Source organism: Mus musculus, chromosome 16, assembly GCF_000001635.26.
Source record: "Mus musculus strain C57BL/6J chromosome 16, GRCm38.p6 C57BL/6J".
NCBI classification, from domain to species: Eukaryota; Metazoa; Chordata; class Mammalia; order Rodentia; family Muridae; genus Mus; species Mus musculus.
The window spans coordinates 57093945-57156400 of NC_000082.6; the positions used below are offsets into that span (position 1 = coordinate 57093945).

At 39.4% G+C, this 62456-nt stretch overlaps 1 protein-coding gene across 1 annotated transcript; it reads left to right on the forward strand.

Annotated features, from left to right (window-relative positions):
* The first annotated feature begins 27769 nt into the window (after positions 1-27769).
* Tomm70a (translocase of outer mitochondrial membrane 70A) lies at positions 27770-60586 on the forward strand. The gene is made up of 12 exons (NM_138599.5): positions 27770-28250; positions 39133-39306; positions 40709-40835; positions 42754-42863; positions 44086-44234; positions 46635-46842; positions 48777-48911; positions 50747-50854; positions 52086-52202; positions 53789-53886; positions 55876-55998; positions 58639-60586. The coding sequence occupies exons 1-12, from the start codon at positions 27918-27920 to the stop codon at positions 58790-58792; spliced, it is 1836 nt and encodes a 611-aa protein (NP_613065.2). The 5' UTR covers positions 27770-27917; the 3' UTR covers positions 58793-60586.
* The last annotated feature ends 1870 nt before the right edge of the window (positions 60587-62456 follow it).

The following is a 62456-nucleotide window of genomic DNA, read 5'->3' on the forward strand; positions in this document are numbered from 1 at the left end:
ATCCATAAACAGGAAAGGCTGAATTCTGACCAAACACTGCACAGCCAATGCCTCAAAAGTCGAACAAGTTAAACTATAGAGCTTTGCTTTATCACCACGTTCACAAAATGTTGTTAACAAAATGACTACGACTTCTTCAGCATCTGGACAACTTTTTCCATGGAAAATGCTTACACGACCAACAGGATGCAGAATGGTTTCAAGAGTTCATCAAGACCCAGAGATGAATCCACACACCTATGGTCACTTGATCTTTGACAAGGGAGCTAAAACCATCCAGTGGAAAAAAGACAGCATTTTCAACAAATGGTGCTGGCACAACTGGCAGTTATCATGTAGAAGAATGCGAATTGATCCATTTCTATCTCCTTGTACTAAGGTCAAATCTAATTGGATTAAGGAACTCCACATAAAACCAGAGACACTGAAACTTATAGAGGAGAAAGTAGGGAAAAACCTCGAAGATATGGGTACAGGGGGAAAATTCCTGAATAGAACAGCAATGGCTTGTGCTGTAAGATCAAGAATCGATAAATGGGACCTCATAAAATTGCAAAGCTTCTGCAAAGCAAAAGACACCGTCAATAAGACAAAAAGGCCACCAACAGATTGGGAAAGGATCTTTACCTATCCCAAATCGGATAGGGGACTAATATCCAATATATATAAAGAACTCAAGAAGGTGGACTCCAGAAAATCAAATAACCCCATTAAAAAATGGGGCTCAGAGCTGAACAAAGAATTCTCACCTGAGGAATACCGAATGGCAGAGAAGCACCTGAAAAAATGTTCAACATCCTTAATCATCAGAGAAATGCAAATCAAAACAACACTGAGATTCCACTTCACTCCAGTCAGAAAGGCTAAGATCAAAAACTCAGGTGACAGCAGATGCTGGCGAGGATGTGGAGAAAGGGGAACACTCCTCCATTGTTGGTGGGATTGCAAGCTTGTACAACCACTCTGGAAATCAGTCTGGCGGTTCCTCAGAAAATTGGACATAGTACTACCGGAGGATCCCGCAATACCTCTCCTGGGCATATATCCAGAAGATGTCCCAACCGGTAAGAAGAACACATGCTCCACTATGTTCATAGCAGCATTGTTTATAATAGCCAGAAGCTGGAAAGAACCCAGATACCCCTCAATAGAGGAATGGATACAGAAAAATGTGGTACATTTACACAATGGAATACTACTCAGCTATTTAAAAAAATGAATTTATGAAATTCCTAGGCCAATGGATGGACCTGGAGGGTATCATCCTGAGTGAGGTAATCCAATCACAAAGGAACTCGCACAATATGTACTCACTGATAAGTGGCTATTAGCCCAGAAACTTAGGATACCCAAGATATAAGATACAACTTGCCAAACGCATGAAATTCAAGAAGAACGAAGACCAAAGTGTGGACACTTTACCCTTTCTTAGAAATGGGAACAAAACACCCATGGAAGGAGTTACAGAGACAAAATTTGGAGCTGTGACGAAAGGATGGACCATCTAGTGATTGCCATATGCAGGGATCCATCCCATAATCAGCTTCCAAATGCTGACACCATTGCATATACTAGCAAGATTTTGCTGAAAGGACCCAGACATAGCTCTCTCTTGTGAGACTATGCCGGGCCTAGCAAACACAGAAGTGGATGATCACAGTCAGCTATTGGATGGGTCACACGACCCCCAATGGAGGAGCTAGAGAAATTACCCAAGGAGCTAAAGGGAACTGCAACCTTATAGGTGGAACAACAATATGAACTAACCAGTACCCGGGAGCTCTTGTCTTTAGCTGCATATGTATCAGAAGATGGCCTAGTCGGCCATCACTGCAAAGAGAGGCCCATTGGACTTGCAAACTTTATATGCCCCAGTACAGGGGAACGCCAGGGCCAAAAACGGGGAGTGGGTGGGTAGGGGATTGGGCGGGTGGGTATGGGGGACCTTTGGGATAGCATTGAAAATGTAAACGAGGAAAATACCTAATTTAAAAAAAAGAGTTCATCAAATTTAAAAACATAGATTCCTACATTACATGAATAAACAAACATTTCTTTTTTTTCTTTTTTTTAAATTAGATTTTATATATATATACATTTCAAATGCTATCCTAAAAGTTTCCTATACCCTCCCTCTGCCCTGCTCTCCTACCCACCTACTCCCACTTCTTGGCCCTGGCATTCCCTTGTACTGGGGCATATAAAGAACAAACTTATTTCTTAATGACAAAAAGAAATCGTGTTCATTGGGGGCTGAAGGGAAGAATCAGCACAAGAGCATTTGTAGCTCTTACAGAGGAGAGGACCTGGGTTTGCTTCCTAGCACCCCACAGTGGCTCACAACCACCTTTAACTCCACTTTCAGAAGTTCCAGTGCATACATCTAACCTCCAGAGGCGCCAAGCATGTGCACAATGCGTATGCATACATGCAGGCAAACACACTCGCATACAAAGTGGATAAGTCTAAATTTTAAAAACTTTTTAAGTGTGTTGATTATAATGATCCCTATTTTGATTAATAAAGATGTCGGAGCCCAGCTGTAGTTTAAGATTCATAGCCCTAAGCAGCAGTTCCTCTTCACAAACCTTAGCTTTGGGTGTATACACAGGGGCGAGACCTCAGACGTTCCTTGCGGTGGATCCCAGTACTAAAACACCACAGACCAGCCTGTTGGCCCCCTGGGTGTGACCTCTGCCATGAAGCAGCACCAGCACTACCACAGGCAGTGGTAGTGGCTCATCCTTACACTTAGAGTGGAGGTCCAGTCAGAGGTCAGCAACCTGCCGTGAACGTAACTATTTCAAAGCCTGTTGGCCTCTCTCCTTTGTATTTCCACTGTAAGACATGACTTGAGTTGAATTGGTTTTGATCCTGTCTGTAAGTTTGGGGAGCATGGGGAGACAGGTTTACCATCCTGTCCCGGTCGGACTATAAATATGTACAGCATTCCCAAAAGGTATGGCAGTAGGTGTCAACAAGCTTAAAACACTCACCTGCTTAAATCTATCCACTGGACATTGTTATGAGCAGAGCTATAGTCCCCAAAGTCCCCAAGGTTTCCTGTAATGAAGTCCCAATAGCACCAAATATGAGTGTGCTTAGCAGTAAGGTCTTACAGAGGCTAAGGGGAAATGGGGCATTAAAGAGGGGTTTACCTGAAGTGTACGGATGCTTTCTATGGAGAGGAAGGTAGTGTGACAGAAGCAGCAGACACCTGCTCCAGAACGAAAGGCCAGCTGAAGACAGCAAGCAGCATCCTCTACAATCAAAGTACGGAGAATTGGGAAACCAGAATTGGGGGATTTCCTGGGTGCAGAACTTTAGGATGCTCATTTCTCTAGCTTCAGCAACCCTGTGGTAGTTATGGCAACTCTAGCTAGCTAATTCGCTTGTATAGAAAGCTGTTCTCAGCAGGAATATAATGGCTGAGGATTTGTAAAACCACTACAATCCCTGAAGTAAATCTGCATGTGTTAGTTCAGTTGCTGTTGGTCATCCATGGTACTGGGTCCTGTGGACATCGGGGGCAAAGCAGGCTCGGTGTCTACCTTTAACAAGCATGGGCATTTCATACAGAAGACGGATATAAAAGTATGTACTGGGGGACTGCCGTGAAGAACTGGTGGTTGAGTTCCAATCTTAGGGGCTCAGTAGGAATCACAGGCCAGTTCTCTCTCTGAAGCTGGACTCTCTGTGGAGCAGAGGCCCTGCCAGAGATGGAATGTGCTAGCAGGAAAAGAGGCCCTGGTGGGCTGAAGAGTGGAGAGACTCTAAGAGAGAAGAGAAGAACTGAAGTGGGGAGACACAGGGATTTCCTGAAGAACCATACCAAAAATTGCCAATGTCTAACATTTTATTTCTGTCCTTTAGGAATATTTTCTTCCTTCCCCCTTTTTAAAATAATTCTCCTAGGTCTATCCAGTGACTTAGTATTGGGAGTAGGGGATGCCTTAAGTACTGAGATTGGGAGTAAGATACAAATATTTATATAAATGAACTCTACCATCAAGAACCCTGAAAATATATGCAAAGAGTTTTGGTCCCAATATAAAGCCTATACTTTATATCACAGGTTTTTTTAATCTTTGGTTTGTTATTATTTATGGAAAATGGAGATGGACATAAAAGACAACTCTAACTGATGACAAACAAGAGACACTTCTTTAAAAATATTTGCTGCTAGTAAGCTATGTTGGAATTTTTATTCTCTCCAAATATATGGCCCCCAAATGTCATAATGCCATATCCTAAATAGCTTTAAACAGTTTTACCTGTCTTTTCTGCACACTATAAAAGGACCCAGTACCCTCGAGAACTCTGACACTGAGCCACCAACCAGACAGCATAAAAAAACTGGGCTGAGAATCCCACCACATATACAGCAGTGGACTGCCTGGTCTGGCCTCAGTGAGAGAAGACACACCTCACCCTTGAGAGACTTGAGGCTGCAGGAAGTGGGGACCTGGAGAGGTCAGGGTGGGGGTGGGGACATCCTCTTGGAAACAAGTGAGGAGGAAAGGGACGATGAAGTGTGGGAGAGCGGACCAGCAAGTGGGGAGGGATAATGATTGGACTGCAAAGAAAGATTTTAAATAAATAAATAAATAAATAAATAAATAAATAATAAGGTCCAGTACTCAGGTCCGGAATTTCTCACATGCTGAGATTCCCCTGGCCATAGGGATCCCTGTATTCAGTATACAGTGGCTGCTGCTATTGGTTCAGTGACTACATAGTTGTACTGACTCCCAAATGCAAGAGTACTCACACTGCAGCAAGGGGCACACAAACCAGAAGAGGACCTGCACTACAAAGGACTGCTGTTTGCACTGTTTTCCCAAGAATCTCCAGTCAAGGAAAAGTCCTGCGCACTCCCTGACTCCACGTCCCAGGTTCTCACTGACTAAAGTATTCAGTTTCCACACTGCTCTGTGAACAGGACATGTCTGCTGCTCCGAGGAGCTCATAGCAGCTGTGGCCATCTGCCCACGACCTCCCTGGGACAGGGCCAACCAGTATCCTATCACATAAGAGGCAAGGATTCATGAGGCCCCACCCCTCCCCAGAACCTATTAGAGTTAAAGGTTGCCAGGGAGGAAGTGCAACCACAGAGGACTCTTCCATGCTCCAATAAATAATGATAATAATTAATGAATAATCCCCTTCCCATGCCATGTAACCTTAAATAAACTAAACAGGTCACAAGAAAACATAAAAGTAAGACGGGGGTTGTTGAGAACAAAGGGAGTTCAGTGGGAATGGAAAGAGGGTTGTATAGAAATAGGGAAACAATAGAAGATAGAAATTTATCAAAATGCATCATGGTACACGAGCAAAATTGCCAAAGAATTTTCTAAATTGGAAGTCAGTTTCTTGGCATGGAAACCACACTCCAAGCTATCACAATAGTGGGAGTGTGACATTGTAAATTTGACTGAACTACAAACTGAGAAAAACCAAAAGTGAACGCTAAGGTAAACACTGATAGAGACAGTTCTCTGATCGTGTCAGGTGGACCACACTGAGAGATGTTGATAAAGTTCTTATCCAAGGAGTTGAAAAGAAATGCTCCCACAAATTTTCTAAAGAAGCAAAATGAATTCCTTTTTTTTTTTCCCCAGAGAAATGCAATGCTTTGTACAGATCAGAGAAGGATGGACCATCAAGACAGACAGTGGACCAGACACGTGAGTAGCAGTGTGTAAAAGCTCCACTTATTGTTAAGGTTTCCTTCTGTAGGGTTCAAGAGGTCAAGATTGGTCCCTAAAAGATACAGGATAGGCAATTCCCTGTTTTGATTAATAAATTAGGTCAGATCACTTTTCTTCTGCCTATGTCCCTTCCCATAATGCATCTGGCTTTAATCACATGCATGCCTAGTGATGCATAGGCATAAGATGTTAAATAGAAGAGTCTCCCTACAAGCCAGGCGTGGTGGCGCATGCCTTTAATCCCAGCACTCCGGAGGTAGAGGCAGGCAGATTTCTGAGTTCGAGGCCAGCCTGGTCTACAAAGTGAGTTCCAGGACAGCCAGGGCTACACAGAGAAACCCTGTCTCAAAAAAAAAAAAAAAAAAAAAAAAAGAGTCTCCCTACAAGTTTATGAGATATCACAATTTTGTCTTGTTATACCTCAAAACAATTCTGGCCAAATTGAAGCATCTGTGCTTTATATCTGAATGTATTAGGATAATCTGGAATAGAAACTGTCTAGATTTTATTGTTTCTGAGGATTAAGAGTTAGTCTCTTGTTCAGAGATAGAAGTACTAATGCAGATAGAGGTTCCAGGGAGTTCCAGGGATTGTATAGAGAGGTGTGTGTGTGTGTGTGTGTGTGTGTGTGTGTGTGTGTATGCTCATATGCACACACACACACGCACACAAATACACACACACACATAATATGTATAGGTAAAGGAACTGAGCTGCCAAGTGCATTATTACAAGGAGGAATATAACCAAAAACAAATGGAGTCTCAAGGTACCCATAAATTGTGTCTTATGCTTTCCTGCCTGGGCATGGTGGTTAAATGGGAAATATCTGTATCTTCTACTTGATATTGATGTAAATGTAAAACTGATCTTTTACTGTAAAAATATTTTACTATAAAATTGTAAAATCTGGCCATTCCAGAAGACACAATCTCATAGCAAAGAGTTCCTCTGGCTCTTACAATCTTTCCTTCCTTTCTGACACAATGATCCTTGAGCCTTAGGTACAGGAGATGAGTTGTAAGTATACCTGTAGGACTGGGCTCCACAACTCTGTATTTTAGTTGGTTGTAGTTTTCTGTACTAGTTAGTCTCTGTCTGTTGCAAAGAAAACTTTCTTTAATGTGGAAGCTCATCAGGCCCTGACCCTGCACAAAGAACTTCAGGTAACTAATGAAGTCAGAGAAGAATATTCAATATCAAATGGTTAACCCTGAAGGCATGCATAAATAACATTGTAAAGACTGAGCAGGTGGTAATTATATTTACATGTAATTATATTTAGTTATATATAATTGTATGTTGTAATTATTATATTTAGTTAAATCTATAATTACCACCTACTCAGTCTTCATTATATATATATATATATTACTATATATTAATGTGTATTATGATGTATGTATATATGTATATAAAATAGGTTATGAATTTTAAAGAGAGCAAGGGGGTGTTTGAGGGAAGGAAAAGGGTAAATTATGTACATATATCATAGTATCAAAAATAAAATATTATTATTTTTTAAACCTTTTAAAATTAATGTGCCCAAAAAGTAAAAGAAATGGGGAAACTGGTTATCTTCACCTTTGGATGGACTGTTCGTTCTTCTGCTTTAACTCACTGTTCAGTTGTATTCCTTCTGCCCTTGAGTAAATGACTGACAGAAAAGTGAGGCTCCTCAAAGGTTAAACTCCAGGTCCCAGGATAATAAAAAGTGAAGCAAACTACAGTTCAGAGTGTTCCAGGAAGTCTGGGAGCCATGGCTTTGTTACCTAACCTCACAGAGAAAAGTCCTACAATGGAGTGGTTGCTCCCACTTAACACACACAAAAAGGATTCTCTTATGGAGTCTGAGTACCTTCCCTGAGTTATGTGACTAATGGCTTTATTATGATGATAAAGTGACATGCCTAAGCATATGACATCTTCTTTCTGCATTAGCAATCCAGAGCCTTTTATATTTAACAGCAGCGACAACTTCAGTCTAGCTCTGTGTGAAACTGCCTACGGTGTGACTTTTAACAGTGTGCCAATTTTAACAATTTTATTACAAAAGCATAATAATAATAATAGGTAAGTATTATTAGTAGTATTAGTCAGGGTTCTCTAGAGTCACAGAACTTATGGAATATCTCTATGTATTAAGGGAAACTATTGGAATGACTTAAAGTCTGCACTCCAACTAACACAACAATGGGCAGCTGTCGATGGGAAGTCCAAGAATCTAGTAGTTGCTCAGTCCCATGAGGCTAGGTGTTTCAGCTGGCATTCTGTATAAGCTGGAATCCTGGAAGTAGGTTCCAGCAGATGTGCTGGCAAGTAAATGCAAGCAAAATGAAGAAGCACAAACACTCCCCTTTTTCATTGTCTTTATATAAGTCTCCAACAGAAGATATGGCCCAGATAAAAGGTGTGTACCACCACACCTGGATTTGGAACTTGCTCTGTCCCAGGCTGGTCTTGAATGCAGAGATCTGCTTGCTTCTCCTGGGATTAAAGGCATGCACTATCTTGCCTGGGCCTAAAATTTTTCTGGATTGTAGTTCATTCCAGATGTAGTCAAGTTGACAACCAGGATAGCCAACACAAGCCACCCCTTGTCAATGACACAAATCATATCTCATGTCCAAATGAAACAATAACTAGGTCATAAATACACCTAACATAACTATCCCTTGTACAATTGCGAACACATTGTAATTTAGAACAGGTCAATGTCCCTTGGGAATATTCTTTTAGTATCTCAACTTAAATAACTATTGATATTCTCTTAATTGATATTAGAAAATTGGAAGAAAGCACAAATATCTATACAAATGTATTCTTAACAAAATAAAACAGAAGCACTCATACAACTTATAATCCTCATTACTGCAACTGGTCACGTGGCCTTAGATGGTATTTATAACTACTTTCCTCTGCTACTAATTCTGTATTTCCTCCATCCTCTGCAAGCATCTCAGCAGGTCTTAGCTCTTATCCTGGAAGAGTGACCCATACCTTCATTCCTGATAGGTCTGTGCCCTTTGTCACCCTGCTTGGATTAGGCTCTTGTTGTTTCCCATTGACTTTAATCACAAGACATAGTAGAACTAAGAGAAACCCCAAAGGATCTCCTGCACTCCATAGTCCTCCTTATCTCCATTGTGGAGATGCAATCCAATTTCCGCATGGTAGTCTGGATCCACCACTCCTCCTAACACTGTTATTCTTTTCTTAACCTGTTGGTTTAAGGGCATTAGAAGCCCAAAATGAAGAGGGGAAGTCTGAGCTTCCAGTTCAATGTAATGGTTGTCATGGCTCCTGGCAGGAGCACTCCTACCTCTGGAACAAAAACTTCTAGACCAACAGAATTTAGAGTTGTGGGAACAGGAAGCACTTTCCTAGTATGTCATTAGGAGTGATAGTAAGTGGGACTATTCCCTTTTTCACCTCTTGATGATGCTTCAAGATAGTTAGGAACATGGTAATACCAGTGGATCTCATGATCGTGGGCCTACTATTACACTTCCCTGGTTGTGAAATGAATTCCTTGGTCAGATGCAATACTGTACAGAAAACTGTGACAGTGAATAAAGCATTCTGTCCACAGGTGGTGGTTTTGGCAGAAAGGCAAATCCATAACCAGAATAAGCATCTACTCCAGTAAGAACAAAACATCAGCCGGGCGGTGGTGGCGCACGCCTTTAATCCCAGTACTTGGGAGGCAAAGACAGGCGGATTTCTGAGTTCAAGGCCAGCCTGGTCTACAAGGTGAGTTCCAGGACAGCTTGACTATACAGAGAAACCCCATCTCGAAAAACCAAAAAAAAAAAAAAAAAAAAGAACAAAACAAGAACAAAACATTGTCTTTTCTATGGAGGAAGTGGTCCAATGTAGTCAACCTGCCACCAGGTTGCTGGCTGGTGACCTCGAGGAATGGTGCCATGTCTGGGGCTCAGTGTTGTTCTCTGCTGTTGACAGATCTGTCATTAAGCAGCATCTGTAGCCAGGTCAACCCTGTTGAGTGGAAGTACACATTGTTGAGCCCAAACATAACCCCCATCTCTGCCATCATGGCCACTTTGTTCATGTGCCATTGATCAATGACAGAGATGGCTGGAGAAAGAGGCTGACTGTTCACAGAATGGGTCATCTTATCCCCTTAACTATTGAACTCCTCTTCAGATAATGTCACACTTTGATGAGCATTTGTATGGGACACAAGTATCTTCACTTCACCTCCTTTGCCCATTTGGAGAGATCTATCCACATACTTCTTCCCCAGATGTCTTTCTCACCAATTTTCCAATCATGATCTTCCTGAATCATTGACCATCCAGCCAATTCATTGGCTACAGCCCATGAGTCAGTGAACAACTGTACATCTGGCCATTTCTTCTTCCAAACAAACTGTAATAACATGCATACTGCAAGACATTCCTCCTACTGTGAAGATTTCCCTTCACCTGTATCGTTCAAGGTTGTCCCAGAAAGGGGTTGTAATGCTACAGCTGTCCACTTCTGGATGGTGCCAGCATAATGTGCAGAACCAGCAGTAAGCCAGGTCCGAGTCTTCTTTTCTTCACTCAGCCGATCATAGGGAACACCCCATGAGGCTTTAGGCACATGCTTGGCAGCAGATGGCATTATAACAAGAGTAGAAACCAAAATCATTTGGGTAACTTCTTCATATAACTTGCTTGTGCCTTCAGGACCTGCTCAGCTCAATCAGGTATACATCACTTCCAATTGATAATAGACTGCTACCTTGCACATCCTATTTTATAACTTGGTAGGTTCAATAACACCCAGCTCATGCTGGCTGTTCATGTCATATGGTAAGTTGGTGTCAGTTTCCACTTAAGCCCAATAGCAGGCCAAGAGCTGTTTTTCAAAGGGAGAATAGTTATCTGCAGATGATGGTAGAGCTTTGCTCCAAAATCCCAAAAGTCTCTTCTGTGATTCACCTATAGGGGTCTGCCAAACGCTCCAAACAGCATCTCTCTCTGCCACTTACACCTCAAGTACCATCAGGTCTCCTGCATCATGATCCAAGTGGTAGAGCAGCCTGCACAGCAGCCTGGATCTGTTGAAGAGCCTTTTCCTGTTCCAGGACCCAGACAAAGCTAGCAGCTTTCTAGGTCATTTGGTATTTGGGCCCGAGTTACACACCAAAGAAATGTGCTCGCTCTAGAATCCAAATAAACCCACTAAAGGTTGTGCTTCTTTCTTGGTGGTAGGAAGGGCCAGGTGCAATAACTTATCTTTTATCTTAAATGTGAGTGTCCTAACTGTATTGGCCCAGAGGCACTGAACCTATCCCTGGGCCTGACCTGCTGATTCATGCCTGAGCAAACCAACCAGCCTCAACAGGGTCTCCTCCATCCCTGTACATCCTCCCAACAGGACCTAGCCAGCACCTTGAACTCACTCTCCAGGCTGCAGGGTGAGTCTCATACCTCTCCCCCTGTTCCCATCAGTACCCAATCATGCTTCTGTTTTCAGGCTGAGGCAATCCTCAGGTGCCTGTGCAGAACACCCTGCGCCTGTGAAAGCTACCAGGCACCAATCATTTGCAGGATCTTTCTCTTTTGAAGATTTCTTCCAACCTCCATCCCAGTGGAGGGTCTTCTGGGTTTCTCAGTGTGCTCAGTGCACATATTGCGAAGGGGCAGCTCTGCAGTAGACTGGATGGATGCCTCCATGGTCCAGCTTCCTACAGATGCCACGAGCATCACAGATGAACCTTCTCCCTCTCCTCCAAATCATGTGACAACCAGCTATGACACCTAGGACCTGCAGCAGTAAGTGTTTAGAAATTAGTCTAAAATGTTTGTGTGAAGAAAAATTTATAGCATAGTTTCATGCTGTCATTAGAGCCAAGGGGACTGTAAATGAATCAGCTAGTCATATATGAAAACAACATCAGGGAAAATGGTGTCCAATGTGTTAAGCAGTAACTTCCATAATTGATAAAGATTAGCTCAACACACCATGCACTGAGCGTCCTTTTTGGGAAGCAACATGTCTTAAAATAATCAGAATTCTTTTTCAAATTCAGGAAATGAACAGGTTCTGTTCTGACTGCTGTCTCACATTAAACCAATGCAAAACACTCGTGAAGATTCAATCACAAGGCATAAGTTAGCTAAACAAAGGATTGTAAGACAAAAACTCCTTGAAGCTTACAACCTGCCATTTTTGAGTCTCGTTGAATCTCCTCGTATACCATAGCTTCTTAAACTGTGGGTCATGACTCCATGTGCCATCATGTAACTTATCATAGAGTTCGTGGGAGAATTGACAATAGTAAAGAAGTTTCTGGTGCTGGAGAGATGACACAATGGTTAAGAGCTCTTCCAGAAGTCCTGAGTTCAAGTCCCAGCCATATGGTGGTTCACAACCATCTGTAATGGGATCTGGTGCCCTCTTCTGGTGTGTCTGAAGAGAGCAACAGTGTTCTCTCATACGTAAAATAAATAAATAGCTCTAAAAAAATGGAAGTTTCTGCCTAAGTACACAATGACCAAAAATTAATTTGAAATGAATCTGAAGTATTTCTGGTGGTGCCCACATGTGTTGTATCACACAGCTTCACTGCAGTCTTGGTACTGATACATGCCATCATAGCTGCACTGTCAAGAAAAACTACCAAAAACACTTCAGTTTACATTACTGGCTGGCATACACACATAAAGAAGCATAATTTATTTCTATACTGAGCACGAGCACCTTGGGACTAGTGTAAAGTCCAGCAAGATAGGGATCCACTGGAAAAATATATGTGGAGAGATTGTTAATCGTTAATCAGCAGGGTAAGCACTGGAAGTCTAATTAAGTGTTAGAAGTATGCAAAGCCAATAGTCTTCTGAGGACCAAATTTTGCTATTTAGGAAGATAGTTGGCATTTGTAAATAGGAACGGCTCTGGGGCTTGAGAACAAGAGAGGCAGAGTAACAAAAGGCATAATGGTTAAATGACACCACAGAGTGACCATTGGGAACAGGTAGAAATGTCCATGAGATAGACAATCAGAAAGAATATATACCCCATTCCCAGGAGAGGCGCCCATCAATGTTGAGAAACTTGAAATAAAGGCAGGGGCCATAGCTTGAAGTAAGTAATGCTCTCAGTTCAGGGACAGTTTAAATGTCTCTAGATAAACAGGCCCAGCGTTAAGTCCCTGAAATCCACTTAGTCCTGTAGGATCTTGAGTCAGCAGAGGAAGCTTGTAAAATCCCATTGAAAACTGAGAGAAGAAAGAATCTTGTTTTTTAGGGTCTAGACATATCTGAGAATGGCTTTCAACTGGATCCCACCAGAAAAGGACATGACCATCTCCAAGCAGTTCACAGGAATATGCTGAGTTTCTGGTGTAGACATTTTTAAACCCTCTCTTTTATTAAAAAAAATCTCATAAAATATATTTGATCATATTTGTTCACATCCCACAACCCCTCCAAATTTCTCTCCACTTTTCTTAACTCTCAGCTTCTCTCTCTCTCTCTCCCTCTCTCTCTCTGTTCCTCTCTCTCTCTCTCTCTCTCTCTCTCTCTCTCTCACACACACACACACACACACACCTTTCTCCACTCTCTCTCCAAAAAAAGAAAATTAAAGCACTACAACAAATAAAACTAATAGAACAAAAATAACAAAACAAAAAGTGTACACACAAATAAAAAATCTGAAGTCCTCTTTGTGTTGGCCACCTACATCTGGGTATAAGGTTTGCCCTGGAGAATGTTCAATGTCACATCACTGAAAAAACTCATTTTCCCTTTCCCAAAAGATGTTAATTGCAAATAGCTTCGTGATTAGTGTGTGGGTTTTTTGTCTACTTCCCTTTCTCTGTGCTGAATTTTTGTCCAATGTGAACATGTACAGGTGCTGTGCATGCAGTCACAATCTCTGTGAGTTCGTATTTATGTCACTGTGGTTCTGTCTGATATTATCTCCTGGAAATCATGCACAGCCTCTGGCTTTTACAGTCTTTCTGTATCCTCTTCTGCATACATCCATGAGCCTTGAGGAGAGTGGTTTAGTGGAGACATCCCACTTGTAACTGAGTGTTCCGAAGTCTCTCAATCTCTGCACATTGTACAGCTGAGGGTCTCTTACTAACAACCATATAGTACAAGAAGGATCTTCTCTGATGATGGGTGAGTGATAAACTGATCTATGGATATAGCAATATGTCATTTTATTGTTATGCTCCTTAAGCAGAATAATAGTAGTTGGTTTTCTGCCAAGGCTTAGTTTTGGGTTTTTAGAAACTTTATGAGTGTCAGATAAAGGTTCCACCTCGTGGGGTGGACCTTAGTTTCAATAAAGAAGACCGACTGCCAATACTCTTCAAAGACTGTACTTTTCAATTCCTATAACAAACTATGTTGGACTTTTGGTAGAGATGACATTGTAATCTGTAGATTGCTCTTGGTAGAATGGTCATTTTTGCAATATTAACCCTACTGATATGTGAGCATGGGAGATTTTCAATCTTCTAGTGTCTTCAATTTCTTTGATATCTTAAAAGTTTTTATTATACAAGTATTTCACTTGCTTGTTTAAAATTACCCCAATATATTTTGAGGCCATTGAGAAAGGTACTTTTTTCTTGATTTTATTCTCAGTATTCTGAGAAAGCTACTGATTTTTGTGTTATTGGTGAGGAATGGTGTATTTTACTACTTTGGTGAAGGTGTTTATCAACTGTAGAACTTTCCTGGTGGAGTTTTTCAGGTCTATTATCTATAAAGCATAACATCTGCAAATAAGGATGCTTGACTTCTTTCTCTCTTATTTGTACCCCCTTAATCTCATTCAGTTGTCTTATTGCTTGTCTTCTTCTGCGTTTTATTGCTGTGATAAAAATGCCTTGGGCAAAAAGCAAGTAGGAGAGTAAAGGGTTTATTTGGCTTACACTTCCAGACCTCAGTCTATCATTGGAGGAAGTCAGGACAGTAACTCAAGCAAGGATGGAACCTGGAGGCAGAAGATGATGCAGAGGCCATGGAGGAGTGCTGCTTACTGGATTACTCAACCTATTCCCTGTAAAAGCAAGGACCACCAACCCAGGGATGGCACCACTCCCAATGGGCTGAGCCCTCCCCTATTGATCACCAATTGAGAAAATGCCCTACAGTTGGATCTCATGGAGCCACTTCCTCAGCTGAGGCTCCCTCCTTTCTGATGGTTCTAGCTCGTGTCAAGTTGACACACAAAAACAACCAGCACATTGCTCTAGCTAAGACATCAAGTACTACAGTTAGGAAGAAAATAAATGTCCTTTTCTAGTTCCTGATTTTAATGGAAATGCTTTGAGTTTCTCCCCATTTTGGTCGAAGTTGACTGTGGGCTTGCTATAAATTGCCTTTATTATGTTGAGGTATTCCCCCTTGTATCCCTAGTCACTCCAGACTTTTAAAATAGAGAGATGCCAAATTTTGCCAAAGGCCTTTTGCATCTGATGAAATGATCACATATGGTTTTAGTCTTTCATCCTGTTTATGTGGTGGGTTTTATTTATTGATTAATGTATGCTGAATCATTCTTGTATCTTTGAGATGAATCAGCTTCATCTTGATCATGGTGGATGATATTGTTAATGTGTCTTTGTATTAAAAGTGTAAATATTTTATTGAGAAGTTTTGTATCTCTTTTCATGAGATATTAGTCAATAGTTTTCATTTTGTTGGGTCTTTGTGTGTTTTGGCATCAGAATAGTAGATGGCTTCATAAAAAGAATTAGGAAATGTTCCTTTAGTTTTTATTTTGTAGAATAGCTTGAAAGTCTGGTAGAATTCTACACTGAATCCATCTGGCTCTGGGTTTTTTTCTCGGTTAGGGAATTTTTTAATTACTGTTCCTGTTTCACTCAGGGTTATGGGTTTGTTCAGATTGTTTAGTTCATCTTGATTTAACCTTAGTAGAGTAAGGAATTTATTCATTTTTTTTTTTTTAGGTTTTTCAGTATGGTGGAGTACAGATTTTTTTTAAAGTATGTATTTAAAGTAAAGAATTTTCTGAATTGCCTTGGTGTCTATTGTAATGCCCCTCTTTTCATCCCTAATTTTATTGATTTTTACTCTCCAACTTTTGGATAAATTAACTAAGAAAATCTTGTCAATTTTCTCAGAGAACCAACGAGCAGAGATGCTCACTGACTCTTTGTTGCTTATTTGTTTCTACTTTATTGATTTCAGCTCTGAGTTTGTTTGTTTTTTTTTTTTCTTATCTGCTATGTTAGGTTATTATTTCTTGTTTTTCTAGTTTTCAATTGTATTGTTAAATTTCTAATATGAACTCTCCCTAGGTTTTTTTTGTTTTGTTTTGTTTGTGTGTAATATAAGCAGTTAGGACTATGAACTTGCTTCTTAGAACTGCCTTCTTTGTGTCCCATAGGTTTGGGTATGCTTTGTTCATTTTCATATTATTCTAAAAAGTTTTAATTTCCTTCTTGATTTCTGTTTTGGCTAACTTTTCAGTGATGAGTTTTCAGCTTTCATATGCTTGTATACTTTCTGCTATTTCTATTATTGTGGATATCCAACATTAGTATGTGATAATCATAGGATACAGGGTGTTATCTTAATTTTCTTATATCTACTGAGAGTTGCTTTGTGTCCTAATATGTGATCAGTTTTGAGGGAAGTTCCATAGTCAGTGAGAAGGAAGTATCTTGTTTAGTCTGTTTTTAGAATGTCTGTTAGATCCTTTTGTCTTATGGCTTCCTTTGTTTTTTATATATATACTTCATGAAACTACTTCCATGTTAGAAAATGGAATTTGGAGTAACCAAAATTTGTATTCCTGGGCCATGTTCACTCAAAATGGATTCATAATAAGAAACTATCTCTTATCCCCTTTAAGATAAGAGCTATGGCTTTTACATAAACAATAGGCTCCAGAGTAAGAAGTAACCAAGAAAGCTGGGAGTGGTGGCGCACGCCTTTAATCCCAGCACTGGGGAGGCAGAGGCAGGCGGATTTCTGAGTTCAAGGCCAGCCTGGTCTGCAGAGTGAGTTCCAGAACAGCCAGGGCCATACAGAGAAACCCTGTCTCAAAAAAACAAAACAAACAAACAAACAAACAAACAAAAAACCCGAATAGCACATTCTAAGGGGGTGTTTGTATTTTAAGGGTTACTATTCAGGTGGTATCTCAATGTCACATTGCCCTGGAACAATTGCAGTAACTCTCCTGATGACATAACAAGATAAGGTTTCTGCTGGGGGCTGCAGTGTCTTTGCCCTGAGCCTATCCTGTTCCAAAACTAAACAACCTTGATTGGTAGTCAGCACCGCTTAGCACAGCTGCCTCTGAAAGGCTCTTACACACAACAGCTTTCTTCCTGTTGGCCTGAAGCTTGACATGCAGTGATTATATGTCTTATCCAGAGCTGTGTGAACAAGAAAGATAGCCTTGACTACTAAAAAACTGAAGAAGTCATTACCTAATAGACAAAAGTTAAGACCACTAAAAAAAAAAAAAAGACTCAAAAGAGGGGGGGAAAAAGAGTTGGAAGTACTGATTCTAAACCATCAGTTTCCTTAAACGTTCTCTAAGATGAGTCTCCTGATGCCACTCTAGCTTTCTCCAGTTCTGTGATAACTCGGTGGGTTGGGCAGGGAGAATTTCCTGTAACTAGCATCTTTGGTTTCTTAGACCATGTTGCGGTTCCAAAGTCTTCTGTCATCCCTATCCTTCTGGCTATGACCACAGAAGCTTCTTGTCCAAATGGCAAAAGACACATCATGATCGTCATCACCTTTATACTCTTTGCAACAATGAATTAAGATATTAAAAGTCTCAAAGAAAAACATCACCCAGCAAGGCTGACTTGAGAAACCTCTGAATCTCTTCCAGAGGTCAGAGTAAACTAGTATTTTTAAAATAATTTTTTGATAATAGCATCCTTGTTTATTTGTTTGCTTGAGTCGGGATCGCTTTGGCTGGTCCAGGCTGGTCTTGATCTTGTGATCCCCCTCCCTCAGCCACCCAAATTCTAGGACTACAGGTCTGTACCATCATGCCTAGCTGATAAAGTCTTTTTTAACATCCTTAAGGAGAAAGATCTACCCAACAACCATTTCATCATCAGTCAGCCTTCAGCACTGTCTATTTATAAACTGTGCAGCCCACACTCCTCTCACCTTTGTCTATTTAAATTGGGAAACTTTAAAACAATTCTTTCAGGGCTTTTAGCCTAAAGGTAGAAGTACAGCCTACTGCTTAGATTTCCCTATACCTTGCTGCCAATAGCATGTGATGCATCTCCTGCTGTCAAAGCAGTGAAGTATGACCTTCATATTATTCCCACCAACTGTAGACCAGTTATAAATGACCACAAATAAAGGGTGGGTGACTGCAAGTTGAAAGCTATTCATTGAGGAAAATACTCTTCTAATAAATTGATAGTGACAGAAAATCCAGATCCTGGGACAAAGGCTACTTTGAGTTGAAATATTCCCTACACATTCACAAAGATAATGTATGCATTTAAAATATACAAATATTAAGCATACCGCTTGATGAATTTTGCACATACATGTCCCTACATTACCAACCCCTGTAGCTGAGGATACATTTGCAGCATCCAATGTGGCTCACTCTATCTCCCAACTACCTTATAAGCCCTTAGGTTACCACTGGTGACCTCTGCCCTCAAATATGGCATTTGAAATTTCTTGCAATGGCATTGTAGACATTTGTCCTGCTGCTGCCGCCAATGATGATTAGTGTGCTATCCACATTAGGTCTGTGAGAAGTATTCATAGTTCTGCAGTAGTAGTTATTCCTTCTGTGTGCCGTATACTGCATAAGCACCCCACTTTTTTAAAGCTCAGAGTATGATTATTTGGAGCATTCCTTTGAGTTGGTCTTTAAAAACAAACAAAACAAACAAACAAGCAAAACAAGTGTTCTATGAATAAAATAGTCCCTGTCTTTTATTTTCAGGGTAGGTAAATGCTATTTCCATTATAAGCATCTTGTGTTTGGGTGACTGGTGTTGTATCTTGAATTGGAGGACTGAGATTCAAATAGGTCATCATGTGTCCAGGGAAATTTATTACTAAGCATCTCACCCAATTTTGAAGCAAGGTTATTTATATCATTCTGCCAGCCTCCAAAAGGTCTTTCAAACAGGTGAGTTATTGGTTACTTACCATAGAAAAATCCCTTTTGAAATGAGTAAGAATAGTCTTGAAAACTATGTCAGTGTTCCTACAGCATGGCACCAAAGTTTATGTTAAAAGAAAACTAAAGCATCAAAATTGCTTTTGACACCTCTAGTTCTTGTTTTGGAGAACATGTGTGCTTTCTACTTCACGTTAGTAAAGGGCTGCTTCTCAAAGTCCCAAGAGAATTCACAACCATGTCTTCATTGTTGGTTGTCTACTTCAGGAAAAAAAAAAAAAGCAGAAAACATCTCCTGTGGGGAGCAAAACCAGCTCTCTCCATAAAGCTACTGTAGATAAATCCTTTTACAAGGAGTAATAGAACCAAAATACTGAATGTCACTGGGTGGTCCTTTCAGCCAATGGAAAATCAAGCACTCAACTAAACTGGACAGGGAACTGTCAGGTAGGAGAGTTGCCACACACACACACACACACACACACACACAGAGGAGAGAGACAGACAGACAGACAGACAGACAGACAGACAGAGACAGAGACAGAGAGACAAAGACAGAGGAGAAATATGTATGGACTGGAGAATTGACTCATATAATTATGGAATTTGAGAAGTCTCACAATCTACCATCTGCAGGCAGGAAAAGTTGGTAGAGTAATTTAGTCTCCTTTCAAAGGCATGAGAACAGGGTGAATAAATGTTGTAAATGCCAATTCAAAGTCATGGGAAAATTAGATGAAATGTTCCAAGTCAAGCAATGATGAGGCAAATAGGTAGGGGAAAACTGCTCGTTCCTCAACTTTTATACCTTTGGTAGATTCAAGCCTCCAGTGGATGGATGATACTTATCTAGATTGGGAGAGCAAGTTTCATTACTAAGTCAAGACATTCAAATATTTTCATCAACACATTTAGAGACAGAGCCCAAAACAATATTCAATCTGAGTAACTCATGCACAACATCAAGTTGGTATATGACATTAATGATCATGTGTGTGGTAGTTGGAATGATATTGCCTCCCATGAATACCAGGGTCCCCAATTGGTGGAATTGTTTGGGAAGAATTAGGAAATAGAGCCTTGTTGGATGGGGTGTGTCACTGAGGGAAGGCTTTAAGGTTTCATAAAACTTGAACCTTCCAAATGTGCTCTCTGGCACCTGCTTAAGGATCAAGATGTGAGCCCTCAGTTGCTGCTCCAGCCATATACCTCCATGCCCTTGTCCCACCATCATAAACTCTAAACCTCTAGAACTGTAAGTTTCCTTGGTCACAGTGTTTTATCACAATAATAAAGAAGTAACTCATACAATATGCACTGACATTCATAAGAATTCTATCTCAAGTTGTGTTCCCTTTTAGAAGGTGCAAGATGAGAAAGAACATTCCATGGGGAGTAGGGTCTCTTCCTCCACCCTACCAGGTGATACAGTTGTCTGTTATGGAACACTTCTGGAGAGACATGAACAAGTACTTACCCGAGATAAAGGCACCAAAGACAGATCTAAGAAAGGCATTTGCTGGAGATACTTACAGGAACACAGACAATTCAGAGACAGATGCAATGATGAAAATCCCACCCCAGTATGAGTGACAATTCGTTTCAGCTCTTGTAACTCTCTACATAACTTGGAGGCAGGCAGTTTCACCAGGTCAGAGAAGTCTCTTCTACCCAGCAACTACTAGAAATAAAATAACCCTGGGGAGAGGTTCTGTATATGTTGTAATTTTCACAAACTTCCTATGTCTTGTGAGTTTCATTATTTTTCCGAGTCTTAATGAATCTTCCTCCTGAAGGGAATGTTTCCATTTGGAGGAAATGACTACACAACATTCCTTCTTTGGTGTGTCTCAGAGCTTTCTTTCTGTTCAATTTTCTAGATTTTCTGAATAACAATGGACAGAGAGCCAAATTTACTCATTTTTCTCATCAGACTGAATATGACTCAATCCATACAGATTCACAATTCCAGACTGTTTTCTGAATTTCTGAACAAATGGTAGGACAGAAAAGCATAGAGTTCAGAGAACACTCTGAACTTTTTGACAATTAGGGATTTGGGCCTAATCAAAACATGATGCTTTGGTGACCAAACTGTATAAAGATATATACAATTTTCCTTTCCTTAGAGGAGTCTTCCTCTGCAACTCAGGCTAGCCTGAAACTATCACCCCTGGGCCAGTGTCAAACTCATAGTCTTTCTTCCACCTCAACCTTTTGAGTGCTGGAATTATGGGCATGAGTCACTGTACCCATCTTAGAATGGTTTTCTGTATAAATCATCTCATTCTTCATGCACCGCACCCTTCTAAGTAAAAGACAGGAAAAAGTAATCACTGTAAAAGGGTAAAGTGATAGACTTCAAATGAAGCATCCTGATTTTGTTTTAATAAAATCACTTTGCCCTAATTAACTCAGTAATAAAACTATCATACAGCTGATGTAAAGAAGCCTTTCAATTACTTAGCCTGCCCCAAAGTGTACACAGCTCAGGGAACTTCTAAGATGTTAGAAGGTCTATTCTGAACTGATTTTGTGATCTCAGATTTTTTATATCCCAGAACTTGGGGAGCTGCAGGGAAAGAAGGCATGAGGTGCTGTTCACAACAGCTCTTGAATACCAGGATGATAAGAGATTGCAATGTAAACTAACAACAGAGACTAGGAGCATACTTAACAGGGCTGAGGCTGCGGCAGCGGGGCTGGGTGGCTTGCCTCTCCACTCAAGAATCTAGTTTCTCAGATTTATTGTTACAGTTAATTGGATTTATTTAACAGCCTAAATATGCAACTCTTGGATTTCATTTAAAGTCAATACTGTAGATCGATTTCATTCTATAATGTGGGATCCGATTGATAATAAAGATACAAACATCTTGTCCAAGAGATTGAATTATATTTAAATATACTAATGACTGAAACTGCCTATCTTTAGAAAAGATTGATCACAAAGAATGGTTATTTACTAGCCTCTGAGAATTCAGATAATAAAGTGTTCCTGCGGTGAGGTAAATTTTTTAAATTATCAGACTTGCTTAAATTCTTTATATTACCCAATGTGGTTTACACAGTGTGTTCATCAGCTTTGCACCATGTGACAAAATACCTGAGATAGCCATCTTAAAAAGAAGAAATAATTACTTAGGACTCATGGCTTTAGGACTTTCAGTATACTCCTTGCTTGATCTGCTGTCTTGGTACCTGTGGTGAGGCAGAACATCATTGCAGAGAGCATAGTTTGGAATAAATCTGCTCACCTATCATGGATGCCAGAAAGCAGGTAGACAGATGGATGGATGGATGGATGGATGGATGGATGGATGGATGGACAGATGAGAGAGAGAGAGAGAGAGAGAGAGAGAGAGAGAGAGAGAGAGAGAGAGGAAAGAGAAAGAGAAGAGAGCAGTATTGCAGTAAGTGCTTCAATGGCATAGTCAGAATGAGATCTCCTGAAAGTTTTGCTACCTCTCAATAGCACCACAAGATGGCAGCCAAGCTTTTAACATGTAGTCTATGGGGGCCATTTAAATCAGGGCATGCTGGAAAAATGATTTTCTTCTGGAAGCCTAGAAACTGGGTGTTTGCCATGTTAAGACTACCTTCAAGACTAGTATTCAATAAAACTTGGAGGTACTAGGTCTCCAATGATCCCACCTAATAAACATCTTACTTGACATGTCACAATTCATTGCTTAAGAAAGTAAGCATATCTTTTGTGATTAGACTTGAAGAGGACTCTTGGAAACATAAGCTAGATTTGCTCATGACATTGCTTATATACCCGGTCAATTTGATCTTCATTATATCTTTTCCCTGTAATAAATATTAGTTATGAGTTTGACACATGCTGGGTCCTTTGAGTCCCTTCAACAAATCACCAAACCTAGAATAGTCTTGGAGGCCCTAACTGAGGAAGAAAAGTAAATTATTTTAATCTTTGACTTCTGAATTATTTAAATTTAAAAGCACTATGACGAGGGAGAGGAGACTGAATATCCATCTGTAGAAGAATGGATTTAGCGTCATATCTCTAACCCTATACAAAAGTAAATACAAAATGAATTGAACATGAAGTCTGAAATGCAGAAACTGCTATGGACACAGAGAACTCACTTCAAGGTATAGGTTTAGGAATAGGCATGAGTTTTACGAAAAGAACTCTAGCAGCACAGGAAGTGTTCCAAGAATTAACAAGCAGGACTTCATGAAATGAAACACTTTCTGCCCAGCAAATAATCAACAAACCAAGCAGAACTGCCTGCAGGATGGGAGATACTTCAAACAAGAATTTAATACCTACAATATAACTAAAAAAGTTTAAACCTCCACTAAAGCAAAACAAAGCAAGCAAACAAACAAGCAAAAACAGTTCAACATCACTAGCCATCAGGGAAATGCAACACTAAGCTCTGAGATTCTATCTCACCTGTATCAGAATAGCTACCATTAAAAAAAAAATACACAACATCCAGTGGTGGAGGGAATATGGGGAAAGAGGCGCTATTTAATGAACAAGTTCCTGGCTGCTTCAGCTTTTCCACAATCCTTGCCAGTCCAGCATGAGGATTGCTGACTACCACTAATGCTGGTATCAGCTAGGAATCAGCACAGTTGCTGTGGCTATATCCCCAACAGCCCTCTTCACAACCACAACCACGACGACCACCACCATCATCACTGCTAGTTCAAAATTCTTTTGTGCTGTAATCCTTGCCCTTCACCTTTACTCTGGCTGCTTCCAGCAGGATATTCTTTACTGCATTTTTTCCTATTTTACTTCTGCAGAATCCCCCTTTTTTTCCTGAGCCCTCCTGATGGTAATTGTCTCTTGATCCTGATGGTTTCTGCTTTATTAAACTTCCATCAAATCTTCAGTTGAGTAGGCGGTGCTACTTTTCTTGTCATGGGAATGTCATGTCATGATTCCATCAACTGGCTGCTCCTTCTGCTGTCAGAAGCAGCCTCTGCATTTATCTGCAAGGAGCCATGTATAGTAACCCTACTTCCCCCTCTTTCACTGTGACTGATAACTCATGTATAATTTATGCACTCATTTGCCACCCTTCTGCCCACTCGGAGCTTTATAAGATCTTTTCATCCTGATTGACTGAGTTCATTGCCACTCATAAGATTCTGTTTCTTTTGGAAATGTAGAAATGCTGATTGTACTTCATTTTTTATTTTGGAAAAAAATTAATTACATTTTTTTGTTTTGTTTGCATATGCAAGTGTGTATGTGTGTGGACATTCAAGTACCGTGGTACAGATAGGGAAGTCAGAGGACAACTTGGCATGAATTGGTTATCTCTCCACCAGGCTTCAGATTCAGGTTGGCAGGCATGGTGACAGGTTTGTGTTTGGAAGACATAGGTCAAGTTTGGGCATAATTCCTCTGAAGTTCTCCGCCTTGGTTTTGGATATGGCTTATCTCACTGAACCCGGAGCACTTCTATTCAGCTAGATTGGCTATCTAGTAGCGCACAGTGATCCTCCTGTCTCTGCTTCCATAGCACTGGAATTACAAACGTGCATTCCTAGCTCTGTATTAATACATGGAAGCCAAGAATCCACACTCAGGTTCTCACGCTTGGCTACTGTGCTGGCTGGTTTTGTGTGTCAACTTGACACAGGCTGGAGTTATCCCAGAGAAAGGAGCTTCAGTTGGGGAAGTGCCTCCATGAGATCCAGCTGTAAGGCATTTTCTCAATTAGTGATCAAGGGTTTTCGGAAAAACCCCTTGTGGGTGGGACCATCTCTGGGCTGGTAGTCTTGGGTTCTATAAGAGAGCAGGCTGAGCAAGCCAGGGGAAGCAAGCCAGTAAGTAACATCCCTCCATGGCCTCTGCATCAGCTCCTGCTTCCTGACCTGCCTGAGTTCCATTCCTGACTTCCTTTGGTGATGAACAGCAATGTGGAAGAGTAAGCTGAATAAACCCTTTCCTCCCCAAGTGCTTCTTGGTCATGATGTTTGTGCAGGAATAGAAACCCTTGACTAAGACAGGTACCAAGCACTCTAATGACCGAGCCATCTCCTCAACCCACTTAGTGGTTTTAATTCACCTTTATTTAATAGCTAATGTTGAAAATCTTTTCATGAACTTATTTTTCACTTATTTATCTTTCTCAGTAAGGTGACTGTCTTTCATGACTTTGGCTTATCTTATAATAAAATTATTTGCCCTTTTAATGTTGAAATGTGAAATGTATAGATTCTAGATATTATTCCTTTGCTGAAGGCATAGTTTGTGGATATTTTTACCTGTCTTTATTTTGTGTTTCCATCTAAATAAATTTCAATTTTTTACTTACAAGTTTTAAAATTAGAACATTAAGTTATTTTATGACATTTCAAGTAAAATTACTGTGTATTTTTCTTTATTCTCTTCCCCTTTTCACGCCTGTGTTTATCTTCCTTATAATCTTCCACAGCTTCTTTTTCTCTTTTTTTTGTATGTTACATGTCTTGTTGCCCATCCCCTCACCTTTCCTCAACAACTATATTCCTCCTTTAGGAGCCTTCTCCCTGGTTTCATAACCTATACTTGCACCGACCTCTCACTAGTATATGGAGACATTATAAGCTTTGATCCACATATGGGAGACTATTATAATATACTTTATAGATCTATCCATTCCTGAAATTTTCATGATTTCATTTTTCTGTGCAATGAGTAAAATGATACTGTGTGTATGTACCACATTTTTGTTATCCAATCATCCATTATGGATATCTAGGCTGCTACCATTCCCTAAATATTTTAATTTATGCAGCAATAAACATGAATGTACAAATCTCTTTGTGGCAGACTATAGAGTCCTTTAGATCTATGCCCAATCATGGTATAGCTGGGTCACATGGTTCTATAATTTTTCCAGAACTTTTCATATTATTTCCATAATGGCTATATTTGTTTACACTTCCACCAGCAGTGAATAAGAGCGCCTCTTTCCCCATATTCCCTGCATTATCTGTTTCAGGAATTGTGTTGGGCAGGAACACTAACAATACCTATCATATGTCTAACTTAGCAACAGGTCCAGAAGTACTAAGATTACTATACCACGATTCCTACTCTTCAAGGACCCAAGATGAACTTGAGTAGCAGATACAAGAACCAATAACTATGGCAATGTGGTAATAATTGGGGAAGAAACAGAAACTGTTAATCGATAGTGTGATCATTTTGCTGGTGCTATAAAAGATCCCAAGACCCATATGGACAAAAGAAGTGACTCCCAAAGATTCATATCATGATCCGTGGAATGGGTGCACCCATACACATACATACACAAAATTAACAAAGGTGAAAATCTTTCAAATGTGTTTTAGTTCCAATGGTTTATTCAAACTGGGAGCCTTTAGTCCTCCAAGATATCACAGAAAAAAATGTGAAGTTATAGGGGGAGAATCCTTTTGCTGTTATTCTGAAAAATCCAAGATTACTCAGAGGGCATGAGATTCCGATTTTGAAGTTCTGGGGTGAGAACAGTGCCTACAGCAATCTCTATTTGATCAACTAAGTTACACTACCATTTTCAGTTTGTTGCTAGTGCAAACATTTCACTGGTGAGAACCAACATGACGCAAGAGAAAAGGCCCTGAAGTTTCAAACTGGAACATTCTATTTTAATCACTCCACGTTGACACAACTTGGCCTTTGCATCTTCATGTAATGCTATTATGGTGAGCATCCTGTGGTACTTAAAAGCCAAATGACCATCTATGGGTGTTTGGTTTTTGTTTTTTTGGTTTGTTTGTTTGTTTGTTTGTTTGTTTGTTTGACAAAAGGATGTTCAAACCTGAAATGAAGAGCCATAGCCTGGAACATTTAATTATCCATGCTTTGCCTTTTTTTCTTGAAAATTGTGTGAATTCCAAACACCTTGCAAAGTAGACTTCATGCTTTGAGACCAGATCCAGAGTTCATGAAGGCTTAAGAAAAGTACTTCAGGGCTGACGAGATGGCTCAGCAGTTAAGAGCACTGACTGTTCTTCCAGAGGTCCTGAGTTCAATTCCCAGCAACCACATGGTTGGCTCACAACCATCTGTAATGGGATCCGATGCCCTCTTCTGATGTGCTTGAAAAACAGCTACAGTGTAGTCATATAAATGAAATAAATTTTTTTTAAAAATTTAAGTTATTTCAAATAAGTGAGCAAACTCAAAGTGTTGTGACAGACACTTGTGCTCCAGGGAAGGTTGTATGGGCTAGATGTCAGGTGGAATCCATTTTAAGATACACACGTAAAGATGCCTGCGGTGATCCGGGGTCCTCGAGGAAAGCCAATAGGAAAGCCTTCTAACAGACATCCTTGCCCTTTGTAACTATTAAAGGTGCAGCACACAGGCTGCAAGTCACTTCCATGAGTCAACCTACCTTCCCCAGTTTCCATCTAGTCTTTGCCCTCTGTCATTGTCCCAGGAACTACAAATTTGTCCAAACTACAATCTGGCTATTGCAGAAATATACAAAGCTGGTTTACACAGCACGATGGTCTCACCCTTTTTCCCCCCTCCCACAGTTTCAGTCTTTAACAGGCACCAACGTAGCCACACCCCCCTCCCCGATCCTACCAATCAACTGGGAGGCCCACCATCCCTGCTGGCCAATTCCCTTCACAGTGCTTCTGCAAGTCCCGCCCACTCACAGAGCTACAGGGAGCTGTCCCTCTACACTTGCTGCACACGGCCCCCCACGCCCCTCCTCGCCGCACTGGCGACAGTGCCACGGGTCCTTCTGTCCTGGAGAAGAGGTCTGCAGTCACGCAAGGCCTGAGACCTCCCGAGCGATTCTAGGCAACCGCCTGCAAGAGGAAAGGGAAAAGCCACCCAGAGCGCCAGGCCTTCTGACCCCGGAAGTGGTTCTCCCCTGTACAGTAGATAGGGGCGGGCCCAGCCGCCGGTCTAGCCCGGCATGCCCCGGGCTTCCGGTGACCTCTGGCCCTTTTCTGTCGTCCGCTCCTGCTGCTTAGCGTGCTCGCTCGCGCGTTGCTTTCCCTCCACGCTCCCGGCTTCCTCCCCACGCTGCCCGGTGACCGTGGCGCCCGCGACCGGCGCGGCGGCGGCGGAGGACAGTCGTCATGGCCGCCTCTAAGCCCATAGAGGCGGCGATGGCGGCGGCTGCTGCGCCCGGTTCTGGAAATGGAGTGGGCGGTGGCGGTGGGACTGCGGGCCCCGGCTCGGGCGCGGGGACCCTGCCGCGATGGCACGTGGCGCTGGCCATCGGGGCGCCCCTGTTGCTGGGTGCTGGGGCTATGTACCTGTGGAGCCGAAGGCGGAGGCGCCGGGAAGCGGGAGGCCGGGGCGACGCCAGCGGCCTGAAGCGCAACAGTGAACGGAAGACCCCCGAGGGCAGGGCCAGTCCGGCCCTGGGCAGTGGCCACCACGACGGTTCTGGGGACTCCCTGGAAATGGTGAGAAGCCGCCCGGGCCGTAGAGGTGAAAACGAGCGGATGCAGCTTTTCCTTGACCCGTTGTGCGGGTGAGGGGCCCTCCCACCGGTCGGAAACTGCCGAGTGACTTTAGAGTCGTTTCTGGTTGCCTTTATAGGGAATGGAATAGCAGCTCCAGGCTGGCTAGCGTAGAGACGTTCTTTGACAATTTCCTTTGGGATCCAACAGAATACTTTGCCTTTCTTCTAAGTGACACAGCATTTATCCCTAGTATGTAGGTATGGGAAACATGCACAAATATAGTAATTCCATTAAGCGAAGAAAGGCAAATTTCACGGAACGATTGGAGTTGTACCGTGAGTTGTTATTGTGTTTCCCAAGACCAGAACTTTGCTAAGAACCTTTTAAAAACAAGCCATTTTTCTTTCGGAGTTTCTCTCTCGCTCTGATTGTGTGTGTGTGTGTGTGTGTGTGTGTGTGTGTGTGTGTGTTTGGGGAGGGAGATTAGCAACTATTACAAAGTTCAAAAAAATCATTAGGTAGCTTTGTATATAGGAAATAGTTCAGTTTTTAAGGAACTGTGCCTCCCACCCCCACCCCCGCTGCACATCTTAAAATGTTCTATTTCACCTGGACATATATATACATGTGTCCAAGCCTGATAAAGAGTCTCTGGTGTTATAACAAGCATTGGAGTGATAAACTGCTCTATCGGATCTGGTGGTCAGACTATTAAATCTTTTTGACAAGTTTGACGGCTGTGTGGAGAATTGGCATGGACTGAGATTGAGTGAGATAAGGGACTTTACTGGGTCAGGAATTCTGTGGTGGTATTACCAGAGTAATCCAAGTTCAGAGAAACTTACAGGTAAATAAATACCAGGTATGTGCCTGAGGAAATTCTTTATACACACGCATCCTATGTGCACTTAACACTCATGAGAAAAACTGTACAGTTAAATGAATGGCAGGCATTTTCATCCCATTCAGCCTGAAGACACGTTGTTCTTTTCCTAAGTAGCTTCAGAGGCTCTGGTATATGACTCCAGGGATAGTACTTACTGTGTGTGAGTCACCGTGCTAGCTAGCAGGAAGGCTGTTTGTTCTCTCCTATGGGGAAGTTAAACAGCCAATTTCTAACCAGAACTTACAATGTTGGAGGGAACCATGATCTTTGAGAGCTGAGGAGATGCCATTCTACATTGTCCTGTCCAGCATTGTTATTTTGGTAAGCTCAGTTTATGTCATTGTCATCCTGGTAGGCTAAGAGGATTAAAATATTTGGTCCCTTCTATTTCATCCAGCACTAAAATGTTAAACCAAAGTTTTTAGGATGAAAGCCCAGCACTGGCAGCCCCAGCAAACTATGATGAGCAACCACACTCCAAGAAGCCCTTTACAGAGATAAATAATGGCAAAAAGCAAAGATTTGTTTAGTGTTGCCATACTGGAAAGAGGGATGGTCAGTTGGTTCCAGTAACTTCCAAGTTTTTAGGTTACTCACCAGACCTTTAAGGTTTAACTGATGGGAGAATCTGGGCAAGAGGTATGGAAATGAAGCAGCTCTGGTCAAGAAGTGGTATGGCAGTTGTGAGGGCTGGTGAGGGCTGAAGGAAGGGTTCCTAAGGGGATTAGTCTGGTCCCTGTAAGACAGTTGCGTATGTCCCAGGGCATGGACTCAACATCCAGGATAATTACCCTCGTCTGAGGGGTGCTCTGGAATCCAAGGTGACTCGAGGAAAAGGTTAAGGACAATGACTTAACCTCTGGGTTCAGTTGAGCTGAAGGGGACAGAATGCAGAGATGTTATGCTCTTGTCCTACTTTCAGTCACCTATGGGCCAGAGTGAGATTTTAAGGGCATTTTTAGCAAAGCAACCTGTAAGTGCCTGTTTAAGAAATGGTGTGGTTGTGAGTGCCCGTGAAGGTGGTTGTCAAGAGCCTTCTTTGACTCAGTTATTGTTTCCATAGATGTGAAATTTTGTACATGTGAAAATTTCATATCTAAAGTTTCTATTTCATTTTAATCTGGAATAGTAAATAAGTAAACGTTACATAAAAGTTCTTAAGTTCTATAGTAATCATAAATTAAGAATAAGGGGAGCTGGCGTGGAGAAGTGTCTTAACAGTTAAAGAGTGCATATCGCTCTTGCAGAGAACATGAGCTTGTTACCAGGACCCTTGTGTGATAGCTCACACTTGTAATTCCAGCTTCAGGAGGATCCAGTACCTCCAGTGTTCAAGAACACCCTCACTTGGTTGCACATAAGCACGTGTATGCATTTACACATATATAACACAGAAATAATTAGTAAATTCCCTTTTTAGTATTGCAACATTGTCTGCAGCAGTACTAATTATTTTAATATTTATAAGTGGCTTCTAGTTTTTATAAAGAATAATTTTGATTGGCCTGACTTCTGTTGAATTCTCTGCTTTAAAATGGTTATTATATTTGTCCCAAAATAAAACTGAGCAAAACACTTGAACATGCCATTTTTTTTTTAACCTCACCATGTAGAATTTAGGAATATGGTCCTGAAATCTTACTTGGAATTACTAAATTATTGTTTAGCAAGGCAATATTAAGAATCATTATTTTCTAGTGGAAATTATATTCTTAAGTGTTGGTAGAGAGTCATATTTGACTCTTACGAGTGTCTGTGTATAACTGATATAACTGATATAACTGCGTATAACTCATCCGTATTTCCTATGGCTGAAGGACTCCCTCTGCGTTAGCTCTGCATTGTCTCAGCTGAAGGTACAACAGGCTTTCTAGGTGCTGTGTCTCCAGCTGCACAATAACTACCTTTTTTTTTTAACAGGATTAAGGAATTACCAGATATCTATTCAGGGTTCAGTGTTAGCAGACTGAAAAGAAAACCTGTTTAGTTTTGTCTTTGGGCTTAATGTTTGCCCAAATATAAAATGAACCAGTGGTAGATGTTCCCCCGTGTAACATGGGCCATGTCCAGTTATCACTTGCAAAAGCTTGGAAGAAAAATGCAAACCTGTTCATGTTGGTTTCAAGATATTTAAAGAAAACATCTGACAGTTGATAGTTTGTAAGAGTGAGGTAAAATATTAAACCATGCTCCATTTAAATAGTTGTAAAATTTACCAGTGTTCTGTCTTACTCTAGTAGTTTTTTTCAAACTTGAATTACAGATTTTCATCATTGGGAAATTTCTTACTTTAGAAATTTCACTTCTCACTCTAGATTTGAGCTACCTCAGATGAATAACAAATACACACTAAGCCTAGTGTCCTAGTTGCTCTAATAGGTATGCACTAGCTTAAGAGCAGTATCAATTTCATAACTTTATTAATTTCATAGTAACTTTAAAAAAAAATATTTATTTATTTATTTATTTATTTATTTATTTATTATATGTAAGTACACTGTAGCTGTCTTCAGAATGCCACTCCAGAAGAGGGCATTAGACCTTGTTATGGATGGTTGTGAGCCACCATGTGGTTGCTGGGATTTGAACTCAGGACCTTCAGAAGAGCAGTCAGTGCTTTTAATGGCTGAGCCATCTCTCCATCCCCCTCATAGTAACTTTTTATTCCATCATGCTTTAAAATCAATGATTCATAAGGAGAAAGTAGATGTTGTAATATTCAAGGTTTTTAGCCATTATACAGATATTATTCCACATAATACAGTATTGTAGAGTGGAAATATTCAAGGGAGAAAAACAACAACAAAAACTTAACTGCTGTTGACATATTGTGATTAGGTCTAAAATGGATCTGAAGTGGACCTTGAATCTGTACTACACATACACACTCCTGTTTTAATTACTCTAAAACAGTTAAGAAACTAACATCTACCATGTATTAGGCATTATCATGTCAAGATGACTTCAGCATATGAGCATGCATATAAAGTATGATGTACACTTTATTCAAAAATACACAGTATTTGATATCCCAATATATCTGTTGGGAACCACAGATCTATGAGAGAATAAATAGTATTTAGACATGTTAGTAGAAGGGTTGGGGTTGTTTGCTGTGATCATCTTCCTCAAAATGCAATTGTCCTCTTTCCCAGAGTTTTCCTTTAGTGCTTTGGTTTTATTTAAGTGAGTGTGATGATAAGCATGGTTGTGTGCATCTGGGTGAAAATGCCCCTCAAGACCAGGGGCATCAGATTCTCCTGGAGCTTGCGTTAGAGGCGTTTGTGAGCAGCCCAACATGGGTGCTGGGACAGATCTCAGGTTCGTTACAAGAGCAGTTAGTGTATGCTCTTAGCCACTGAGCTGTCTCTACCACGACCCTTCACCCTCTTTTTTTTTTTTTTTTTTTTTTTTTTTTGGCAGTGTCTCACTGTGTAGCCCTGACTGGCCTCAGACTCAGAGCTGTCTGCTTCTGCTTCCCAAGTACTGGGATTAAAAACATATGTTGTCAGGCCTAGCTCTAGTCATTAAAAGAAAGTATCAAGGATTACTGATTATATTATATATAATACTTTCTAATCTTTAGTAATATTTTATAGTGCCCTTTTCATAATTTTTTCTTTTACTAAGACACATTTTCTTGATTTTATTTACTTTTTAATATCACTGACTGTTAATATTCTTCCCAGTCTCTTCTGCCTTTTCCCATTTAATGATCTTTATGGTTCTGCTGTAAGAATTCTTATATACTCTACCACTTCTGTGGATGTTAGCCAGACTTCTCACAAGTTCTAACTTAAAAGGAGTCTTCATTTGTCTCACAGGTATTTTAGTCTCCTCCTTTTCCTAGTCACACCTCTTCTTAAATAATGTGTCTCATAAGATGTCTCCAGCAGAGTCTTAAGTGTCATTACTATCTCTTTTTACCACTTTTATGTTCTCTGGTGCACGCCTTTAATTCCAGCACTTGGGAGGCAGAGGCAGGCGGATTTCGGAGATCGAGGCTAGCCTGGTCTACAAAGTGAGTTCCGGGACAACCAGAGCTATACAGAGAAACCCTGTCTCGGAAAACCAAAAAAAAAAAAAAAAAAAAAAAAAAATGTTCTCTATATCTAATCAGTAAATAAAAGCAGACTATTCTACACCATATCTTAAATAGGTGACTAATCCATTCCCACTGCTATCGTTCGTCAACTGAATAGATACTGTCCTTTTTTAATCTGTATTTTTTTAAGTTAGAGTCAGCTCTGTCCATGTTTCCTGCATCTGTGGATTCAACAAATAAAGGATCAAAGCTATTAGGGGGCAGGGGATTGCACAACTATTGAACATGTACGTTTTTTCATTCCCTAGATAACACAGTAATGCGTTACATAACATTACATTTTAAATTAGAGATGCTTGAAAGTACACAGGAGAGAGCTGGACATTGTAGCTTAGTTGGTAGAGTGCTTGGTTAGCTTAGCTTACACAAAGCCCTTAGTTTATTTCTCAGCGCTGTAGAAAACCAGGTGTGGCATTGCTTGTAATCCTAGCACTTGAGGTAGAGGAAGGAGGAGCATCCTGCACCACATACGAAGCAGTACATATAAAGTCACAGCTGCTTGGGGACCTTACTTGAGCCCACAAGTTTTGAACTAATCTGGGAAGAATAGCATGACTTACTGAAACAAAACAGGCTAGAGGATGTACCCAAGTACTACGCAAATAGTGCATAGGGGATTTGAATAGCCACAGATTTTGGTGTGGGTTGAGGGTCTAGAACTAATCCTCTGGATATTGAAGGGCAACTGTAGTCTTCTGCTTTGTTGTCCCTATTAGATTAAATCCCATGAGTCCCATGCTTAAAATAATAAAGCTCTCCAGTGCAGATAAAGTTCTGTTTATCTTGAACAATGTTTGTCCATGGAGTTAATTCTCTGTAACCTTTCTACTCTAGCCTCATGCCTGCGTAGTGGAATTACAGGAATAGGTTACCACACTCAGCTGCCATTTGATTCTGCTCCGGTGTTTGAATGTTCTATAAACATTGCCTCTCACACATTTCTCTTCATAAAAGACACAGCAATGAAGTCATCTCACCTTTTCTGAAATCCTGGTCTATGTGATTCCATAATTCCCCAGGTTATATATAGCATTGATCATTGAGATGCTAGAGTTTCTTATTTATTACTATTGTAGTCTTGAATCTGTAAACACTGGGATTGGCACTGTTTTATTTTCTCTTTTCAGAATTTAATGAAGTGCCTGACATACAGCAGGTATTTGAAACTAATTTCAAGTATAAGTTTATAGGCATAAATATATAAATTAGTGACTGGAGAGTCCTTATTTAGAATGGTTCAGCTTAAAATTTGTCAACTTTATGATGGTATGAAAGCAACAAACATTCAGTAGAAACTTGAATTTTCGTCTTGTCCCTGGTTAGGTGCTATGTCCTATAGAATAATCTTTTGCAATTATGAGCAGCAGGAGAGAACCAGAGCTACAGGATTGTGTGGAGAAGCCACCACTCTGTATTTTACTGTGATGCTAAGCTGTGGAGTCTACTAGCTTAGGCTCACTTCAGATATGTTCTTTCTATTGTCTGTTTGTTTTCATGCGTTCTGTAACATAGCCATATCAAGAGACTTGTTTAGATACCAGTCCTTTTCTGGCATTTTGCACATTTCCGTGTCCATTAAACCTTTTGGGTTGATATTTTTCCTTCCTGAAATATTTTTTTAATGTTCATTAGCCATTCGGTTTCAGAGAAGATTATAAGCAACTTTCACTGACAGTTTACTGGAGCTGAAACTTACTAAAACTTTTATTGCAAACTATAACTTGTTTGTAAGAGGATTACTTCCTCAAGACATGATGGGCGATTTTTGCCTCTTACTTGACAAGTTGTAATGCATAGTAATGTTTGTTGCAGAGAGAAAAGACATGCCTAGTGCTCTTCATTGTCTCCTAAATGTGTAGCCTGAGATGCTTGCTTTTGATTCTGTTTTACCTCAGGTTTGGATCTGTGTGTATATTACTATTCCTTGAGCTGATTATTTTCTTGCCAGGTGTATGCTTTACTACTGGTTTAATGTTTGTCTTATGTAGATTGAGATTTCAGTATTTGATTAGTCATAATTCATTTGAAAAGTGGTCATTTACATGTTTTCTATGCTGTCATGTAGCATGTTCCTTCAGGAAGAACTACTCTGTTGGGTTTTTTATAGCTGTGTCCAAATCTGTGATGCTTGAGCACCTTATTTGTGTGTGTAAATTATATTTTTAAAAAACATTTATTAATTAAATTAATTAATTAATTAATGTATTTGAGTACACTCTCGCTGTCTTCAGACACACCAGAAGGGAGCATCAAACCCCATTACAGATGGTTGTGAGCCACTATGTGGTTGCTGGGAATTGAACTCAGGACGTCTGGAAGAGCAGTCAGTGCTCTTAACTGCTGAGCCATCTCTCCAGCCCATAAATTATATTTTTGAATAAAGTGTACATCATACTTTATATGCATGCTCATATGCTGAAGTCATCTTGACATGATAATACCTAATACATGGTAGATGTTAGTTTCTTAACTATTTTAGAGTAATTAAAACAGGAGTGTGTATGTGTAGTACAGATTCAAGGTCCACTTCAGATCCATTTTAGACCTAATCACAATATGTCAACAGCAGTTAAGTTTTTGTTGTTGTTTTTCTCCCTTGAATATTTCCACTCTACAATTTGAATTCATGAAAGCCAAATGTGTAGTGATGAATTTGGGGCTTGAGGAATATTTGGCTCAGAGAGTAAGATGCTTACAGATCAATATGAGTTCAGATCCTTACTGCCACGTAAGATGCAGTTGTAGACCCGAGCTCTGAGGAAACAGAGGCAGATGCTTCCTAGTGGCTCACTGGCTAGCCAGTGTAGGCAAAATTGAGATGAGGTTCAGGGAGAGACACTGTCTCAAAAAACAAGGTAGAAAAGCAGCTAAGGGAGATATCCCAGTGTCACCCTCTGACTAGCACACAAGTTCAGTGAACAAATTGTACTTCCCCAGCAAAGAGAAAACTATCTGGTGGTGCTGGTCATTCCATTTGTATGCAATAAATCTGTAGAGAGCATCATACCTTAATGTTTTCTTTGTTTATCTCCAGAGGGTAAACCTTGGGCTCTTTCTTGTTTGTTTGTTTTGGCTTGCGTCCTGGCAAGTAGATGAGTATGGCAAATGTTGTTCTATTGATGAAGATTCTTAATTGTCCTAAAGTGTCCTCCATAAACATAAGCTATGCCATCCATACAATATAAAAATAACGTGTTGTTAAATCAGATCCATGGAATTTGAATTCTGCCTTGGACATAGTGCTAATTCTGTTAGGGCTTTTTGCATAAAATAGGACTAGGTACACCTGTTATGTCTTTAGGATGTAGCTCTTAAAAACATTTCATCAGCAATTTTGACAATAATTGATAACTTCTTTCATGCATCATTTCCATGATATCCTCTCTTTGGATCCAGACATTTGTTGGATTGACTTCTCAGAATCATATTGGCATAACTGCTGCTGATTATTCATTATAAGTAGAAAAAAATTACTCAAATCTGGGGTAGAAAATGCTAAATTTTATAATTTAAAGCAAATGATAGTATGATATAATGAGCAAAAAAGAACATCTTTTAATTACTTATGTTCTTTCCATTATTCACAGAGATTAAATTTATGTCCCTGTCCTGCCTTCTTTAAAGAAAGAATGCATACGACTCAGTCTCTTCAAAACTGTATTCCTCAGGGAGACTAAGGAGCTTTCAGTTTTGTTTTCAGGGTGGCCAAGGTGGTCACCATTCTACTGGTAGCAAGTAGTGTTACGAGAGCTTCCCTAGTGGGACTGCCAGTGTTAGCATATGGTGAGATTAATGTTTGTGTGTGTACATGCACACACACATGGATGTGAAAGTTAGAGGTCAGCTTTGGGTTTCATTTCTCAGAAACCAGTCAATCTTGTGTCTTGAGACAGTTTCTCTTACTAGGACCTGGGCCTCTGATTAGGCTAAGCTGACTGGTAAGCCAAGAAGCCCCAGTTCACCTGTCCCTGACTCCCCAGTTCTGGGATTACACAAGTGCCAGCATGCCCAGCTTTTTATGTGGGATATAACTTAGTTCATTGTGCTGATACAGTGTGCCCTCTGTGGACTGAGCCACCAAGGTTAATGTTCTTTAAACCTGCCGGACTTGAATGTATAAGGCCAGAGTGTAATAAAACTAATGGTGATAAAAAGTCTCAGAACTAAGAACTTTTCATAACATTTAATTACAAAATTTATAGCACTCCAAAAAAGACTACCAAAGTAAAGTTGCTTTCAGTAATGTTAAAGGAGTTTGTGGTTTTTAAAAGCACTTTGGTAGCTTCTGAATAGACCAATAGACAACATGCATTCTGGAAGTTTTCTTGGTCAAACCTTGTTCTCCATTTGTTCCTCGGCTGTGTTTGTTGTAATATAGCCCCTCTTTAAATTAACTATAATTCTTTTTTCCTCTCAAGATGTCTAATTGTGGATGGCAGGCATTTTATAGCTCAGTGGTAGACGTGTGCTTTGCATGTTAAAAGCCCAGCAGCTTCTCCCCACCCCACTTTCCTCTGCTGTTGTTCCTTTACCAGATACTAGTTTTTTGTTTGAATTGGGTGCCTCGCTTGAAAGCATTGACTTTCTTTCAGTGTTAGCAGTTACTCTTTGTGTGGTCTCTTGGAAAGAAGACCATCCTCCCTTCAGGATGGCACCGCCCTATTGCAGTCTGACTTGCGCTTTTGTTTAGTAGAGAAAATGGATTAAAGAGGGTATCCTAAATGCAAGCTGTCTAATTATCAGCCTGTTGGTTGTCATCCTAAAGCCATACAAGGGGTTCTCATTTGGCTTTTCCTTCCTTCCCTCCTTCCCTCCTTCCTTCCTTCCTTCCATCCATCCATCTGTCTGTGTCTATCTGTCTCTGTGTGTGTGTGTGTGTGTGTGTCTTTCTTTGTTATTGGTTTTGATGTTGTTTGTTTGTTTGTTTTTAAGACAGGGTTTCTCTGTATAGCCCTGACTGTCTTACAACTCAGTCTGTAGACCAACTTAGAGATCCACCTGCCTCTTCCTCCTGAGTGTGGGCATTACAATCATGCACCACCACACCTGACTCATTTGTCTTTTCCTGTTGGTTCCAGCATATTTTCATAGTCATATGAATGTGACTCCCTTCTCCCTCCCAATAAAAATCATTAAATTTTAAGTAAGCTTTGTTTGACTGTATTCATAGCTATCCTATGACACTTGAGGCCTGGGCCCTGAGTTTGATTTCTAGTACCTCCAAAAGGGAAGTAAATAGTATGTATGTTTCCAGCCGTTAACAAAATCCTCTGTGGTGTGTAAGGGCTCCAGCTTGACATGACCCAATCCATCATCTTGGCCATAACTACCCATTGCCTAACAGTTTCCTTGAGTGTGTGATAATAATCATTTTGAAAGAGGCCAGGTGTTGTCCTGTTTGCTTGAGCCTACCTTTACCCCTTCTGCTTTGGTGTAAAGATCCTTTTGATACTGCCTAAAATAGGAAGTTGGGGATCTGTTGATCTCTTTTTTAATAGAGTTGTTGCTATTTGCTTTCAACCCAGATTGGCATTCAACTCTTACCTTAGACTTTCTAGTGCTGTTATTACAGGGTTGTGCTACCACACCCTGCTCCGTTAACTGCTGTTCATACGTGGGAACTAGAGTTTTCCAAAAACAGAAGGTTTAAATTACCTGGGCTGAGAAGCATGTCTTTATACCCATTTGGTTGGCAAACATTAAAATTACCACTTGTAATGTTGGCAGAAATGATAGGTTAATGTGTTAATATTTTTGGAAGAAATCTGGGTGGTTTTAAACTGTAAACAACCATCCTATCTTCTCATATTCTTTCATCGACTTGTTTAATCACCATGGTCTGAATTTATTCTTATATGTCAGTTCTTAATAATCATTTTCTCTCATTTTAGAGCTCTCTGGACAGAGCGCAAGCAGCCAAAAACAAAGGCAACAAATATTTCAAAGCAGGAAAATACGAGCAAGCTATTCAGTGCTACACTGAGGCTATTAGTTTGTGCCCTACTGAGAAGAATGTAGACCTTTCTACATTTTATCAGAACAGAGCTGCTGCCTTTGAACAATTGGTATGTACTCTGGGTTGTTTCCGTTGTACTCCATTGCTTTTCCTCTGTTTATCAAAGTCTCACTTAATTCTACTCAGTTGTAATGCACTTTTTGAAGTTGATTTGAAATTATAAGGATTTTTCATTTCAGTGTTGATAGCCAAACTAAAGACAAATTCTATAAATTTTAATAAAACCAGATAGTTTAAGTTAAGTTGCATAGTGATCCTACCGGCCCACACACACAAAACTTTGAGACCATTTGTTTAATTTTTGTTTTCTTTGTCTACAATATGTAAAAGGAAGAAAACAATGAGTTCCTCTTACACACACTGATAGTCCATGGCTTTTGTCACTAGCATGTCTTGTACAGTTTTGATATCAGTATATCCAAATCATTCATTCTTATTAAAGACTATGTAATACAACAGTATACTTTAACTAAGATATGAAATTGCTCGAAGACCAGCATCTAGTGTTTGCCAAAGTAAAAGTTCCCTGAGTACAGAGAAATGAAAGTGAGGTAAGCAGAGACCGAGTAGGAAGAGGCTGTAGGCAGTGAGTTGCATTTGAGCTAAGTGTGCTAGTCTCCACTGTGTTGTCAGCACTGAGGAGGGCGAGGAGCATGTGTGTAACAACACAGAAGGGAAAGCTGAAGACCAGCGAAGTTGGCTATCGCATTGGGTATGAAACGTAAAGACAAGAATTTTAATTCCATCAGGGTGCAGGATGAAAGAGACAGCTAATAGCAGATAGTTTAACACACATCTGTAATTTAGCAGGGTGGCCAGGCTACAGATGTTATATAAAGCTAGACAGTCACCTAAGAAGAAGAGAGGTGAGTGCTTGAACATTGCAGCATGAAGCAATTAAATAGATGGAAGAATTCAGTCAAATCAAATGAGAGTGGGCAGCCATTAATGTAAGTAGACAGCAGGCAGATGGCAAGGTGGACTGATGGCAAATTGCTGGTAAGTGGGAGGTAACTGTAAGAAGTAACAACCTGAACATGCATCCTTGTTTTAGGATGCATCAGAACTGAGGTGGGTGTTTGCAGAGAAGGAACAGCTGAAAGAGTAAGACCTTGGCGTGGGGACGGTGTGGATCCAGATCAGTAGTGCTGAAGGAGTGAAAACTGCCGGCAGCACAAAGCCGCTGGCAGGTGGAAGGTGGAGACAAAGCCAAGATCTTTATTGCCTAGTGTTCGGGAGGGAGGGGGGCAGGCAGACAGGGAGGGTTTTTGTTTTTGGTTTTTTCCTTTGTTTTGGGTTTTGTGTATTGTTGTTACTCTTACAATTGGAAATAGTTTCATTGAGAAACTCTTTAACACTTGGCCTGTCAGGTTTTGAAAACTCAATTCTGTTGAACAGTTCTGTTTTCAGTGTAACTGTTTTCTTTTTTCTTTTCATGCTTTCAATTACAGCAAAAATGGAAAGAAGTGGCCCAAGATTGTACAAAGGCTGTTGAACTTAATCCCAAATATGTGAAAGCCCTCTTTAGACGTGCAAAAGCCCATGAGAAGCTAGACAATAAGAAGGAGTGTTTAGAAGGTGAGGGCATTTCTGTATTTTCCTAGGAAAAATACTGAAGGCTTTGGAGTCACTAGTAAATTTATATGAAACTGTCTTGGGAGTATAGAGATCAGCTAATTGTCTTTCAGGGTTAAACTACACCACGGTTGAGACTTTGTTCTCTAATTAAATAGAAATTACTGGTACGTAAGTTCTATCTCTGTTTGCCACTGTGTAATATTTATTGGTTGGTTGGTTGGTTGGTTGGTTGGTTGGTTTTTGGGGGGGGCCATGGACTCTCTTCGTAGCCCTGGCTGTCCTGGAACTCACTGTGTAGACCAGCTAACATCAAACTCACAGAGATCTACCTGCCTCTGTCTCCCAAGTGCTAAGATTAAAGGCACATATGCCACCATACCCACCCTGAACTGAGAAGTTATTCATGAGTATTAAGACTAAGAAAATCCCAAAAAGGGGGAGTGGGTGGGCAGGGGAGTGGGGGTGGGTGGATATGGGGGACTTTTGGTATAGCATTGGAAATGTAAATGAGTTAAATACCTAATAAAAAATGGAAAAAAAAAAAAAAAAAGACTAAGAAAATCAGAAAAGTAGTTTTAGCAGGTTAGTGTTGACATATTTTAAGCTGTTTTCTTGTATAAATGTGAAATAACTTGGAGATGAGTTATTAAGGAAACCATTTTTTTCCTTCATATTTTCAAACATTTTATACACAGTTGCAGATTGTGTGATTGCTATAAAACCCAAGTGAAAATGTCATTCTCTGAAAATGCTATAAATGTACTTCTGCCTCTAATTGGCTATCTCGGTTTCCAAAACTGCAGTTAAAGTGCAGGTCACAGGCTTTTAAAGTTCATTTGTCTAAGTGATGTGATGCTAAACCAAAGTACAATTTCTACAGTCTAAAAGTACTTTCAGTACCTTTTTGCGTGTCCTTTAAAAACCGTCAGCAGTAAAGTTTAGCCATAATTACTCTTTTGATAACTTTCTGGGGTTGATACTGGGGAATAAAACTCAGGATCTCGCTTAGCATGCTTTTGCCACTGAGCTGAGCCTAAGTGCTTTACTGTTGTTTTATTAAAGGAGTGGGTCTTTTAAAACGATGAGGGTGTTTTAGATCATGCTAGAAAATTTAAGTTTTGTGATGTCCTATGATAGTTGAAGAATGTTTTTGAAATGGGAATGCTGTTTTGAAGTTACTGGTAAAAATAATTGTCAGAGAAAAGGCTGGTTGTAGTTTCAGATCAAAGAACTGGCATAAGAAAGGAGCTTAGCCAGAGTTAGCTAGGAAAAGTGATGCTGACGGACTTGCTTGGGAGAGTAAGGCCGTGGGATTAGGAAGAGTGGAGCTTAAGAAGAGAGGTCACCACTATTGCTTGAATACTTGGAATGACTGGATAAGTGATGGGAACTTCCGATCTTCCAAATTTCAAACCACTTTATTGTGAGCTGTATATAGCATAACCAGTAGAAAGTGGTGTTTTTGAGGATGTTTTTTAGCTCTGTGGCAAAGTAGCTGTGGAGACAGAATAAATTGAAGGCCTTTAAAGTGCTACTTAGGAGGCAAGGCAAGAGGATTTATTGGATGGAGTTTGATAACATGGTAACAGCCTAAGCCACATAGCAAGATGTGATTCTACTGTGTTCACTTGCCTTGTGTTACTAGCCAGAAGGAAATATTCTGGATTCCTTGTTTTCTTTGCTATCTACAGAATATTAGACCATTAACAGCCATCAGAAATTAAACAGGATAAGCACACTCATTTCACAGCTGAGGAAAACAAACCCCAGCCAAGTACAGTAGTGACAGTTCCTTGAAAATTAAACATTTCCATATGCTTTTAGTTGAGTTTCACCTTTTGTAATTCAGTTGTACCTATTTGACACTGTTGGTCATTTTCACAATAATTCCATAATTTCTGTTTTCTGTCTTTTCCAGACGTCACTGCTGTGTGTATATTAGAAGGGTTTCAAAATGAGCAGAGCATGCTGTTAGCTGATAAAGTTCTTAAACTTCTTGGGAAAGAGAATGCCAAAGAAAAATACAAGGTAAATTAATGTGAGTTGGTAATAGTTGAATGCTGCTTGAACCAAGACATACTGTGTATGATAACTGAAATTAAAACTGGCTTGTGTTTCTTTTTCCTATACTCTTTCGTTGTTATAGCATATCAATTTTCAGTAAGTCTAAAACTGTACTGAAAGAAACATTTTACGTATTAGGAATTGTCACTCAACAGCCCAAAGATCAAATCCAATCTGCTTCCTATATATTAGCTGCTTGCATATTGCTTGGGGCTATTTTGTGCTGCTACAACATAGTTGAGTGGTTGTTACAGAATTCAAAGTCTATGTGCTATATAATGGCTAAACTGTCTATCACCTGAACTTTTGTAGAAAAGTACTTTCCAGCTCTTGCTCTGTATCATTAGTTTTTAAAGGTAAATTATATCAATGAACATTAGTGACATAATTTAATTCAACAGAGCAATGGATACAGCTATGTGGTCCCAGATCTAAGCTGGTGACTCTTACAATATAAGTACTTGGGAGGCTAAGGTAGGAGGAGCACCAGGAATTTGAGGCCAGCCTGTGCTATAAAACAAGACCCTAGTCTTTTAAGAAGGGGAGAGAGAAAAGTCATGGTCCCATCTCCTTCAGGGTTTTGTTTTACTGGAACAGATGTTAAGTATAAAAGAGCTGATATTAAGTATTAGAGGGGAAAATAGAGTGCTGGAAGAGTGAGAGCTTAGCTAAAAATCACCAAAGATGAACTGCTAAGTGTCAGGGATATCAGGGCCTTTGTTCTCTTTTCCTTTCCTGACATGATAATCTCTGAAACTAATCTATACAGTTGGGCTTAGTTGGCACATGCCTGTAGTTCCATTACTTGGGAGGTAAAACAAGGGGATTGTAAGTTAAAGACAGGCTAGTGTGCATAGAGACCCTGTCTCAAAACAACACTTAGCAGGTTTCATTGACATAGGCTTTCATGTATTAACATGTAGAGTGAATCCAAGGGCGATAGGACTGAACTGCACTAGGGCTCAGAATTTTATTGCCTTTCCACAATTTGTAAGTAAATTTTTTAAATCACCCATGAAACATGTTGGATTCCCAGTCTTATCCTGTGGCTTAGAGCTTAATATTGTTTATTAATTTGAAAACGAAAATTCACTTGTTTTAAGTCATTTTTATTCTGTAGTATACTTGCTGCTTTGATTAGTATTTTCACACTTTAAAAAGAAGCTTAAACATGATTGAATTTCAGAACCGTGAACCTCTGATGCCATCTCCACAGTTTATTAAATCTTACTTCAGTTCTTTCACCGATGATATAATTTCTCAACCAATGCTTAAGGGAGAGAAGTCTGATGAAGATAAAGACAAGGAGGGAGAGGCTTTAGAAGTGAAAGAAAAGTGAGTATGCGGAGCGCAGTGTCTGCTGGGTGGGCTGCGCCATGAAATGTGCCAGGACCGCAGTAGGCGCCCAGTCACCTCGGAACTCTATGTACAGATACAGTTGAATATAACCTTAAATTTATATTATAATATATACCTCTCTTTCTAGCAGATACCTATTAGTTCTCTGGTATTTCAGATTTTTCTGTCAGAGTCGTCCTGCTTTTGTAGTCTTAATGAGATTATCAAGAAAACACCCCTTAAGTTAATTAATGTGGCTAGAAGACAAATTTGAAAGTGCTACCTTAAATTCTAAATGTTTAAGTGCAGGGTAGTTCTTAATTTGTAAGCTGGTGAATGCTTAGAAATGCTACAAATTTCTTCAGTTTTTTTTCTACTTGTTCAGGACAGTGACAATCTTGTGTTTTATACTATTAAAAGCTGAAGTCAAAAGACACATGCCTTTATAACTGGATACCTTGGGATATAATATATATGCCATCTAAGCCTGCACATTCATATTAGTCAGTGCTTGTGTTTTTCAGTTAGGGTAACTCCTCCCTAACATAAGGTAGTAGTGTTGCTAATTGGGTATTTATTAATGTGTATGGAAGGAAAGGAAATAGTATTCCCTGTATTAAAACACAACTGAGTTTTAAGGAAATCTGTATAATTATACCAAGATAGGTACATTTTAGTTGGTAGGTAATGTTTCAGAAAGTCAGTTGGGAAATACTTGTTTCAGATTTCACATAACTTTATTAATAGTAATACAGAAACAATAAACAGTCCTCATCCTATTAAAAACTAGAATAAAGTTAATCACCTTCTATCAGCTATGGTGAGAGATGACAAGATATAAGTCATAAACTCACAGGAGCTCAGACTGAAGCCATTGCTGTAGTTCGCAGTTTGTATTTCTGTCTTACTCCAAGCTGTGGTGTCACCATGTTTTGATGACACCACTACTGCTAATTCTCAGTTTACAGGGTTATTATAAGATTTAGAGACCTGTGTAATTACTTAGCATATTTTCAGTTAACCCACTAACTGAACTTGTTACGTTCAATCAAATCTTAATATAATTGTTCCTGTTTTCTTACCCTGGTAACCTAAGCAAAAAAATAAAGTTAGTGTGAAGGTAGAGAAGTTAGAAGAATTTGATATCATTTTTCTTAAAGATCACATACCAGTTTTCTCTATCTAGACTATAACAAATGAAATGAGAAATTGTATTTTAATTTACAATGCTCTTTAATATACATGCTCTTTAACTTATGAGGGGTTACACCTTTATAAATACATTGTAAGTTGACAACATGTTAAGTCAAATATGCATTTACTTTACCTAACTACTGAGCAATATAGCACACTGCAGAGAAACAATTTTTTACCCTTGTAATCCTGTGGGTAATTCTGAGCTGTGACTTCATGAATAGGGTTGTATCCCATGTCTCTACTTCAGTGCAAAATAAAAATTTTGAAGTATATACCTCTAAAGTATATCATTTTCACACCATGTTAATGTACAACTGTCATATATCAAATGTCTTAGAAATCCTGTAGACTCCTTTTTTTTTTCTGTCAGAAACCTTCATTAAGTACCTCCTGTAGCAGTCATCATCTTAGAAGAATGTTGTAGCTGGGCTGTGGTGGGAGCCCATGCCTTTAATCCCAGTACTGGGAGGCAGAGGTAGGCAGATAGATCTCTTGAGCTTCAAGGCCAGGCTGATCTACAGAGCGAGTTCCAAGACAGCCAGGGCTACCCAAAGAAATCCTGTTTAAAACAGAAAATAAACAACAAAAAGCAGACAAAAACTGTACTCACTGTATTTTAAAAGGAGAGGTTGTTCTAGGGACTCTGCAAGATCGCTTGTTGGGTGAATAAGAGTTCCCTGACATGAGTTAATTCTAGGTCTACCTTTAAGGTGGAATAATAAATCTATTTGCGGCACTTTGGTGTTTTAACTTCTAGTCTTTGCAATGAACTGTATAAAACACATCTGGCCACTCCCCTTGACTTGATTATGTCTACTTCCTCCCTTCCCTTACTCCTTAAACAGTTGTTAAGTTATACTGATGCCCCAGACCAAAGGTAAGACAAGGTCCTCATCAGTGTTCAAAGAGTGACGTTCTAATCAGCTCACCTTACAGTAGCTAATGTCTGAATCAAGTACTAGCATAAGGATTCTGCCAGTGACTCTGTCTCCACTTGAAAACTGTGTTTTGAAGGTATGAAGAAAGTCCTGTTGATTAAGAACTCCTAGGCAGTTTAATCTCTAACCCCAGTTCCAGTCCCATACTGACTGAAGAATAGAGAAGGAAGTGATGATTGAGTGCCAAAGGTAGCAGGGTTTAGCATTTGCGCTCGCTCTCTCTCCTTAGTAATTATTTTTCTATGTTTGCTTTCATCTTCAGTTCTGGGTATTTGAAAGCTAAACAATATATGGAAGAAGAAAACTATGACAAAATCATAAGTGAATGTTCAAAGGAAATAGATGCTCAAGGCAAATACATGGCAGAAGCATTACTTCTGCGAGCCACCTTCTACCTACTTATTGGCAGTGCCAACGCGGCCAAGCCTGACTTAGATAAGGTCATCAGTTTGAAGGAAGCTAATGTGAAGGTAGGTCCGTTTTGAAATGTGTGTGCATGTGAAAAGTTAGAACGGGACCATGGTTACTTTGGCCGTTGCTTTGCTCAATACCTTAGCATTTCACTTGGGCTTCCATGAAAGGCTATATTTTTATTTTGAGGAGTCTACATATAGTAATATTGTTGCAGTGAGTCTGAAGCAGTAATACTTATCTTCAGGCAAGAAAATAAACAACTTTTTTTCTAGAGCATTTAGTGTACTGTCAGATCCCTCTTGTGGCCATGGCATACTGTAAAAGTTTGGTTTTGGATAATAGCGACTGTGGTGTGGTTGATAATATTGTTAAAATCCTTTAGAAATTAAATTTTCATACTGAAGTTATCCTACAAAATTTTCCTTAATCTCTTTTCATGCCGATGTCCTAAGTACTGAATTTCTTACATTGTATTTGCTATAAAGTGTATGCATTGTTGCCTTGAAGATGCCTGAGTTCATGATCATGACTTGTTAGCTTTAACAGCAAAGAGTAATAGTATCTACTGTCTGTTGTATATAAAAATTGCCTAAAAAACAAACCAGAAACCTAAATGTAAGAACTAAAAATAAAACTCATAGGAAAAACATAGAAAAATTATTATCTTGTATCAGGAAGAGGTTTCTGAGATATGACACCTAAAATATAACTTCAGAAATCAAAAAGTTCCATCAAGATAAAGAACTTGATGCCAAGGCTGAAAACTTGAGTTCATTCCCTGGAGCCTAAGCGATAGAAGAAAGGCTGAGCTCAAGCAAGTGTCCTCCTGTGAGCATGTGTGGGCACACACAGAGTAAATAAATGAACGTGAAAAGAAAAATATATAAAAAATAATATTAAAAGTTTTAAAATGAAAAAGATAAAAAGATGCTGAAACCAAAAAAAAAAAAAAAAAAAAAATCAGCTTTTGAGCCAGGCATGGTGACTTATATTTGGTGGCTGAGGTTGGAGGATTGCTTTAAGTAAGCCTGTGCTTAAAAGGACAGTATCAAAAACTGAAAACACCTTCCATAGAATGGAAGAAAGACATTCATGAAAGGTTCTTTATAATCAAGAAAAAAACTTAGAATTCAACAGTAAAAAGGAAACCTAATCCAAAAATGCACAAAAAGTTTGTATAACTCACCAAAGAATATTCTACAAATGAGCAGTAGTAGCATGAAAAGGTGTCCTAGTACCATTCCGTTAGGGCAGTTTCAACCAACGCTTCATTGAAGTGCCTCTTCTTTCCTATTATAATGACTGTAATTGATTTTTAAAAAATTGAAAGCACAGGCAATAAGACTGTAACTCAACATGTAATAAGTACTGGCTAAGAATATAGGGAAACTGGGACATTGTGTTGCTGGTAGGAATGTAAATGATAAAGAATCTTTAGGAATTAGTTTGGCTATTCTTCAAAATGTTAACACATTGAGTTGCCGTGTAATCTATCAATGCTGCTCGCAGAGAGTTTAAGACACACACACACACACACACACACACACACCTCTGAATGTTGACAGCAGTATCAATCATGACCCTCAAAAGAGTAGAAATAACCCATATGTCCAATATCTACACTGAAATATTATACCATAAAAAAGAGTATTAATAAATACCACATTGAAAATACTACATGAAAACCAGAAAAAGACATAGGATATCTGAAACATTCAGAATATACCAGTGTGTGGATTAGAGGTAAGTAGTTTCTGGGCACTTGGATGAGAAGTGTTGTGCTTACATGTGTTGTGTTCTTTAGGTACAGTAAAAATGCCCCGAAATCTGTAATAACCAACCTTTAACAATATTTAGTTACTATACTAAAAACCTTGTGTATAGTCTTTAAAAGGATAAACTTTATAGTAGGCATTACAGAATTTTTTTCTCTTAATCTAAATTGGGTTTTAAAATTAACCAGGTACTTTCTCTCATTTTGGCTGTGTAGCTTCGAGCAAATGCCCTTATCAAGAGAGGCACCATGTGCATGCAGCAGCAACAACCTATGCTGTCTACTCAGGACTTCAACATGGCTGCCGAGATCGATCCTATGAACTCAGACGTTTATCACCACCGAGGACAGGTGGGTAGATCTGATCTTAGCTGGAGCTGTGCTTGATAACTACTCTGCAGGGTTTCTTGAAATTTTCTTACAACATGTGAACTCTTTTTTTTTTGTTTTGTTTTGGGTTTTTTTTTTTTGTTTGCTTGTTTTGGTTTTTCGAGACAGGGTTTCTCTGTATAGCCCTGGCTGTCCTGGAACTCACTCTGTAGACCAGGCTGGCCTCAAACTCAGAAATCCGCCTGCCTCTGCCTCCCGAGTGCTGAGATTAAAGGCATGTGCTACCACTCCAGGCTACATGTGAACTCTTAACTTGACCTTTGTTTACTTACATCTTGAAGATTTATAATCATATGATATAGAAGAAAGGGAAGGCAAAAATGTGTTAGCGAATCAGCTAGCCTTTTGGGGTGTTCATCTGTATTTTATATGCTTTCAGTGAGTACACACTAGTCCTACTTAGTAAACATTTTCATGATTCTCTGTACATGTGTGTGTGTGTGTGTAGCGGTATATGCACATTAGTGTAGGCTCCCAGGGAAGCCAGAGGTATCAGGTCTAAACTGGAGCTAAAGGGAGCTAAGATACCCACACATATGCAGGAAACCAAACACCCAGAATACACCTAGTCTTGTCTAGTTTGCTTAGCATGCCTTCTTTTATTACAGTGAAGTAGGAAAAGTTCTACACTAACTGAAAACATATATATTTACTTATTAGACCTAAGGCTCACTTGTTGTCCAACCTCATCTGAGCTCTCCTCCAGCATCAACAGCCTGAGTACTGGGATGATAGATGAACCTGGTTTGAAGTCTTTGTAGGGGAGATTGTGGTCCAGTGTTTCTGAAAGGTGTTTATAAAGTGTTGAAATAGCATTTTAAAAATTCTTGCCATTTCCATCTTTATTTTTAATATCTTGTAATTAATTGGGTGATAATTATATAAAGGTCTAATTGGCTTTGAAATTAAGTACAGAAGCACTTGATATTTTATATTTATTTATTTTTTATTAGATATTTTCTTTATATACATTTAAAATTTCAAATGCTATGCCGGAAGTTCCCTATACCCTCCCCCCACCCTGCTCCCCTACCCACCCACTCCTGCTTCTTGGCCCTGGCATTCCCCTGTACTGGGGCATATAAAGTTTGCAAGACCAAGGGGCCTCTCTTCCCAGTGATGGCCGACTAGGCCATCTTCTGCTACATATGCAGCAAGAGACACGAGCTCTGGGGGTACTGGTTAGTTCATATTGTTGTTCCACCTATAGGGTTGCAGATCCCTTCAGCTCCTTGGGTGCTTTCTCTAGCTTCTCCATTGGGGTCCCTTTGTTCCATCTTATAGATGACTGTGAGCATCCACTTCTGTATTTGCCAGGCACTGACATAGCCTCATACGAGACAGCTATACCAGGGTCCCTTCATCAAAATCTTGCTGGCATATGCAATAGTGTCTGGGTTTAGTGGCTGATTATGGAATGGATCCCCAGGTGGGGTTTTCTCTGGATAGTCCATCCTTTCCTCTTAGCTCCAAACTTGTCTCTGTAACTCCTTTCATGGGTATTTTGTTCTCTATTCTAAGGAGGAACAAAGTATCCATCCATTGGTCTTCCTTCTTCTTTTCTTGTGTATATTTTTTTTATCCAAATTGCAATGAAAAAAAAAAAGAATTATCTTTTATTTTTAAATCAGACACCAGTCTTAACGTTTGAAAATTGTGACTTTTTTCTTGCAAAGAAATTTTATGTAAATAATTAACTGCTGAGCATTAACTGTGACAACAGAAGAAAAGCATGGTATAAACTTAAACACTGAGCCTGTTACTTTATTGCATTTAATTATGTACTCTTTCCCTAGCTGAAAATTCTGCTGGATCTGGTTGAAGAAGCAGTGGCGGATTTTGATGCATGTATCAGATTAAGACCAAAGTTTGCTTTGGCGCAGGCTCAGAAGTGTTTTGCATTGGTAGGTGCCCTTTAACTTGTGATTTCATATGCACATTTGTATTTCATAGTATCCAGCAAAGTGAGGATTGTATTGTCTACAGACTCATCTGGTTTCTTCTCAAAACGGTGACCTCAGGGAGGAAAGTGTCGGGAGCGTGTTAGTCACTGTGTAACTGGCCTTGGACTCAGCCATCTTGCCCGGCCTCCCCTGCTGCTGCTGCTGCTGCTGTTAAAGCTGTGCTTTGCACACCCAGCTCTTGGGTTTACAGCAAAATTACTTCTCTACCATAAACTAGTATGAAGGAGTCAAAAATCATTTGAGGAAATAATTCATAGTTATGACAAGACTTAACTGCTTTTGCTATTTAATTTTCCCTCTAAAGAAAGTTGTGTCATAGGTATTACAAGTTTAAGATGCAAATGAAATTATATTAAAAAGTCTATAGGTGGGATATATCTTGGTGATAGAGTATGTGAAGGCATAGTTTTGAATTTTGGCACTACAGAAAAGTAAATCAAAATTATGTCATCTATATGCTTAGTTAACATGTCTCAGTTTTTTATTGCTCTGAAGAGACACCATAACCAGGGAAGTTACAGTTGTACAGGATTAGTCCATCATCGTCATGTCAGAGAGTAGGGCAAAAGGCAGGTAGGCATGGTCCTGGAGCAGTGGTTAAGGACTTACCTCTGACCCATAAGAAGGAGAAAGTGGGCCTAGCCTCAAAGCCCACTCCCAAGGACATAATATTTCCAAAAGGCCGCACCTCCTAATCCATTGCACAAGGAAGAAAAGGAATGAAGGAAGGAAGGAAGGAAGGAAGGAAGGAAGGAAGGAAGGAAGGAAGGAAGAGGGAGGGGGGGAGGGAGGAAGGAAGGAAGGTAGGTAGATAAGTAGGTAATCGGCTCTTCTGAAAATGCTTATGTAATGTTCTGTGTCTGTATAATATGTTAAGATTCCAGAAATTGGGGCAGGTGAGATGGCTCAGCGGGTAAGAGCACTAACTGCTCTTCTGAAGGTCCTGAGTTCAAATCCCATCAACCACATGGTGGCTCACAACCACCCATAATGGAATCTGGCGCCCTCTTCTGGTGTGTCTGAAGACAGATACAGTGTACTTACTTATAATAATAAATAAATAAATAAATAAATAAATAAATAAATAACTTTTTAAAAAAAAGATTCCAGTTTTGTTTTTGTTTTTTTTAGCTCTTTAACTAGAATGTTTTGATTTTTTTTTTTTAAATAGTATCGCCAGGCATATACAGCAAACAATTCTTCGCAAGTCCAGGCAGCTATGAAAGGTTTTGAAGAGATCATAAAGAAATTTCCAAGATGTGCTGAAGGCTATGCACTTTATGCCCAGGTAAGTGTAAAAAAACAATTTTTAAGAGCTGCATTTGTAAGCTGAATCCAGCATGGAGTTATGCTAGCCTGATCTCTCCAGGAGCTCGCTCTCACTCACTCACTCACTCGCTTGCTTGTTTATTTCTATGTATGTTTATTTTACTGTGTAAGTTTGGCTGACATTATATAGAACAGGCTGACTTTGAACTCAGATCCATCACCTATGGGATTAAAGGAATACACCACCAAGTTTTCTTTAAAATTCCTGAAGATTTACTGTTTTAGAGTTGAAACTACAAAAAGCAAGATTTAAACCTCCAATCAATCCAGGCTGGCCTTGAGCCTATGATCAGGAATGACTTGGCCTCCCAGGTGCTGAGATTGCCACCAGGCCCAGATTCTAATTTTTCTTTCTTTCTTTTTTTTTTTTTTTAATTACAAAAGGAAACATTAAGGGCTTTCCAGAATTATCACAGAAATAGAAAATATTAAAGTTTTGCCAGCTTTGCTAGACTCCTTCCTAATCCCTTGGTGAGATTGCTAGCTTTTTCCCTTCATGCTCTTTAGTGACATTTCATAACGACTTGGAGGCCTTATTGAAGGAGGCCTGTGGGAAGTTGATCTCTGTGAACTGTTCTTCCAATGTGTCCTACATGTCACTGGCCATCAGCTCATAATCTGGGACATGACCCAACCTGGAAGTCACTGTCTCTTGATTCTTAGTGTTTTCCATTTCTTTATAAAAATGAAACGTTGCTCACTACACATGAAAATTAACTATAAGAGCATCTGCTGTGTAAACCTATATAAAGCTAAATGAAGACAAATAAGAATTTATAATATAACTGGATAGTAATCATCCTTACCTTTGCCATAGAAATCAGGAGTTTAGAGTATAAATTTCTGTACCCCACAGAACACCCAAAGATCACTGCCCTTTAGTGAAAGAGTAATATGGGAAGATCTTTTTTGCAGCCTGTTTCCAAATTGCACATTTCTCTATTCCCTTTGAATGGGTTTGATTTCTAGGATGTTTCTTCAAAAATCTGAACTGGCATAACTTCACTGAAAATTTAATGTAACTTTACATGCAAGTATTTACATTTAAAATTTGTTTTCTATAGCTGCTACAAAAATTATATAAATTATTAACTCTCACAGCTTAGATGCAAGTCCCTCCCTCCCAAGTTAAACTGTAACATAGTGTCCATGAAAGTAAGTCTTCCTCCCAAGTTAAACCACAACATAGCATCTGTAAGAGCAAGTCTTCTTCAGCCACAGCAGTAGCAGTTTCCATATTTATACTGTACCCTTTAAAATGACTATCCTTTAGACTAGTTCCCTTAATATTAGTGTGATAAATTATAAATACAAGTATAGGTTTGTGAAAATGTTATTGATATAGCTGTCATTAAAAGTAGGCTCTTCTGTATACTACTGTTTCCCAAACCCTTTGATTCCATTACGATATAAAATTTAAACTGGCTTTAATTAACTACAAGCCCTGGTGAATACATAAATTTTAACACTTAATAAGGAATATACTTTTAATTTTCAAGTTATCAATTATATTAATATATATAACTAAAGTTTTTCTTCACATAGGCATTAACAGATCAACAACAGTTTGGTAAAGCTGATGAAATGTATGATAAGTGTATTGATTTGGAACCAGATAATGCTACAACTTATGTTCATAAAGGGTATGTATTTTTCTGGTTCTATTTGTTTCAATAAAATTCTAAATCTCTTTCAGAGTAATACAATATTTCAGCCTTACAGAAATGATTCAGATAATGGTAGACCTGTCAATCAATTGATCAATTTATTGCACTATGTAGGGTTTTTTTAAATCTTTGTGCATATCTTTGTGATATCTGTGTGCATGTGTGAACTTGGATATGTACTTGCCACAGTAGAGATGTGAAAATAATTTGGGTAACAATCTTTACGTTCTACCTTGTTTGAGACAGTCTGCTGTCTGTTTCAGCCGCCCTAACTCACCCAACAAGGGAGAATTTAGTTATTAAACAAAATGTATAAAGTAATCATTGGTGGCAGAACCAATGGATACACAGCCTAATGGTGTCATTCAAACAAATATATTATTTTACTTCTCAATTTGACCAGTGAGCTTATAAGTTCATAGTATTTCTGCTATGACTAATTATGTAAGACTAGTAATTTTAATTATAATACATTGTGTAGAACTCTTTAAGAATGCAAATGTGTGTGCTTGGAGTCATTTTCACTATGTATTGCTGGCTGAGTTTGAACACACAGAGATCACATTCTTCTGCTCTACAAGTTCTGGGATTAAAGTATGTGTCATAACGGCCATTCGTAAGATAAATTTGTGACATATATATACATATATACATATATGTGTATACACATATGTATATACACACATACATGCAGACATGCATGCATATATGTGCAGGAAAGTGAGCTGTCTAAAGACTAAAATATTAAGTATTGAGAAGCTGAGGCAGAGGATCTTGAGTTTGAAACCAACCTGAGCTAGTGAGAAACTTTCTCAAAAAATTAGAAAGCTTAGAATAATTTTTGTATTTGTTATGATATACATCTGTGGGTGATATTTAAGATAAAAATAGTGACATAAAGTTAAAGGCTGGAGCCGGGCGGTGGTGGCGCACATCTTTAATCCCAGCACTTGGGAGGCAGAGGCAGGCAATTCTGAGTTTGAGACCAGCCTGGTCTACAGAGTGAGTTCCAGGACAGCCAGGGCTACACAGAGAAACCCTGTATCTAAAAAAACAAAACAAAAAAAAGTTAAAGGCTGGAAAGGACTAGCGAAATTAGATTGCTCAACAACTAAGAGCAGGCCTTATTGTCTAGAGGACCCATATTGAGTTTTCAGCATCCGTGTTGTCAGGCAACTCAGAACCGCCTGTGACTCGATCCAGTTCCAGGGGATCTGAGACCCTCTTTTGGTCTCTACTAACCCTTGAATGTATGCACCATACATTCACAGAACCAAACATGCACATAAATGGGGAAAAATATAAAGGCTGTAAAACAAGTATTTTTTTACATTTAATATTTTGAAATGATTGTATGATATTCAGAATTTATAATATAGTCAGTAAATTGAAAATAATGCAACAATTTTATTTTTATAACGATAAAGTAATTTATATTATCAGAGTAAAAGGAGAAGATGCCTTAATTTTCAGAACAATTTTTTCATGATGGGTTTAATATACTTTTTATTTCCATGAAATAGAGCCAAACACAACTGAAACAACAGACTGAGTAAACAACTAGAAATCAGCCAGTGCCACTAGCATAGTAGAAAAGAGACCAAAAAAAAGAGAGAGAGAGACTGTAACCCACAAAAGTCTTCTCTAGGTCTTGCTCCCAGGAGTCAGACTGGTTCTAGGGCAGGAGTTGGAAGGGAATGAAACAGGGTTGGTATCTGCATACAAAAATCAGTTGTCTCTGTTTCTTAGAAATAGAGAAAAGGAATACTGAGTCCTGACTTACAAATCTGTGGCCAGGCACTCAACATCAGAAATAGAGACCAGAAGCCTTCAGTGTGATCTGCTGTAGTCTTTGTTTTCCTTATAAATTGTTTTGTTTATTGAGAACAGAGCCCAAATCATACGTTTATATGTTTATCAGTATTGGGTCCGTCTAACTGTCTCCCCCACCCTACTCCAATCCAGTTTACTTCAACTTCAGTGGAAGCAAGATTTGGATAAAGGTTTGGAGCTTATCAGCAAGGCTATTGAAATTGACAACAAATGTGACTTTGCATATGAGACCATGGGGACTATTGAAGTGCAGAGGTAACTAATCAAGCTGCTTCTTAGAGACGTAATATTGTCTTTGGTTCTCATTACGTATGTTGGCTTGTAAACCAATATCTATTACAGTTTTAAAGCTTGCTGTACTTTTGATGCAGGCTTCCCTAAAAATTAGGGAATTCGGATTTGCCTCATTTTACTTACACTTATAAAAGCTATCCGGCTTGTGCCTTACAAGGTGAAACTAGGTCTTTATTGTGTATGATTTTCTTTTTCATGTTTATCCTTCCTGTGGGAAGGCCAGAAATACCTGAAGTATGGTTTAGTCAGTGTCAGATAACAAGGAACAGATAGCTAAGCTGTATTGGAATCTGGATCCCGCTACAAAGAAGCAACCAGCCAAGAAGCTGAGCCGCTGAATTTTCATGAAACCTCCGGTTTAGTTGGACTTTTTTTAAACAAGTCTGATTTCCTGTAACTTGTTTAGTGTAAATATTTACCCACAGTCGCCCTTACGGTCTACATTTAATGTTGGCTACTATATATGTAGTAGACTATGCCCCTTAAGTACTGGTCTTCAGTCTCTTCCAGATCGCAATTCTGTTGGCCTAAACTCATCTTTATAGTGATCCCAAGATAAAATTGAGGTGTACAGAAACTAATGCCCAGGCCAGTTAGGCTAACAAAGTCACACTGTGACACATGACTGAGGACAAGACTTGAGTCCATACTTTGCTGATGTCAGGCACTAATCTTGCCACTATCACTTGTCAAGATCCAGGATAAGTCCTCTTAATTACCTATTGTCTGCTCTTCCTGTGGCTCTCTTTCCTCCAAAAGACTGACGAAAAAAATGTGATTCTTCTGATGGCAGGTATATACAAATACCATTTCTTATGTTAATGTGTCATTACAAATAATTCTTTTACTGATAGAACAGTGGTTCATAATTATGCTTGAGCAAAGCTCTAGATTCTTCTTAGATTAGTGCATATAAAAACACTTGACATTTAGAGTATTCATAGAGGCTACCTTAAGAGGACAAGGGTTGAGGGAATTTTCTTTGTACTGTAAGAGCCATTTTAGGGGCTGGAGAGATGGTTCAGTAGTTAGAGTACGAGCTGCTTTTCCAGAGGACCTGGGTTCAGTTCCCAGCACCCACATGGCAGCTCACAGCTGTCTATAACTCCAGTTCTAGGGGATCTGACACACTCATATAGACACACATGCAGGCAAAACACTGGTGCATGTGAAATTTAAAAAAAAAAAAAAAGGTCAGTTGTAGGTCTGGGGATCAGGCCTCGTGGATAGAGTGCTTAGCTAGCCTGATTTCATTCGCCAGCACTACAACAGGCCACGCGACAGATTCTAAACTAACTCTGGAGGTTATGCAGGAGAATCAGAGAAGTTCAAGGTTCTCTTGAGCTACATAGGGAGTTTTAGGTAAGGTTGGGCTAGAAATCTTGTCTCAAAAAAAAAAATGTTCATCTAAATCCTACTTTAAAGTTGAGTGATTGGCATTGCTGGTTATACTAATATTTTGCAGGTCATCTAGCTATTATCAAAACAGATCCATATAAACCAAAAATAGTTCATTGTGTTAGCCATATACTATAGGAAGTTAAATATGGGCCACCTTTAGTGATACTGAGTTAACTAGGCTTGACTTTGATCTTAGTTGCAGGATTACACGCATTTAGTTAAGTATTATGCACATGCTTGCATACATAGATAACACTACTTCCCTTAATCAGTTGTTTCTTAGTAACTATATAACTTAGTCACTCTTAAATGTAAGAGGAAAGTTTTATTAGCTATAGCATGTTGATCCATTTATTCAAAAACAGATAGCAATTACTAACCTTTGTACTTAGCTGCTTGAACTGAAAGATACGTACGAATGAGCTAGTAAAGTCGTCTCCCTATGTATATGGGCCCAAGAGAACTGTGAGGAATATTGGGAATGAAGTATTTAGTTCTTAGGTGTAGAGTATACAATACTATATTTGAAGTGGGCCCTCAAAGGTAGGGATTTGAACAGAGTTAAACAGAGACAATAACCTGAGGCTCTTTGTGATCAGGGTTGACATGGTCAGGGAACTGGGATTGACCTTTGACTGCATGGCATTTGGGGTGAGAGATAAGGTAGTAAGAGTATGGAGTCAGTCCTTTAAGGGGCAAGCGTTTGAGGGCTACTAATGCTCTGTATTGCCAGAAGCCTCATATTTGACCAGAAACATACAGGCTTAGGAACCAGGAAAATTAGGGTTTTTAAGTAACCAACTTAGTTACCCTAGTCTTCCCATATTTAACAAAGGATTCAAGATAATGTAGGCAGAATATGCTGCCATGATGGCCTCAGTGAGAGAGGATGTGCCTACCCCTGCAGACGTGACGTGCCAGGGTGGACGGATATTCACAGGGGCTTCCCCTTCTCAGAGGAGAAGGGGAGAGGGAGTAGGGGAAGAGCTGTTGGAGGAGGGACTGGGAGGAGAGGAGGAGATGAATATATTGGGGTGTAAGGTGGATTCATTAGTGTTTTCAGTATGCTGTGCTAGGCCTTTTTATTATGAAAGAAACGTTTTATTAGAATTACAATCGAAGGCTTCATGCAGCACAGTTAAACTTTATTGGTTATTAAGAACTGCTTGTTGAAGAATCTTTGAATTTTTGCTCTTTTAGAGGAAACATGGAGAAAGCCATTGACATGTTCAACAAAGCTATCAACTTGGCCAAGTCGGAAATGGAGATGGCTCATCTGTATTCACTTTGTGATGCTGCCCATGCCCAGACAGAAGTAGCAAAGAAATACGGATTAAAACCGCCGACATTATAAACACAGGGGAAACAGACTGACTCTTTTCAAAGAAGTTTACCCCCTCTTCAACTCAACCCTGAAGACACTGTCATAAATTGTTGAACGGTGGAACTTAGTAGTCCCTTTGTGATGTTGTCATTCATTACATCTGTTTCATGTTTAGGTGTAGTGGGCGTGGCTGTTGAAGGAAGTTTGCAGTCTTGCAGCTTTTATTCCCTGTGCAACAAAAGCTTAGAACCTGTTAAAGGGATATTAAAACAAAGTTGTAGAATACAAACAGTAATTGGCCATGCAAATAAAAACTTTGATTTGTTGATTTGTTTTTTTTTTTTAATATTGGGGTGGGGATTATGTTCTGAATGATTTTGTTTTTTTATAGCTGTTTGTATAATATGTGAGTATTTTATAGTATGTTAGTTTTTAACATAGTAAGTGCTGTAAAATATACTTCTTTTGTATTCAATTAATCCTTTTTAATTTTTTTTGAAGGATGAAAAGCTTCAATGTGGATTTCAGTAAAATTGAAAGACTTTAAGCTATTGTCAGCATGCACAGTGCCTCTGATTCTGTAGAACTTTAGTAAATTATGCAGAAGCAAAATATTCTCATTGATACTTGTACAGGAAGACTTAATGAGGGACTGAACAAGGCAGGTAAGATGAACAAGACATGTATATACTTGGCCGTGCCTATTCCATAGTAAGTACTATTTAATAGTATGCTTTTAAATGAAAGTGGGTGTATGTGAGCAACCCACGTACAGGTGGAGTACATGTGATGATATATAGGAGTATTTAATTAGCTTCAATTTTCTAGTGACAGAAATTTGGTAAAGGTTCTAAAGGATGTCAGTCCTGAAGCCAGGACATACTTGTTTGAAATGGAAACCTCAGTGGTGTAGCTGTGGCTGCTAACTTAGGGATTTGAGCCAGTATTTCCAGAGCTGTCCAATACATAGAGTACTTCTGTATTGAGGTGACCTTCACCTCTAAGGACGGATGGCCCACATCCACATCTCCAGGGATGCTGACAGTTGGTTCTGTTCATTTTGATCTGTACCTCATCCTCTTTTGACTCTCTAAGCTGTTTCTCTTCCTCACTTTCACAGCCTATCCTTTTACTTACTTATCTGCTGGAGTTTTCTGGTTGGGGAGGGATGTGTTCTTACTGAGTCTGTTTCCAAGATCCAGGACAGGTTGAGGTTTATTTAAGTAAAATGATTTTTTAAAAAAGCAAGCCTGCTTATAATTATAGTTTACATTGTTGAGAGTAAAGGAGCATTTTACACTCTTATTTTAAAAGGGTGCTTTATCCCACTGAAACCAAAATGATTTTGTCTACAGATGCTGTCTTTTTAGAAAATATTAGAAATGACTCCTCTTATAAAGTCAGTTTTTGGACGATGCTGGTTAGCCTATGGCTGATATCATTAGGAACAATTAATGTAATTTAAGGTGACTGGGATAATGGAAAGTTGGAGAGATCTTCATTTTGTTGTGAAATAATTCTCCAATGATGATAACCTTAAATACAGAAATGTCCTACATCTCTGAATGTGACCTCTTCGCTTAAAAGTTTTTTATTTGCATGGCTGTATTTACATTAATAGGGACATCTTCTACTCTTCTCCCTTCTTTCTTGGGGTAGGGTAGGAAACACTGAAGCATGTGCCGTTCAATACTGTCATTCCAGATACTCAAATGTTTTGCTTGTTGTGAACATGTTTGAAACTGCACTGAAAGCTGCATCTGTCTGTATCTTTACTTTTGTAAATGGCTTCACATGTAAATTCACAAAATAAATACTACATTCAAGCTTTTCTATCCATTTTTGAAACAGAAAGATAGGAAATTTGTTTGTTTTTTTAACTGAAACCCTCTTCAGTCAGTTTCTTGTTGATTCAAACTAACTTTGAAGATAGATATATACAAGGTTTTATTGGTGTGGTCATGAAATTTCCTGCGAGGATTCATTCTTTATCTGTGTCTTAGACTCAGCCTAGAAAGCCATCTGTCATATGTTATGATGGAGCTACGTTCTCCGTGCTGACTCCACACGGTAGTTTAATCATAGTCTCAACCATGGAGAGAACTTGAGAACTTAAGTAAGCTAAAGCCATAAACATCAGAGGACACAAAAGAGGACAACTTCAAAAGGAAATAAGGGAGAGCTGGAGAGGTTTGGTTCCCAGGACTTCATGTGGCAGCTCACAAGCTGCCTTTAACTCCCCGTAGGTCCAGTTCCAGGTGATCAGACACCTTCTGCCTCCTCAGGCAACACACACGGGCACACACACGGGCACACACACGGGCACACACACACACACGGGCAAAATAACTAAACATAAACAATCATTTTAAAGGAATAAAAATAATAAGTTGACCTTTGTGAAAATACAGTTTGTTCTTCAAATAATACTTTTTTAAAAAATAAAAATTAGTTGGCATGATGGAACAAGCCTATAATCTCAGTACTTAGGTGACAGAGATGGTAGAGTCACTTAGCAAGATAGAAAATGATGAAATTCTAAGAGAATAAATGAAGTTGCAGCTGTGGTAAGGAGAATGTTTAGCATTGAGATCTGGGCTTAATCCCCAGTGTGAGCTCTGGTAAATGTCATTTTCCCCCTTTAGAGCAGGAGACTGTGACAAAAAATGTACATCAAAATATATAAACAACTTATCATTTGAGGATAAAGCCATAAAAATATAGGCAAAAGTTATCAACTGATATTTTACCAAAGATACATGTGAAAAGATTAGTATGAGTGACTGATCAGTTTTTAATGTTTTATTGTGTGAAGTGTACATGTGGAGGGCAACTTTATAGAATCGGTCCCTTCCATCATAGGCTTTAAAGATTGAACTCGGGTTGTCAGGCCTACAGAGCAAAAGAGGCCTGCTTTTATCCTGAGCCATTTTACCAGCCCAAGAAATACTAAATCTACTGAGAAGAACCTGCTTATGGCATTGTGCCTATAATCCCAGCACAACGACTAGAACTCATACAGTTGTTGGCAGCACTGTCAAATGGTATGATCACTTTGGAAGCGATTTGATAGTGAAGTAGATATATGAGCCCACAACTCTACTGCTCCAGACATGAAAAGATTGTTTCTGACTCCTTCATTCAAAAGGCAGAAAGAACTCAAATTTCCATCAACAAGTAATACATCACTGATACACAGGTAAGATAAAAGTACTAGGTTATAATTCACTTTTTACATAACTCTAGAAAACTCAAAGCTCTCTGTTGATAAAGCTTATCAGTAGTTGAATAACTAGAGTTCTTAGAAGACTCTAGGGAGGGGCTGAAGAGATGGCCCAGTGTTCAAGAGTGCTTACTGCTCTGGGAGAGAACCTAAGTTCAGTTCCTGTCACCCACATTGGACAGCTTAGGAATACCTCTGACTGCAGCCCTGGGGAATTCCTTCTGACCTCAGCACCTGCACATACCCATGACACATACACAGACAAAAATAGTCCAAATGCTTATAAAGAAACTCCTGGTGGCAGTACAGATATTCACTTTCTTGACTGGTATTTCATAGATGAATGTGTGTGTGCTAAATCTTACTAAATCATATACTTCATTTTTATTTAATCACTGGCTTTTCTTACTCTTCTGTAAGTAACCATAATAATAGCCTATATGCTTTTATATATTGGAAAAGTTTTGATTT

Excerpts from the sequence above, each read along its gene's own strand:
- Tomm70a (NM_138599.5), top strand. The coding sequence starts at position 27,918 with ATGGCCGCCTCTAAGCCCATAGAGGCGGCGATGGCGGCGGCTGCTGCG. Across the intron at positions 40,836-42,753 it reads TAAGAAGGAGTGTTTAGAAG|ACGTCACTGCTGTGTGTATA; the intron begins GTGAGGGCATTT and ends TGTCTTTTCCAG. Across the intron at positions 46,843-48,776 it reads TGAAGGAAGCTAATGTGAAG|CTTCGAGCAAATGCCCTTAT; the intron begins GTAGGTCCGTTT and ends TTGGCTGTGTAG.